We start from the raw sequence: 72,089 nt of genomic DNA, 5'->3' as shown, positions 1-72,089 counted from the left end.
AACAAGACAATGAGCCTTGTCGCAAGGGCAAGAGTGTGACGAGTTCCAATTATTGTGGCGTCCCCCCAACTCGTCAGATCTCAATCCGATCGAACACATCTGGAATGTGATTGATTGTAGCGTCAGAGCCCATCGCCCCGCTCCCCGGAATTTACGGTAATTAGGTGACTTGTGCGTGCATTTTTGGTACCATTTCCCTCCAGCGACCAACCAAGGACTCATTGCTTCCATGCGTCGACGAGTCGCCGCTGTTACCTGTGCCAGAGGAAAATATACCGGCTATTTGGTAGGTGGTCATAATGTTCTGGTTGAACGGTGTATTGAAACTGTGTTACATTATTAAGAATATATTTCAGCGTTTACCAAATGCGTTTGGAAAACATTCGTACTGTCATTAGGAGCCTAATCAATTGTCTGTGAGCGTATCGGCACCGAGGATAATTGTATTTGCTTTCTTTTCTATTGTAAATTCCTGTTGCTCAAATGAGACATTACACAAGAATTAATTTTGTCATTTTTCTTAAAATAATATACGTTTCATTGTTCAAATAAATCAGTTCATTAGAGAAATTTGTCACAAGACCAAAGATATATCAAAACAGAAATAAAAAGAGGTGGGCACGAAATCAAACTGACAATGGTCTGTCCGTATCATTCGTTCCTTGTGTTGTCATCTCGTGCACGCTAGACGTTTTTAACTGCCACTGGTTGTTATTGAAGAGACATCATCTAACTTCTATTGCTATGTGACAACAAAAACCGAGTTAATGCCACAGAATTTATGGTCCTCAGGTTTCTTTAATATGAGAGATGAACAGACGCTGGGAGTTTTGATTTAAATACAAACTGAATTTAAAGTAAAATTCATGCAGCTATCGCGAAGATGTATGGGAAACAGCATCATATTTCAGTGCGATGACAAGTGAAACCAGCGCCTCCGTCTAAAGAGAGTAAATTGCGGGTTATTGTCGGGTGGCTCGTGCCACCGAGTGAATTAAGAACGTATTGTTTGGTCGATAATTGCATTGTGGGACTGCTCTGTTGGCACTGGGACGGTATTATAATGCTAATAACTGGCTGAGTGTCAAAGGAAACAGAAGACATTCTGGCAAGAAAATAAGAACTATCTTAACGAAGATGAAGATGACCCAGTGGGAGAGAGCAAAGATAACTGTGGGGATAGAGGGATGGGGTTAGGGTAATAACACAGTAGAGACAGACAAATGTGAGTAACAAATAAAGCTCTCTCATTTTTAAACAAACTATATCTGCGAACTTTCCTGAGACCGCGTTTAGTATTCCTACCTGATATGGAATTGCGGACAGCTGTTTTTTCTCACTCATTTGCCTGCTACCCCAACAAGGATGTGCTTACATCATGTGACGCTAATCCAGACGCACATTTGTCACAGGCCCTAGCTCTTGGCCACCACGTACCACGAAACAATCCATGAATCAGATTAAACCTTAATGCAGCTCCTCACATGAGTCATCGCCCAGTAATTAGGGTCAGCAGAAGATAACACATTGATATCTTTCATGCTATTAATATATTTGTTACGGCTATAAAACCGCCTCTAAGTCTCGTTGAGTCATATGGTCATATATTAGACCAATGCAGGCGTTGCGATCTACAGAATCAATCTTTTTTTTCCTCACAATTAGAACTGCACATCATTCTTCAAAAAGTACTGTGCATTTTAAATTTTTAAGGAAGATAATTTACATTTTGTAAGTAATAACAATTAGTTGATCGCGTTAACTTCTGCGCTGTTTGGTAACCAAATCAGTTACTTTTGGTGCAAGTACAGTTCACATGCACAAACGTAAAAAACCTATATAATTATTGTTTTTATATGGTACTCCGTTGAACGTACTTCACCACTTTCCTCTTATTATTGACAAATGTGAAAGTTGTTTATAAGTAACAAAATATGTTTTACCTAAGGTCGACGAAGAATTGGAGCGATGTTTCATATATTTTTGTTGTGTGTTTTTTTATTTTACCTTTCTTTAGGGGAGTGCATTTTCTAGCGCTATGTGAAACTTCTGTTGTTTTCATTTTTACTGCAATATCCCTCTGTTTCACTTTACATATCCAGGATTTTCAAATGAAACCTGAATAAAGAGTTAACAATTTCAGTTTTGCTATAAATACTCTTTATTTTCAACTAACAGACAGGAGGAAAACTACGCAGAACAAAAATGTTCTGCTGGCCAGTGTGGCCGAGCGGCTCTAGGCGCTTCAGTCTGGAACCGCGCGACCGCTACGGTCGCACGTTCGAATCCTGCCTCGGGCATGAATGTGTGCGATGTCCTTAGGTTAGTTCGGTTTAAGTAGTTCTAAGTTCTAGGCGACTGATGATCTCAGAGCCATTTGAACCAAAAATGTTCTGTAAGTTATACAGCCCTTACAAGCATCATTTAATACCGTGTAATTCCGCCCCTGGACTTATTGACCGGACCGATTACCTCAGCAGTTTGGTCCCTTAAGGATTCACACACACACATGGACACACTTAATGACCGCCTGGATTCGGTTAGGAAGTGAGTCCTCAAAGTTTTTCAGGTACGTCGTATCCGGGTTAAACCAGTCGCTAAGAGTTTGGTAGCGTAGTTGCACCAAATTGCGGCGATACTGACATCGGCGTTGTACCCTCTGTTCCAATATATCCCACAGATTTTCTGTGGGGTCTAGTCGGGTGATTTTGCAGGCCGTTCGAGGTGTAATAGTGTAGAGGAGTGTTCAGAAAACCAGTCAAACGTTCTTGCAGCCTGGTGAACTTTGCTGTTGAAACTTACCTGGCAGATTAAAACTGTGTGCCGGACAGAGATTCGAAATTTGGACTTTTGCCTTAAGCGAGCAAGTATTCCACCGTCAACTCTACCTCACTTGCTTGCGAAAGGCAAGAGTCCCGAGTTCGAGTTTCGGTCCTGCACACAGTTTTAAACTGTCACGAAGTTTCATATCAGCGCACACTCCGCTGCTCAGTGAAAATTTCATTCTGGAACTTTGCTGTTGTCGTCTTTATGTGTGACCAACGGCCTTTTGCTACGTGACCGGCTCCAAATGTTCATTACATGCAGTTCCCGTCGCAATATTCTCTCGCTGACAGGTTGGGTTGGACCTTCGTTCACTGTCTACAGCAGTTCCTGTCCACTTTGGAAGCTATATTGATTCACAAGCCGTGAAGCGCGTCTCCGTTACCTCTGTCATAGATCTTTTTCCTGCCACAATTGCGATGTCGTGTTTCATGGCCACTCGTGTTTCACCACTGCTTGCAGACACGTTGAACAATCCGCCGCGAAACATCAACAAATCCAGCCACTTCACACTGTACGGTCCTGGACGTGGCCGAACACGATTGCCGTGTTTGCCACTCTGCGACGTTCCTCCTCCTACCCACGTTTACGTACAATGTCCGCTCGAGAATGTCTCACTGATTGCTCACGTAAAGATAGTGCACGCACGGTTGAGCCTGCGATTCGATCGGTGGACCATCTGTAAGGGCTTGTCAGTTCATCCATGCGTGCGCAATGGTGTGAATAATGTTTTCTCGGTGAGCTTAATAAGCTCGCGAGTTACAACAAAACCATGGCTTTGAAATTTTCTTTTATTTCAGTGTTCTAAGCAGGGTTGTCGTTTTCAAGAAAATAACCGTTGCAGTGACCGACACTGCATACACTGTGTACCAAACCCTTAAAGTAAAAATTTTTACAGATTGTAAAGGATGTTAAACTGAGTACCATGGAATGAAAGACATATCGTCGGGAAAGAATAATTAGTTTTTTGTTAACATAATACCTGACAGTAAAAGCTTAAGCTCACTGAGCTAGCCGGCCGCGGTGGCCGTGCGGTTCTAGGCGCTCCAGTCCGGAGCCGCGCTGTTGCTACGGTCGCAGGTTCGAATCCTGCCTCGGGCATGAGTGTATGTGATGTCCTTAGGTTTAAGTAGTTCTAAGTTCTAGGGGACTGATGACCACAGCAGTTGAGTCCCATAGTGCTCAGAGCCATTTGAACCATGACTGAACTACATGAAAGTGACGACCGCCATACTCAGCACAATTATAATCACGGCGCAGAAAACGCTGTCTCCAACAACTGGTCTTCAAAAATTTCAGACCACAAGTTGACAGAGAAACGTTACTGATAATGGCAGAAGAGTGTGGTACATGGATTTTCTTCATTCCATGCATGGCTAATTGCATTATCTGAAGAAAAATGCCCCATAGTTGAAACTGGCGTCGTTCGTGAACAATACAAGTCTCAGGCACGTCGTTAATTCAGTACTAGTGTAGATAATCCATTGACAGAAGTGAACTCTGGTATCAAAACAATTTATTCACCTCCACTGGATGCAGGCCTCTCTTATGACTGGGCAATAACCATTGCTGCTCCATGACTACACCGTATAGTGCAGATTTTGAAGAGCGCATTTCAGGGCGACTTGACGGATACTTACTCATTCATCTTGCCCTACACAATCCAACACCATCTTCCCCAATTCCTCTGAGCTAATAATTCTTTGTCGTAAGCGTTGGACAGACATCTGTGACCTAGATACTACCCACAGCCATGTATGCACTGAAGAGCCAAAGAAACTGGTACACCTGCCTAACGTCGGGTAGGGCCCCCGCCAACACGCAGGAGTGGCACAACAAGACGTTACATGGACTCAACTAATGTCTGCAGTAGTGCTGGAGGGAACTGACACCATAAATCCGCAGGGCTGTCATAAATCCATACGAGTGCGAATGGGTGGAGATCTCTTCTGAATAGCTCGTTGCAAGACATCCCAGATATGCTCAATGATGTTCATGTCTGGGGAGTTTGGTGGCCAGCGGATGCATTTAAACTCAGAAGAGTGTTCCTGTAGCAACTCTGGACGTGTGGGGTGTCCCATTTCCTGCTGTAATCACCCAAATCCATTGGAATGCACAATGGACATTACTGGACGCAGATGATCAGACAGGATGCCTACGTATGTGTCACCTGTCAGTGACGTATCTAGACGTGTCAGGGGTCCCACGTCACTCCAACGGCACACGCCCCACCCCATTACGGAGCCTCCACCAGCTTGAATAGTCCCCTGCTGACATGTATGGTCCATGGATACATGAGGTTGTTTCCATACCCGTATATGTCCATCCTCTCTATACAATTTGAAACGAGGCAACATGTTTCCCGTCATCAACAGTCCCATGTCGGTGTTGATGGGCCCAGGCGCGGCGTAAAGCTTTGTGACGTGCAGTCGTCAAGGGTATACGAGTGGGCCTTCGGCTCCGAAAGCCCATATCGATTATGTTTCGTTGAATGATTCGCACGGTGACACTTGTTGATGGCCCAGAATTGAAATCCGCAGCAATTTGCGTAAGGGTTGCTCCTCTTTCACGTTGAACGATTCTCTTCAGTCGTCGTTGCTCCCGTTCCTGCAGGATCTATTTCCGGCCGCAGCGATATCAGAGATTAGATGTTTTACCGTATTCTTGATATTCAGGTTACACTCGTCAGATGGTCGACCTGGCAGATGCTGTGTCCCATCGTTCCTGCGCTGACTGTAATACTACGTTCAAACTCACTTAGAGCTTGATCACTTAGCATTGTTGCAGCAGTAACCGATCTAACAACTGCGCCAGACACTTTGTGTCTTACATAGGCGTTGCCGACCGCAGCGCTGTATTCTGCCTGTTTACGCACCCAAGTTTTGTGTTTCTGCCTTTATTTTACTCTGATATACGGCGACCTTTTAATAAAATTGCGAATTTTTCAAACTTTTTCATACTTACAGGCTTGCGTTGTTTTACAGTCTTTGACATACACACTGGGAGCTCACAAACAATGTTGATACATATATTTCGCTTAAACATAAAAATTGTGTCTTGTATCTGTTGACTACACTCTGGAATTTGATTGTCTGTAGATATTTACCGAAAAGGTAAAGTTGAAAATATTGTGGATTCACTTTACACGAATGCTCTGTGCGATGTGTGTTGTCCACGGATATTGGGATGGTATTTAAACGTTCTTCAGACTTTCATCTGATTTCTTTAGAACGAGAGCAAGTGGGCGACGCTCGTCTACTTCTTTCCGAGTTATTGAAGATAGAAATGAAGTCGACAGAAACTGCAACCCAATTAAGTGTGATTTCCTTCACACATCTAGATCGATTTTAATGACATACTTATGCCAGAAGGAAGCAAATTTGGAAACTTTGGAAATTTGTGGTAAGGTCTTATGGGACCAAACTGTGGAGGTCATCGGTCCCTAAGCTTGCACACTTCTTAATATAACTTGAACTAACTTACGCTAAGGACGAGACACACACCCATGCATGAGGGAGGACTCAACCCTCCAACGGGGGACCGCACGGACCGTGACAAGACGCCTGAGATCGCGCGGCTATCCCGCCGGCAGGAAAGCAAAGAAAAGGTTCAAATGGCTCTAAACACTATGGGACTTAACATCTGAGGTCATCAGCCCCCTAGACTTAGAACTACTTAAACCTAGCTAACCTAAGGACATCACACACATCCATGCCCGAGGCAGGATTCGAACCTGCGACCGTAGCAGCAGCGCGGTTCCCAATTGAGGCACCTAGAACCGCTCGGCCACAGTGGCCGGCCGGCAGGGAAACAAATTACGCTGATACACACATGTGATTTCTTTGATATTTAAGCATGCCGGTCTCTATAGCTAGTATCCATTCTTCCACATTTTGATAGTTTTGGTACCAGGTTAATTCTCTTGTCTACGTCAATTCTTGCACAAACTACAACAAGAGAGTTATTATGAAAAATTTTTAGTAAATGATGTGTAAAATTTTCAGAGACTTCCATGGATGTACCAATTGGGGCTCGTTTCCATTGAGCATATAAATCGGAAGAAAACTGACAAAAATGATTTTAGGACTCAGTTTTAGACACAGCCCCAAGGTATCTCATCAGTGAGCAGGAAATTTAGTATCCCCAGACTTCGGATACAGGCAGGTGAGTCAAATTGTCAAATACACGGAACTTAAAATAAAAATACCTCGAAAATGTTTTCTTCTTTTGCAAACAAACAGCAAAGAGTTCGACAGTAAACTATCGAAAACGAGATCGTACATCTGAAAGCATTACTCAATAGGAAGAAAGCTTGCAGAAAAGTCCAACTACATCGTAAAGCTGATTAACTGTGAAAGCGAAAATTAAAAGATGATCGTGAAAGAACATTATCAAATAGACCCTGCACTTTTATCGTTACAAATGTTCTGTTGTCAGTGAGTTATATTTTCCATATTAAGGTGCTCATGTTCAAGTCTTCGTTGCTCTAGACGAGAGCTGGTTGGACTGGTCCACACATATGAACTCATAGAACACGCTTCATCGTGCGTAAAAAATGTTCATCAGTATGTCTTATAGTTATTACAGCACCGATAGTGCATGACGGACTGTCGTCCTAAGGGGCCCAGGTTCGACTCCCGGTTGGGTCGGGGATTTTCTCAACTCAGGGACTGGGTGTTGTGTTGTCTCCATCATCATTTCATCCCCATCCGGCGCGCAGGTCGTCGCCCAATGTAGCGTCGAGTGTAGTAAGACCTGCACTAAGGTGGCCGGACCTGCCCCGTAAGGGTCCTCCCGGCCAATGACGCCAAACGCTCATTTCCATTTCCATAGCTATTAGAAGATTCGTGTCTGGTGAGAAATTTCCGGGTCAGTTTTAGGTTGATTGAGACTGGATGCGGCATCCAGGTCGTTGGGACGGAAATTTTATGTTACGAGTTGAAACTCCTTGTTCGAGATCACGCAACCAAACATACACTCCTGGAAATGGAAAAAAGAACACATTGACACCGGTGTGTCAGACCCACCATACTTGCTCCGGACACTGCGAGAGGGCTGTACAAGCAATGATCACACGCACGGCACAGCGGACACACCAGGAACCGCGGTGTTGGCCGTCGAATGGCGCTAGCTGCGCAGCATTTGTGCACCGCCGCCGTCAGTGTCAGCCAGTATGCCGTGGCATACGGAGGTCCATCGCAGTCTTTAACACTGGTAGCATGCCGCGACAGCGTGGACGTGAACCGTATGTGCAGTTGACGGACTTTGAGCGAGGGCGTATAGTGGGCATGCGGGAGGCCGGGTGGACGTACCGCCGAATTGCTCAACACGTGGGGCGTGAGGTCTCCACAGTACATCGATGTTGTCGCCAGTGGTCGGCGGAAGGTGCATGTGCCCGTCGACCTGGGACCGGACCGCAGCGACGCACGGATGCACGCCAAGACCGTAGGATCCTACGCAGTGCCGTAGGGGACCGCACCGCCACTTCCCAGCAAATTAGGGACACTGTTGCTCCTGGGGTATCGGCGAGGACCATTCGCAACCGTCTCCATGAAGCTGGGCTACGGTCCCGCACACCGTTAGGCCGTCTTCCGCTCACGCCCCAACATCGTGCAGCCCGCCTCCAGTGGTGTCGCGACAGGCGTGAATGGAGGGACGAATGGAGACGTGTCGTCTTCAGCGATGAGAGTCGCTTCTGCCTTGATGCCAATGATGGTCATATGCGTGTTTGGCGCCGTGCAGGTGAGCGCCACAATCAGGACTGCATACGACCGAGGCACACAGGGCCAACACCCGGCATCATGGTGTGGGGAGCGATCTCCTACACTGGCCGTACACCACTGGTGATCGTCGAGGGGACACTGAATAGTGCACGGTACATCCAAACCGTGATCGAACCCATCGTTCTACCATTCCTAGACCGGCAAGGGAACTTGCTGTTCCAACGGGACAATGCACGTCCGCATGTATCCCGTGCCACCCAACGTGCTCTAGAAGGTGTAAGTCAACTACCCTGGCCAGCAAGATCTCCGGATCTGTCCCCCATTGAGCATGTTTGGGACTGGATGAAGCGTCGTCTCACGCGGTCTGCACGTCCAGCACGAACGCTGGTCCAACTGAGGCGCCAGGTGGAAATGGCATGGCAAGCCGTTCCACAGGACTACATCCAGTATCTCTACGATCGTCTCCATGGGAGAATAGCAGCCTGCATTGCTGCGAAAGGTGGATATACACTGTACTAGTGCCGACATTGTGCATGCTCTGTTGCCTGTGTCTATGTGCCTGTGGTTCTGTCATTGTGATCATGTGATGTATCTGACCCCAGGAATGTGTCAATAAAGTTTCCCCTTCCTGGGACAATGAATTCACAGTGTTCTTATTTCAATTTCCAGGAGTGTATATAGTCTGTTTGAACACTGAAACAGTAGACGATGAATATATTTGGAAAATAGACGTTCGTTACTGTTTGATAGACGACCAGGTTATTAGAGATGCACTAAAAGCTCGAAATGGAGGAAGTATCGAAAGAGAAATCGGTCAATTTTCTTTCTAAGGAACCACACTGCAGTGTACCTTAAGCAGTGTAAGCAAACCACTCCGCCACCTCGATTGCTTCACCTGGCCATTGATTTGCTGTGGCGTGGTCTCCACAAGAACCCACTACTGATCAAAACATGTATTCATCCATCCGCCCAAGTGACGGAAATAGGTCACAGAGGGTTCCAGTTTGCTCTTACTGTGGTGTCACCGCCAGATACCACACTTGCTAGGTGGTAGCTTTAAATCGGCTGCGGTCCATTAGTATATGTCGGACCCGCGTGTCGCCACTGTCAGTGATCGCAGACCGAGCGCCACCACACGGCAGGTCTCGAGATACGTACTAGCACTCGCCCCAGTTGTACGGACGACTTAGCTAGCGATGCAACACTGACGAAGCCTCGCTTATTTGCAGAGAAGATAGTTAGAATAGCCTTCAGCTAAGTCAATGGCTACAACCTAGCAAGGCGCCATTAACAGTTGCTATTATTTATGCCGTACCATCAAGAACGATGTATACAAATGATGGATTAAAGTTAAGTATCCCAGCAGCTACGTACTTTTCTTTATAGCATTCATTCCGTATCCTGTTTCAGACCTCACGTCAGCCTGCGTGAGTTTAACGCGTGCATTTCAGCCTCCTCTCTCAGTTAGTGTGCGTAGTGTTGGCTAACTGCCAAAACTACATATTTGGCGACGAGGCTAGAAACGGTCGTCTTTCTCTTTGCTTAATTTACTTGTGTCATGGCTTCGCCACAATCTCCAGATGTACTGTCCGAATTTTATCGCTTGCAGAATCAGCAGACGCAGGCGTTATTGGATGCCCTTGGACAGCTCGTCCAGGGTCAACGTGCAATGCAAAACGATGCGGCAGCTGCCGCTCCACTGCTACCGCAGCCACAACATGCTGTTGCACCCCCATTTCGGCAATTTGATGCGGCGATGGAAAGCTGGACGGAGTGGTCCCGCCAATTTGGATTCCATCTCGTCGCCTACAGAATTCAAGGTAACGAGCGGCAGCCTTTTTTGTTAGCCTGTGTAGGTGTGTCCACCTACCGTGTGATAGTGAAGTTATTTCCCCGACGCGATGTAGCAACTCTGTCCTACGAAGAAATTTTGTCGGCATTAGATGCATATTTCAAAGAAACAGCCAATGTCGTTGCAAAAAGGTATACGTTCTTTCGTACAAAACGTACGGCCGGTCAGACTAATAGGGAGTGGGTTGCAACATTGCAAGGCCTTACAAGGGATTGTGCTTTTGAGTGTGAATGTGGACTCCCTTATTCAGATACAATGGTGCGTGATGCAATTGCACAGAACGTTTCTGATGGTCGTATACGGGAACAGGTTTTGAACCTAGTTAATCCCTCCCTTCAACAAGTGATAGACATATTGGATAGGCAAGACACACTTGACTTTGCTCAGGAATCTTTTGCAACTTCGCCAGCCGTGTGTCACATTAACCGGCCCGCCGGGCGCGCTGCACGGAACGATAAACAGCCCTCGCGCCCGTCTGCGCAGCTGCTGCCACGCTCTAAACCTGGTGTGCCGCGCCAGCATGCAAATGCAGTTCTAAAATCATGTCCGCGTTGTGCCACTAGACATTCGCGTGACAATTGCCCGTCACGCCAAGCTATTTGCTTTTTCTGTAATAAGAAAGGACATGTTCAAAGTGTTTGCCAGAAAAAGCTCCGAAAGGACATTCACAACCATTCCAGGCCCTTTGCTTCGCGCCAGAATCGAACCAAGGACACTCAGGCTCGTGAACCTTCGTCCATGGACATTCATGTAGTTAATTCCACTCCACCTAGTGCCACTTTCTCTAACAGTGACTGTGTTCGTCCCACAAATAGTGTGCCAGTATCAGTTCGCGTTGCACGAGAAAGTCGCTCTTGTCGTCAGCAGGACAATAAACTTTTTGTAGACTTGGACTTTCATGACCACATGATACCATTCCAGCTCGATACCGGAGCTGCAGTTTCATTGCTCAATCACGACACGTACAAACAACTGGGCAAACCTCCGTTGCGTGCCGCGAATGTTACGTTAAATAGCTATTCCGGTCAGAATATCCCTGTGTTAGGACAGTGCAGCCTTCTTGTCACATACAGGGGACAAACAAAACTTGTCATTTTACGTCCTTCGTTCTTCTTCTGCAGTGAACTTGTTTGGTTTCGATGTATTTCAGTTGTTTAACTTGTCTATAGTCAATTAGGTCCTATCAGTGAACCAGACTGTGCCTTCCGACAGTGTTTCTCGTCTATGTGAAGAATTTGCAGACATTTTTGCACTGGACCTTGGTTGCGCTAAGAACTATGAAGCACATTTGGAACTGAAAGTAAACGCGCAACCGAAATTTTTCAGGGCGCGCAATGTTCCCCAGGCATTGCGTGATGAGGTCACAAGAACATTACACGATTTAGAATCACAAGGTGTAATTGCACGTGTGCAGGCTTCTCTCTGGGCATCACCCTTAGTAATTTTGCCAAAACCTTGCGGAAAATTGAGACTTTGTGTGGACTTCAAGGCCACTGTGAATCCACAACTAGTGATTGCAATTTTTCCTTTACCCCGCCTGGACGAGCTTTTTGATAAACTGTGCCCGGGTAAATACTTTTCGAAGTTGGACCTAGAAGATTCGTACTTGCAAATACCAATGGACGACGAATCTCGGCGCGTCTTGGTGGTTAACACGCATCTTGGTTTGTATCGCTTCAAAAGACTGCCATTCGGGTGTGCATCCGCCCCTGCATTGTTTCAGCAATATTTACAAACTGTTTGTGCGTCGGTTCCTCCTGCAGCGAACTATCTGGACGATATTATGATCTCCGGAAAGACGGAATGCGAACGCGCCTTTCGCCAGTTGAAATCGGCGTTGCTTTCAAATCCTTGCCTTACGCCATTCGATCCCCAGAAACCCCTTCTGTTGATAGTAGAAGCATCGGATTTCGGGATCGGTGCTGTCCTTGCACACAAAGATGGATCGCATGATCGCCCTATTGCCTTTGCGTCCAAATTGCTCTCATCTGCGCAAAGAAATTATTCACGGATCGAGAAAGAAGCTTTGGCTCTCGTATTTGGTGTTACTAAGTTCCATGATTTCTTGTATGGTCGTCATTTTACCATCATCACAGACCACAAACCTTTGACATCGCTTTTTCATCCGAACAAGCCTGTACCTCCACGTACAGCGCAGAAATTCATTCGCTGGTCTATTTTCCTCTCGCAGTACCGCTACGATATCTTGTATCGGTCCACTGCTAAGCACGGAAACGCTGATGCGTTGTCCCGTTTGCCTGTTGCTGAGGATAGAGCATTCGATTCTTCCGAACTTGCTTGCATGTTCATTGATGCGGAAACCGATGACGTGGTCGAATCGTTTCCGATTGATTTTCGTCGTGTAGCTACAGCCACAGCTGCTGACCCTGTCCTTGCTACCGTTTTGCGTTTTGTTGCTACGCAATGGCCTTTGTGAAAGTCACGGATCGTGGATCCGTTGGTTCGCCGATTATTTGCTCACAAGGAGAGACTTTTTGTACGACGTGGTGTTTTGTTGTTGCGTTCTGATAATGATCAGTCCAGAGTCGTGGTCCCACGTTCGTTACAGTCCTCTGTCTTATGGCTTCTTCACCAAGGACATTGGGGTATAGTGCGAACGAAACAACTTGCTCGTCAGCACTGTACTTGGTTCTGAATCGATGCTGCGATGACGAAAATGTGCTCTTCTTGCATGGCGTGTGCCGAACAACAATCCGCACCGCCGCGGAAATTCTTTGCATGGCCAAAAGCCACTTCCCCTTGGCGACGCTTGCACATCGATTTTGCTGGTCCATTCTGGAATGCTCGATGGTTGGTTGTTGTAGATTCATTCAGTAATTTTCCTTTTGTTGTCCGGATGTCTTCCACGACGTCATCTGCCACCATCCAAGCGTTATCTGCTATCTTTGTATTGAAGGTCTTCCACAGACTATTGTTTCCGACAATGGCCCACAATTCATGTCCGCAGAATTTCAGTCATTCTGCAAGGCCAATGATAGTCAACATCTGACATCCGCGCCGTTTTCGTCTCAGTCAAACGGTGCCGCTGAACGATTGGTCCGGACTTTCAAGTCACAGATGTTGAAGTTGAAAGAGTCGCATTCTCGGGAGGACGCGTTGTTGCTCTTTTTGTCATCGTATCGCTCTCAGCCCCGAGATGGTCGCTCGCCGGCTAAGTTGCTCCACGGTCGTCCTCATCGAACCTTGATGTCTTTGCTGCATCCGCCGCATCAGGTTCCTGTGCAGCGGCAGACTCCTGTTTTGCTCCAGGCGACGTTGTATTCTATCGCAACTATCGAGGTTCACGGCGTTGGCTCGCAGGGCGCATTCTTCGCTGCCTCGGCCGCGCGATGTATTTGGTTTTGGGGGCCTCTGGTGAGGTGCGTCGGCATCTCAATCAGCTGCGCCTCTGTCGTCGCACGGGTTCTGCCGCTCCCCCTCTGCTTTCAGCGACGGTGCCGTCCGGTCAGCGCCCTGGGGACCCATTTACTGGCTCGCCTCATCCACAGGTGTTACCGACGCTGCCTTCCATTTTGCCCCATGGCGACGCGCCGCCGCCGCCGCCGCCGCCACCGCCTGTTCTCCCGCCGCCGCCGCCCGTGGTGGACGCGTCGCTGCAACCGCCTGGCGCCTCCCTGGGTCACGCGCCGCCGATCGCTTCCCGTGACCAGCAGTCCTCCGCCATGGAACTCTTGCCCGCTCCGGACCACATGGCGTCTTAGCGCGTCGGGTACCCCGACGCGATGGAGGTCGACCCTTCGGCCCCTCCTGATCTTTACGGGCGCATACACCGCATGTTGGCGTGCACCCTGGACTAGGTTTTCAGGCGTTTCCTAGCTCCCCTCGGACCGAATGGCCGGGTGCGGGTGGCACAGCCTCGCCTGTTGTTAGGCTCCACACCTCATCGCATACATCAACATGGGGTCCTCCCCACGGCGGGCGGAAGCCTTATAACACGACCGTTCGGCGATTTGCGGGGGAGGAATGTGGTGTCACCGCCAGACACCACACTTGCTTGGTGGTAGCTTTAAATCGGCCGCGGTCCATTAGTACATGTCGGACCCGCGTGTCGCCACTGTCAGTGATCGCAGACCGAGCGCCACCACACGGCAGGTCTCGAGATACGTACTAGCACTCGCCCCAGTTGTACGGACGACTTAGCTAGCGATGCAACACTGACGAAGCCTCGCTTATTTGCAGAGAAGATAGTTAGAATAGCCTTCAGCTAAGTCAATGGCTAAGAGCTAGCAAGGCGCCATTAACATTTGCTATTATTTATACCGTACCATCAAGAACGATGTATACAAATGATGGATTAAAGTTAAGTATTCCAGCAGCTACGTACTTTTCTTTATAGCATTCATTCCGTATCCTGTTTCAGACCTCACGTCAGCCTGCGTGAGTTTAACGCGTGCATTTCGGCCTCCTCTCTCAATTAGTATGCGTAGTGTTGGCTAACTGCCAACACTACACTTACACCTGCTTTTTTGTCCTTCCATCGTCTCTCGCAGATGAATCATACAGGGCTGGTAGGTTAAATAGTTTCTTACATCACGCACAGCGGGGAAGTCAAGAGGACAAAAACAGCAGTCTTAAACGCTTCCCTCCTTGTTCTAGAGATACCTAGATGATGACGGTTAGAACGCTCACATTCATTCCTAGTGGGGTGTGGCGCTTAAAACAATATTTGCCGCACAATCAACACTCATTATTATTATTATGGTAATCAGCAAATCAGACTCAATAAACGGCGCTTCCACACGTTTAAGAAGCCTTAAAAAGGTCCCCAGCATCACTTTGACGCACGAGGCAATCTTAAAATAGTTATCACTCCAACACCAATTACTTAAACATTCCTATCTGGTATCACAGAGAAAGATTCCAAAATAGGACAACTACGACTGGAAAGTGGACACGATGCTTAACAGGCAACGCATCATCTGCAACTGATTCAAGCTAAGCGAAATTTCTACTTCCTCAGTTTAATTACCAGGCATTGAAAGATGAGAGGAACAGATGTTCGTGCCAGCGCCATTGATAATCAGATAGAATCGTTAACATTGGAGAAGGCCCAAGGACCCGATGAAATCCTGTTAAGAATCTGAGACTGAACTAGCCTCTCTCTTAATCATTACATACCGTAGGCACCTCGAACACAACGCTGCGTTCATTCGTTTGCAGAAAGCACAAGTCGTATCAGTCTACAAGAAAGACAGCATAAGTGGTCCAAGTAACCATCGTTCAATATTATTGAGGTCTCGCGGAGAGAATGATCTCCAACAACCAAGGATTCCGAAAACATCGGTCATGCAAAAACACCAACTCTTGCTTTTCTCAAATGACACTTCACGTGACCCACCTGTTCGATAAATATAATCTGGTAGATGATTCCTCGGTTTCCAACAAGCATTTGACTCTATAGCATACCAAAGTTTGTTAAGAAAAGGACGATGTTAGGGCGTATCGAATGACGTATGTGACAGGACTGAGGACGGAGCATATTATTTTCGATGGAGAGAAATCAGTGAATGTAGAAGTAACTTCAAGTGCCCCCAGAGAAGTGTGTTGTGACCCTTGCTTTAATGACGTTGCAGACAATATTGATAGCAACTTCATACTGTTTGCATACTGGTGCATTTTGGTGCAGTTATCTATAATGAAGTAATACACTCCTGGAAATTGAAATAAGAACACCGTGAATTCATTGTCCCAGGAAGGGAAAACTTTATTGACACATTCCTGGGGTCAGATACATCACATGATCACACTGACAGAACCACAGGCACATAGACACAGGCAACAGAGCATGCACAATGTCGGCACTAGTACAGTGTATATCCACCTTTCGCAGCAATGCAGGCTGCTATTCTCTCATGGAGACGATCGTAGAGATGCTGGATGTAGTCCTGTGGAACGGCTTGCCATGCCATTTCCACCTGGCGCCTCAGTTGGACCAGCGTTCGTGCTGGACGTGCAGACCGCGTGAGACGACGCTTCATCCAGTCCCAAACATGCTCAATGGGGGACAGATCCGGAGATCTTGTTGGCCAGGGTAGTTGACTTACACCTTCTAGAGCACGTTGGGTGGCACGGGATACATGCGGACGTGCATTGTCCTGTTGGAACAGCAAGTTCCCTTGCCGGTCTAGGAATGGTAGAACGATGGGTTCGATGACGGTTTGGATGTACCGTGCACTATTCAGTGTCCCCTCGACGATCACCAGTGGTGTACGGCCAGTGTAGGAGATCGCTCCCCACACCATGATGCCGGGTGTTGGCCCTGTGTGCCTCGGTCGTATGCAGTCCTGATTGTGGCGCTCACCTGCACGGCGCCAAACACGCATACGACCATCATTGGCATCAAGGCAGAAGCGACTCTCATCGCTGAAGACGACACGTCTCCATTCGTCCCTCCATTCACGCCTGTCGCGACACCACTGGAGGCGGGCTGCACGATGTTGAGGCGTGAGCGGAAGACGGCCTAACGGTGTGCGGGACCGTAGCCCAGCTTCATGGAGACGGTTGCGAATGGTCCTCGCCGATACCCCAGGAGCAACAGTGTCCCTAATTTGCTGGGAAGTGGCGGTGCGGTCCCCTACGGCACTGCGTAGGATCCTACGGTCTTGGCGTGCATCCGTGCGTCGCTGCGGTCCGGTCCCAGGTCGACGGGCACGTGCACCTTCCGCCGACCACTGGCGACAACATCGATGTACTGTGGAGACCTCACGCCCCACGTGTTGAGCAATTCGGCGGTACGTCCACCCGGCCTCCCGCATGCCCACTATACGCCCTCGCTCAAAGTCCGTCAACTGCACATACGGTTCACGTCCACGCTGTCGCGGCATGCTACCAGTGTTAAAGACTGCGATGGAGCTCCGTATGCCACGACAAACTGGCTGACACTGACGGCGGCGGTGCACAAACGCTGCGCAGCTAGCGCCATTCGACGGCCAACACCGCGGTTCCTGGTGTGTCCGCTGTGCCGTGCGTGTGATCATTGCTTGTACAGCCCTCTCGCAGTGTCCGGAGCAAGTATGGTGGGTCTGACACACCGGTGTCAATGTGTTCTTTTTTCCATTTCCAGGAGTGTATATGAAACAGTTTTCACCAGATTTGACAGTCAGATCATGATACCATATCAAGAAGGTGCTGATATTGCGATCTTGATATGATTGTACAAAAATTTGAGACTGAGCCCTCCACAAAACCCAAGAGCATAGTGTTGTATGACTGCAAATGCGGTCAGTCACAATCGGAATCATCCAGCCTATATGATAAGCTGATTGTAACGATATGTGTGGATATGACATGAAATGTTCACGTAGACTAAGTCGAACTAAGACTTCTGTCAGCTAGTAAGATACTGGCGAAGAGTAGTCAGTGTACAAAGAAAATTGCTTACAAAATACTCCTGCATCCCTCCCAGAATGTTGTGTCATGGACCGACGCCAGACAGGACTAACAGGGAACCTTGGACATGTACAAGGAAGGACAGCACGAACGCTCACATGTTTGGCGAAACCATTGTAGAGTGTCACGTAAATACTGAAAAACCCTAACTCAACGATACCTGAAGGTCAACATCAACTATCCTAAGAAAACCTACTTATCGTCTTTCAGAAACCAGTATCAAGTGTGTACTCTAGGGATATATTATTGTGTTTTACATATCGCACATATAGGGAAAGTGAACACAATATCAGACGAATTACAGCGCACACAGATGCATTTAATTAGTCATTAATCATACGCTCCATATGCGAATGGAAAGGCAAGCAATCTTAAAATATTGTACAATAAGAGTTATCCTCTAAAGGTACATCACAGTGGTTTGCAGAGTATGAGGGTAGATGTAGATGTAGCTACGTATGTCAAGAGAAACACCAAATTCAAAACACTGAACATTCCAGTGAAGTAAAAAGTAAGTAAATAAAAAAATAAAATAAAAAATGACTTAATCAAACGTCAAGTCCGTAACCGGACAATTTGGACAAAAGGATTAAGCTGCACACGATTATCACGAAACTCTCCCGAAAGCCATGGAAGACGGACAGGTACAATTTCTAAGTGTGCTTCGCTCTGGAAGTTGTGACCACTGAGGAACGCTGGCGAGTTCCGAGGACCTGCGACACTTGATGGAGGCGGAGAGGTTCCTCTTATGGAAAAAAGGTCCTTACCGTCTAAATAACACCGAGAAACGCCTGGAAGCATTCTCAGCGACTTTCGACTTTCTGAAGACAATCCGGTTTGCAAGGCACTAAGAAAGTAACCACATACAATGCCAGGTGCCGCAATGGGAGATGGCATGAAAGGATCGCCTGCATTCTAGTGTTACATAACAGCTACTATCCAGGGACATTTCCAAGCAAGATTGGAGAGTCTGGCATCCTGTAACGAAGACTGGCAGGGGTGATTACCCAGAGTCGATTGTTCGTTGGTTGGTGATACAAACAGAGTTAATCAGTGACAAGGTGATTCAACGGCAGATTCCGGTCACTGAAAGATAGAGTGGAGAGAATGAGAATAAAAACTGCGGAGCAGAAGGGTTGTAGGATGATGCAGTTAATCTTTGGAATTTATTGAAGTTTACTGTGATCATTTTGGTTCTTTCTGAGATCATTCGGAGACTATTGTGGGACTGATTTGGTGATGACAGGAAGAGTATTCTGAGACCTTTGGGAGTTCATTCTGAAGTGATTCGAGAGAAGCACTGGAGGTCATTTGAGGAGATTCTTGGAAGTCATGCTAAGTAATTCGCATGCTGTTTTGCATAGGGCACTCTAACTGTGCCTTCTGTAGCTTGTCAACTAATTTTGTACTCGGGTTTAAATGGCTGATTCATTGTAAGGTCTGTTGTCACGTTGTGACATCCTCGTTTCCATTATGAACACTGACGCAACTCTGTAGGGTGCTGGGAAATCTGGGGGATGAGTTTATGGTGATGGCAGGCCGTGAGTCAGAGGGAAAACTCTGTTACGTTAGAAAGAAGTTTCACTGATCACGGTACATTGTGTAGCGAGACAGGCACGAGTCGCTCACTCTGGTCGAGTTTGATAAACCGCTTGCAGCTTCCACTTGGAGACGCCGAGCTGGCGTCTCTTGCTGCTGAGGCCGGCAACCTCTGTAGACCATGGCCCTTGACGTCAGTGGCGCGTCTTGTTTCGCTGTGATGGCGTCCCGCTCGGTATGCAGCCGCGGTGGCGATGTGTGGCGTCTGCTGTGTGTGAGACATAACCCGCTACCCTCGGACAGATTTCGGCCCGCGACTGTTGCTGTTGCGTCAGGTCCCCATCGGTGGCGGCTGGCACGGACAGCAGTTTGTCAGGGCGATGACGTTAAGTCTCATGAAGGACTTTGTGTAGACATAGGTGCAGCCCAGTCACAAACCCATGGCTGAAACCTCGTCGTCTCGTTGTCTAGCTTCGTCCTGGCGTTGCTCTGGCGTCGTGGAGGTACTGCGGGCTTCAGGCGATGACCAGTGATCCCTGCTTTAAAATCCAGGCTTATTTATATGCATCCAGTGCCCATTGGTTCCACTGAAACCAGGCGCCTAGTCATATTGCCATAAAAATGACATGTTGGGAGGCATTTTTCTTGGTCTGAAGATTGAGTCTTCCAGCGTGCAACTGTGTCTCCCTCGTCTGACTCCAAGGTCCAATTATAACATGGTTGGTTGGCTGATTTTGGGCAGGGGACCAAACAGCGAGGTCATCGGTCCCAGCGGATTAGGGATGGATGGAGAAGGAAGTCGGTCGTGACCTTTCAAAGGAACCATCCCGGCAATTGCCTGAAGCGGTTTAGAAAAATCACGGAAAACCTAAATCAGGATGGCCGGACGCGGGTTTGAACCGTCGTCTTCCAGAATGCGAGTCCAGTGTGCTAACCACTGCGCCACCTCGCTCGGTGATCATAGCATGAACATTGCCTCTGCAGTCTACTTATTTCAGACAATGGGCACTGTATAAGTGTTGGGAGCCGGCGACTGGCTGCTCCGACGAGGACAATAGAGCTGCATCGATGCTGAGCGACCGTTTTATGCGCAGATCGATTAGGCAACGAACGCTGTACGAGAAACAGGTTAAGCTGCTGCGAGTGTCGCCTCAAAGCTGTAGTGCATGAAGACTAAAGCAGCCATTTGCCAATCAATGGCCTCACAATACCACGACAGACTCACCCCAAGATTGACACACTGCACAGGCACCACGCTGCCTGCACACACCTGCACGTAACACTCGTTCATATGGCGAGGTAAAGTAGTTAATTCGTCTCCAAATGCCGTGTTAGCACGTTGTGTCTATACCCAGTACTAGTAGTATTCACTACATTTCTGGCGCCCAAAGTGCGGCCGCGTCGTAATTTGCGGCGTTTTACATTTCGACTTGGAACCTCAGTTCCACCGTTTACTGTGTCGACTGTGTGGTCATACAAATTACATACAGCAAACAGACCGAACCCACAGATTTAAAATTATCACCTCTCTTCCACTGTTCGCTGTCTTTCGGTCTGGTTTGTTTACTGTGCGTAGTCTGTAACACTATACAGTCAACATAGTGAACAGTGGAAGTGAGACGCTAAGTCGAGTTAGCAGTTCACTTCTGCTGCTCGCTGTCTTTCGGTTTGGTTTGTTTAGTGTAAATACTCTGTAACGATACACAGTCAACACAGTGAATAGTGGATGCGAGGCGCAAAGGTACGCAGGATATGGAAACCATCAAGTTACATCTCCAGGACGGCGCACATGCGCTGATAAGACCACAAATCGCCACTGAAGATGCTTCGCAAATAAAAAGAAGTGAAACGCACATGGCAGAATAAAAACAACCTTTCATTTCGTTGCATGAGATGAACCATATCCAAAAAATACAAAAGCAACCAAGGACGACGGAAAACAAAAAAAATGACGATGCAGTCAGATCTCGATCACATTTCGATGTGGTGCAAAGACTGGCAACTTGTTTTAAATGTTTATAAAGGTAGAATTGTGCACTTCGTAAAATGCCGAGTAGTAGTATGCTATGACTGAAACATTTATAAATTGCTCTAGACTAAATAAACTCACAAAAATACCTGGATGTTAACTGTGTGGATGTGAAATGAAATGATCACACTGGCTTAGCCGCAGATAATGCAGATGTCAAACTTCCGTTGATTGGCAAGCTGATGGGAAATCAGTTCACGGAGATTACTCACAATAAACTCAAGGGCCACATTTAAGATATTGTTCAATTGCGTGAGACCCATACTCAGTCGGACTAACAGGTGACTTTGAAAGTGTACAAAGAAGAATGGCACGACTGACACAGTTTTCTTTGACTGATTGGAGAGCGTCGTGGTGATGGTGACCTATCTGAACATGCAGGTGCTTGAAGCTAGACAGGAATGCTGCTAACAAATTTTCAAGTAGCAGTATGCGTGTGAAATCTGGATTACACTAACTACACCAAAAGGGTTATTTACCCAGAGTGCGAAGTTGTTACGGGTACGAGCAGCCACTTTGCAGAGAGGCTACAATGTTTTGAGGTTAGGCCAGACAGCCTGTCTCCAGCTTCGACGGTTTCCGCAAAGCACCAGAAAGACGTCGCCGTAAAGACGTCACGCCCGCTGACGCGGCGCCCCCGGCTTTCGCCGCTAAAGTCTCGGGACGGCGGTGCGCGGTTGACGTTTACGCACGTGCCAGCCCGGACGCAAAGCAGTCCCCTGAGCTCGGCGGCTGGCAGCGGACTATCTGCATGCAAATTCCGGATTTTTCAAAGCAGGCCCGGATTAATGGCCACCGGCGCGGTATATGGCGGACCGCCTCATAAAGATACTCGTCCCAGAGCCGCCGCCGCCGCCGCCGCCGCCGCCGCCATAGCCGCGCCGTACACCTGCAAGGCCGTGCGTCTCCTCTTCTAGCTGCCGTCTGCCCACATGTTCACTCACTTAGGAACCTCCTTTACTGTACCTCAATTTACAGTGTAATAGACACACGCCTGTGACGTTCTCGTTGTAAATCTGATAAAAGACGTGCATTGATTCTCATTCATTATGCCTGCTATTCAAACCTTTCAATTTTTTTTATTAATGAAGGTATTACAGAGTCGACCATTTTAATCCATAACTGGGAATACATCGGTATGAAGATGAGATACAGCAAAATGATTTAGATAAAAGTTGTAGGTGACACAGAATCATGCATTGCTACTGTTGTTATTGTTGTTGTGGTCTTCAGTCCAGAGACTGGTTTGATGCAGCTCTCCATGCTACTCTATCCTGTGCAAGCTTCTTCATCTCCCAGTACCTACTGCAACCTACATCCTCCTCAATCTGTTTAGTGTATTCATCTCTTGGTCTTCCTCTACGATTTTTACCCTCCGCGCTGCCCTCCAATACTAAATTGGTGATCCCTTGATGCCTCAGAACATGTCCCACCAACCGATCCCTTCTTCTAGTCAAGTTGTACCACAAACTTCTCTTCTTCCCAATTATATTCAATACATCCTCAATAGTTATGTGATCTACCCATCTAATCTTCAGCATTCTTCTCTAGCAATATATTTCGAAAGCTTCTATTCTCTTTTTCTCTAAACTATTTATCGTCCACGTTTCACTTCCCATACATGGCTACACTCCATACGAATTCTTTCAGAAACGACTTCCTGACACTTAAATCTATACTCGATGTTAACATATTTCTCTACTTCAGAAACGCTTTCCTTGCCTTTGCCAGTCTACATTTTATATCCTCTCTACTTCGACCATCATCAGTTATTTTGCTCCCCAAATAGCAAAACTCATTTACTACTTTAAGCGTCTCATTTCCTAATCTAATTCCAACAGCATCACCCTATGTAATTCGACTACATTCCATTATTATCGTTTCGCTTTTGTTGATGTTCGTCTTATATCCTCCTTTCTAGATACGGTCCATTCCGTTCAGCTGCTCTTCCAGGTCCTTTGCTGCTCTGACCGAACTACAATGTCATCGGCGAACCTCAAATTTTTTATTTCTTCTCCATGGATTTTAATACCTACACCGAATTTTTCTTTTGTTTCCTTTACTGCATGCTCAATATACAGATTCAATAACATCGGGGAGAGGCTACAACCCTGTCTCACTCTCTTTCCAACCACTGCTTTCCTTTCGTGGCCCTCGACTCTTATAACTGCCATCTGGTTTCTGTACAAATTGTAAATAGCCCTTCGCTCCCTGTATTTTACCCCAGCCACCTTCAGAATTTGAAAGAGAGTGTTCCAGTCAACATTGTCAAAAGCTTTCTCTAAGTCTACAAATGCTAGAAACGTAGGTTTCCCTTTCCTCAATCTATTTTCTAAGATACGTTGTAGGGTCAGTATTGCCTCACGTGTTCCAACATTTCTACGGAATCCAAACTGATCTTCCCCGAGGTCGGCTTCTACCAGTTTTTCCATTCGTCTGTAAAGAATTCGTGTTAGTATTTTGCAGCCATGGCTTATTAAACTGATTGTTCGGCAATTTTCACATCTGTCAACACCTGTTTTCTTTGGGATTGTGATTTTCAAGGTGGTTTGGAGGCTAAAGCGATTTTTTAAATGGGAACCCAAATATTTGATTTAAGTTTTAAGAAGAGCGGAAATTTTTACGTGTGAAATGATACATTATTCAGGGTCATGGCAAGGTTCAGTCAAGGTCAAATAAGCAAATATATTTCTAGCTCCAATAGGTAAACTTGTGATAAGATCTTGTGGGACCAAACTGCTTAGGTCATCGGTCCCTAAGCCTACACACTAATTAATCTAACTTAAATTAACTTACGCTGTGGACAACGTACACACCAATGCCAGAGGGAGGACTCGAACCACCGACTGGGGTAGCCGCGCGAACCGTGACAAGACGCCCCTGACCGCGTGGCTACTCCGCCGGGTGCTGTAACAGAGATTAATCCAGAATAGACGGGGGATACAGCAAAAAACTATGTTATAATGCGGATTGGAAGGGTCGCAAGAGTCACGTATCATTACCAATAATCATTATTTTAAAGGCAATTATCGAAGGTTATTCGGAGGTTGAGTTTTGTTTCATGGAAACCGCTATTTGTGAAGTTGTATTTGAGAGATTTGAACTTAAAGTTTTAACTAACGTGTTTATTGGCAAAAATAAATACGTCATAGCATATAAATATAATTGTGGCATTTGCAACACGGAACAAACATAAATAAAACGAAGATCATTCATTTAGAAGTCGCTGAATGAGTCCACTCGCCTTTCATTTCTCGGCATGCCACTTCCAGTTTGTATCTACCATTGTTTTCTGTTGTATCCCTCCTCTATTCTAAATTAATCCCCACTGGTAACTCACTGAACTAGCCATGACCTTGAATAATGTATCATTTTACGAATAAAATTTGTCGCTCTTTTCAGATCTTGAATCAAATATTAGGGCTTCCATTTAAAAAATCATTTTAATCTCAAAATCACCTTCAGAATCACGTTCAAGGTCACGGCCATTAGTAGCAATACGTGATCCTCTTTGCCACATAGTACATTTCGCTAGATCTCATCTACATCCCGACTTATTCCCCACTGTGGGTTAAAATGGTCCACACTGTATATGCTCTTTAATAAGGCTATAATTTGCAGTAACATGCCGGTGTGGCTGGTTAATTTTCTGTGCTAATTTCACACTTCTTTGTGAGAGAGAATGGGAACAAGATTTTTTTCCATTCAATTCAGCTGTCTTCCTAGTGCAGCCATGATGGGTTTCTCTTCCCTTCACAATCGTTTTTCTCGATAGCATAGGCCAGAAATTGGAATGCTCTGTAAAGAGCTAATTAGTCTCTTTTCTTATTCTCATAAGCTGTAGTACTAATTTTGAAGCTTCACTTCCCACACGCATCTTTGCTACTGCAAAGAGGTGTCCCTGAGGAGACTCTGACCGGATTCTGGCGAATTAGAAGCCATCCCTTTAAGTTCGGGCAGCCAGCTAGAACGACAAATAGTTACGAGACAAAAACTGCACCCTCTGATTGGCCGATTCAGGGGTGTGCGAGTTCTCGCCTCCAACGGACCCGGCCGTGATCTGGACACAAGGGAAAGTGGGAAGTTGCAGCTAGCGGGTGGAAGCGAGCTGTTGCAGACTTGGAGTGCTAAGCATGCTTGTTCGGTGAACACAAACTTCGTTCAGTTGCGATGCATTTAGAGCGTTAGGGAATTCGTTAATTAGCTAGAATTAGTATTTTCTGCTTCCTTTGCAATTCTGCCCCGTAAACTCAGTGATTTCTAAGTGATTCTAGTCTTTCTGTCAGACCTTTGTCCGTTAAGTAATTCAAGTGAGCGAAGATTAGGATTAATTATTTATTCCATAGACCCATAAAAGAGGGAATCCTCCTGGGTGTGGAACATGTCAGAAAAACGCATTACGAAAACGTAATTAGAAAAACTTGAGTTTCATTAATTTTAATGATCCTCAGTCAATAAACAGTAAAATTATGTACATGAATTAAATTTAAACTTCTAATATTTACAGGTTTAATACTTACAACTGCTTTCATTAAATCCATCATTCAGACATTTGCTAGCTTCCTGGCTATTACAACCAAGTACAGTCAAAAATTAAAGTAAATTATTCATTTCAGTGATCCTCAGTTAAGAACAGTCAGATTATGTACAAGATTTAAAATTAAACTTCCACTTTTTACAGACTTAAGACATACATCTGCTTTCCATACATCCATCATTCACACAGTAGGTAGTTACTTGGCTGTTACAACCAAGTATTGTCAAAAATTAAAGTACAATAAATTGTCATTAAAATTTTCTACTGCCCTTGTTGAGAAACTCATGGATGGAATAGAAGGAGTTGTCCACCAAAAATTCTTCTAAATTATGTTTAAATTGTGCCTTGTCTGAAACTAAACTCTTAATGGTTGCTGGTAACTTATTGAAAATATGCGTTGCTGGACTCCTTTCTGGGCAAGAGTGAGTGATTTTAAATCTTTACGTATATTGTTCTTATTCCTAGTATCGATACTGTGTACTAAGCAGTTAGTTGGAAAAAGAAGACAGTAGTTCTTCACGTCACAGAAGAACTATCCGCTCTTAAATTATTGTAACGCCTCCAGCGTCATTTTCTATGCATTTTCATAAGACGCTAGTGAAACTAATATCTTACAAAAGACAGTTTTTGTCATGTAGGCCCGTGCTCCCTTGTGGCGAGTTGTTGGCCTGATATTAAATTAATCCCATAGCAACTGCTTGCACTCACAGAGGTGTAATCTGTATTCTCAAACGAAGAGCCGTGTGATGGAGTTTATGGAGGTGTACCTAATTTGCAGATGGGAGGTCACCTAGCCGCATTTCTACTAGTATTCTCGTACCGCTCTTTTCGTCTGTTTATTCTTTATTAATGACGGTTGCATGATGAAAACTTCTTTCTGTTGTTGAGAACTAACGTAATTATTTAGTCTCAACGGTCGGGTTCCCTGATTCCTTTCCTGTCGCGATTCCTTCACTGTTGTGGAGAGGCTAGGCTGCTGAAAAAATTGTTCCTCTCCTCAAACATCATGTCAAACTGTAGTAGAATAGATCTGAGTGCCAACATAATTCTGTGTTTGTGTAAGACCAAAGTTCCACTCCAATAAAAAGTTCTGTTGATTTGTATTCCTTCCTTTACTGAAATTTACTCCCACTTGAGAACAGATTTGCAAAACCGCTGTAGATGTTTCTCGCCCTAACAAAAAAAAAAGGCTCTGAGCACTATGGGACCTAACTTCTGAGGTCATCAGTCCCCTAGAACTTAGAACTACTTAAACCTAACTAACCTAAGGACATCACACACATCCACGCCCGAGGCAGGATTCAAACCTGCGACCGTAGCGGTCGCGCGTTTCCAGACTGTAGCGCCTAGAGCCGCTCGGCCACTCCGGCCGGCAAAAATCAATAAAATCAATAAATTGCGTAGTTGGTTTCAGTATGGTCGTGCTAAACTCGCGTTCTCAGTTGCCTGGGTCGAGCTAGTAGTCTCAGATTCGTTTCGACCATTGCAATTACGAAAGAGCTGTCAGTCATATCGCATACTTCTCTTTTGAATAAGGAAAAAGTGGCTTACTGTTAGTCATGAGTAAAAATTTCACTCGATGTTCCGAAAGTTGGTTGCCTTCTTTTTCGGTAGGTTGTAATGAATGTTAGAGCTATAGAGCTATGAGTTTTTATAGCGGCAGTTTTCTTAAGTCAGATGCGTAAAACCATTAGTTATGAAGCTGCATTGCAAAAAATAGACACAGCCTGTCCACTGACTCTGTCTGGTAGGAAAGCAATCCCAGATTTCCTTTTACCTCTGAGATTAAATTCCAGGCCGGTTTTTTGGAAAGTTTGCCATTACGAACGTCATTGGCTACCTGAACACATGCGTTATGTACTGCTACTTGGCCACCAGAGTTTGTATTAACAGCGGATGACGTCACTGTGATTCTGCTGCTAGAGTCTGTGTGGAGTGGCCGGTGAGTGAGGTGCCCCGATGGGGGACACGGCGAACATGGGGCGATTTTGCTTTGAAGTGCTCCCAGGTGTAACGGAGAACAGAGGACAGTTTTTGAGATGTTTTGACTCAGTGACTGTGCATTCGAAAGAGATACCACGGACATAGTTCTTATTGCTACAAGTGCTAAACGCGAATTACTTCTCATCCTCCTCTTTCAGTTTTACGTAATGCAAAATAAAAGCAAAAGGATAAATTTCATCTAACTTAAATACTGTTTCTCTGAATCAGTTTTCGTTGTTTGTGATAATGCCGAAGGAAGGAAATAGCTTCATGTTGATATTGTAAGTAGGCTGTTTAGGTTCTTATATTGGTAACGCCGCCGCCACGTAGCGCTCTGTACGAAAATCACTGGCTGTGCTGTGTGCAGTCTGTGGCTAGTTTGCATTGTTGTCTGCCATTGTAGTGTTGGGCAGCGGCAGCTGGATGTGAACAGCGCGTAGCGTTGCGCAGTTGGAGGTGAGCCGCCAGCAGTGGTGGATGTGGGGAGAGAGATGGCGGAGTTTGGAAATTTGTAAGACTGGATGTCATGATCTGTTATGTATATTATGATTTTTCAACACTATTAAGGTAAATACATTGTTTGTTCTCTACTAATATCTTCCATTTGCTAACTATGCCTATCAGTAGTTAGTGCCTTCAGTAGTTTGAATCTTTTATTTAGCTGGCAGTAGTGGCGCTCGCTGTATTGCAGTAGTTCGAGTAACCAAGATTTTTGTGAGGTAAGCGATTTGTGAAACGCATAGGTTAATGTTAGTTAGGGCCATTCTTTTGTAGGGATTTCTGAAAGTCAGATTGCGTTGCGCTAAAAATATTGTGCGTCAGTTTAAGCACAGTCACGTATAATTTTTCAAAGGGGACGTTTCAATATAATCGACTTCCACTTCATTAAAGAGGTGTTAATATGTCAGTTCAAAGTCACTTTTCATTCAACTGCCAGTAGTTTGTTAAATTTTCTCCTCACTATTTGAAAACAAATTGTAACAGAACTGTGCTGCCGTGCCTTGCAGTACTTCGTGCAGAGCTAGCTGCAGTTTTCGACAGCAAAGTAATTCCTTTTGTAAAGCAGCTATAAATAAGTAGTAACAATATCTGCCACCAAGGAATTTCTTACAGGAGTATGCAGCTGCGATTTATTATGGAGTAAAGCATAGCACAGCAGAGCAGAGGTGTTCTATGCAAATTTAAGCAACAACTGTAGGGCCGAAACGAACTTTCATCAGTCTCCCGACCGCTTTGAAGGGGTGCGCCACCAATTCCTCCCCTGTGCCAACGTTTTGTATCAGGGTAGGACTTGTAACTTACGTCTTAGTTACTCGTATACTGGATCTATTCCAGTAGTCTTCCTCTTCAGTTTTTATCCTCTACTGCTCTCTCTAGTACCATCTCCTCATGTGCTACGTTATTAGTCCAACTAATTTTCCAGCTTATTCTATCACAGTACATCTATGCTTCGATTCTCTTCTTTCCCGTTTTTCCCACAGTTCATGTTTCACTACCATATAGTACTATGGTCCAAACGCACATTCTCAGAAATTTATTCAAAATGGTTCAAATGGCTCTGAGCACTATGGGACTTAACATGTGAGGTCATCAGTCCCCTAGAACTTAGAAGTACTTAAACCTAACTAACCTAAGGACATCACACACATCCATGCCCGAGGCTGGATTCGAACCTGCGAACGTAGCGGGCCCGCGGTTCCAGACTGAAGCGCCTAGAACCGCTCGGCCATTCCGGATGGCTCAGAAATTTGTTCCTCAAATTAAAACCTATGTTTGGTACTAGTATACTTTTCTTCAGCAGGAATGCCCTTTCTTGCCAGTGATAATCTTTTCGTGTCCTCCTTGCCCCGTCCGTCACGGGTTATACTGCTGCCTAGATATCAGAATGCCTTAACTTCATCTACTTCGCGATCAGCAATTCTGATGTTGAGTTTCTCGATATTTTCTTTTCTGGTACGCTCATTACTTTCATCTTTCTTCGATTTACTGTGAGTCCATATTCTGTACTCATTACGTTGTTCATTTCATTAAACACATAGTGTAATTCTTCTTCAATTTCACTCACGACAGCAATGTCATCAGCGGATCTTAAGATTGATATACTTTCACCTTGAATTTTAATCCCACTATTGAACCTTTCTTCTTTTCCGTCACTGCTTCTTCGTTGTGTAGATTGAACAGTAGGGGGGGGGGGGGGCGAAATAGGGGGGAAACACTGCATCCCTGTTTGATATCGTTTTTATCCCCAGCCGATCGTTCTTCGTCTCTCGCTCTTATTATTCTCTCTTGGTTCTTGTACGTATTATTTATTCTCCGTTTCCCCGTCCTACCCTATAGTTTACCCTTACTTTATTCACAATTTCGTACGTATTTCACCACGCGTTTTGCAGGTTGACAAATCCTATGAACGTGTCTTGATTTTTCTTTAGTCTTGCTACCTTATCAAACACAACGTCAGAACTGCTTCTCTGGTACCTTTACCTTTTCTAAAGCTAAACTGATATTCATCTAACAGATTCTTAATTTTCTTTTCAGTTCTTTTGTATATTATTCGTGTCAGGCACTTGGATGCTTGAGCTGATAAGCTGATTGTGCGATAGTTCTCGCACTTGTCAGCTCTTACAAATTTCGCAAATGTGTGAATGATGTTTTTCCAGAAGTCTGGTGGTGTATCACCATTGTCATATATTCTACACACCAACGTGAATAGTTGTTTTGTTACCACTCCCTCAGTGATTTTGGAATTTCCGACGGAATGTTATATGTCTCCTCTGTCTTATTCGATGTTAAGTCATCCCAAGCTCTGGTAAATTCTCGCTGTAATACTGGATCCCCCATCTCTTCCCTATCGACTTCTGCTTTTTCTTCTTCTTTTTCTATCACATTACCTTCCCTCTCAAAGAGTCCTTCAGTGTTCACTTTCCACATATCCGCTTTCTCCTCTCCATTTAACACGGAAGCCCCATTGCTCTCTTAATGTTACCGTCCTCGCTTTTAATTTCACTGAAGGTTGCTAAAACTTTTTTGTATGCTGAGTGAGTCCTTCCGAGAATCATTCCTTTATCGATTTCTGTACATCTTTCAAGCAGCCATTTCGCCTTAGCTTCCTTGTACTTCCTATTTATGTCAGTCCTAAGTGGCCTGTCTATCTGTATTTTTGAATTTCCCTGAATGTTTTTGTACTTCCTTCTTTCATCGAGTAGCTGAAGTACTTCTGTTACTCATGGTTTCCTCACACTTAGCTTCTTTGTACCTATGTTTCTCTTTCCAACTTCTATGACTGCTCTTTTTCGAGCTACAGTATCAATTCCTCTTCAGTCGAACTGCCTAATGACCTATTCATTATCGCCGTATGTACAGCCTCAGAGAACTTCAACCGTGTCTCTTCATTCCTTAGTTTTTCCGTATCCCACTTCTTTGCACATTGATTGTTGCTGACTAGTCTCTTAAACTTCAGTCTCATTTATAGATTGTCACGTTCACGTTAGAGTAATCATATACATCGAATGAAACTTACACAGTTAATGTTCGTATTGTAGTATAGCTGCAGCTATTCTAGATCATGATACGATGGCGACGCTGTAATCAAAATTTGCAGCACCTGCTTATAACACATTGAGATGCGATATTCCTGTAGCATGAAATAGCATAGTTTATTTTGTGAAAGCTCAGTTTACAAGTGACGTTGAAATTACTGTTGGAACAGTTTAACTTTCGTTTTGGAATCATTACGAAATTTGTAAATATAATAAAAAATTATATGGAGAGAAACATAAAATAAAAGTTCAGAGTTCTGCTGAAATGTACAAGCGTAACAGCAAAAGTAATAAGAAACTTTCTTAAGTAAGAGGTTTTCTCACACTCAGTTTCCAATTAGAAGCATTAACATTTAAAAATCACACTGTTTCCAATTACGAGTTTTGAGTTGATTAGCCCCATATTACGAGTACGAGTATGTTACACAGATTAGTTGCACCAGAGACCGTACTAAGGCATCCACACTTCACAACCCACTGCGGAGTGAATGGCAGAGAGTACTCCCAATTGTACCACTTATTAGAGTTTATTCCATTTCCATGCGCGTGTGGAGAGCGGCAGGAATTATTGCGTAGTTGTCTCTGTGTTCGCTGCAATTAGTGTAATCTTACCTTTCTGGCCTTTACGGGAGTCATGCGTAGGGCCTGTTCTGTATTCCTAGATTTATCTTTTAATACTACTCCTTGATACTTTTAAGCAGGTTTCCTGGGATAGCTGGCGTCTATCTTCAGTCGTCTGCCACTTCAAGTTCTTCAGCATCTCCGGGTCGCTTTCCCATGAGTCAAACAACCCGGTAACAAGACATGCGGTCCTTCTTCGTATACGTTCAATATTTTACCTTCTCAACCACACTCGAACAGTATCCTTGGGTGGGGTTAGGGAGTAGTGGGTAGTCTCCTTCTGCACACAATCATCAATAAGTAAGTACTATTACATTATTTTGGCTGTATATAGTAGAATGTACTTTGACCACTGACTCCAGTGTAGCCCGCCTTGTGAACGATAGGAAAGGAATTCGTGGCCGACACCGCCACATTATCTCCCTGAAACTGTCGCAGGACCCTGGCAGCTGTACCCCGCCTATCCGCGCTGATAAGATGCCGGCAGACGTGTCCGCCTTATTATTACTTGAGCACGTGCCTGCTGGAAGTCACGTCTAACTGCTGTCCTGCGGTTACGTCATCAACGAACAAGCTATAAGGCTCTGGCTGCGAGAGACCCGACATGGAACGACAATTTGCCAAAGATTAGGGCGACGAAGGTCGATGAAGGTAACGTAGTTAGGAGTCATCTTACTGCCGATAAATATGTAGGTCAGAGGCAAATGGGCTATATCGCGGACTATGTCTGGCAAATTTAGAACAGATCAAACACTAAACAACAACCGGCCGTTGTGGCTGAGCGGTTCTAGGCGCTTCAGTCTGGAACCGCGTGACTGCTTCGGTCGCAGGTTCGAATCCTGCCTCGGGCATGGATCTGTGTGACGTCCTTAGGTTAGTTAGGTTTAAGTAGTTCTAAGTTCTAGGGGACTGACGACCTCAGATGTTAAGTCCCAAAGTGCTCAGAGGCATTTGAACCATTTTTGAACTAAACAACAGTTCCTGCATGTTGATTAGAAAATATCCATGTGAAAGGAATGGCACTTCCTACTAATTTAAATCTGGATCTATACCATATACAGTCTCAGTTGTCTATGATCATTAACCTAAGATTAATAGACCATCGTAAAATTTACGACAGCGATAAGTAAAAAAATTGGCTCTGAGCACTATGGGACGTAACTACTGTGGTCATCAGTCCCCTAGAACTTAGAACTACTTAAACCTAACTAACCTAAGGACATCACACACATCCATGCTCGAGGCAGGATTCGAACCCGCGACCGTAGCGGTCACGCGGTTCCAGACTGTAGCGCCTATAACCGCACGGACACTCCGGCCGGCGATAAGCAATAAAACAGGGCATTTTATACTTGATTTGGTATGTAACATACTATTGGAGATCTACTAACTGTAATTAACTGATAATAAACTACAAATTACGAATTCTTTTGAATAAAATGTGGAGTAGTAAACTTTATGATGGTTTAGTAGCAAAGTAACACTTTCCCCCATTAGTGTTCTAGGGTTAAAGGAGAAAAGAAATAAATCAACAAAAGTATATCTTTCTTTGATTTTACCTTCTTCGTAATACATTAAACTACCTAAAAATATCTACATCATAAGAGACGAAGATACTGTTAATGGGGAAACACCACTTCTTAGGAAAAACGAAGACCAAAATACTATTTTTTATTCATCCGTTTATATTGCACTGAAATTCTGCGCCAGTGACTCATGAGCATAGAGAAACTCATCGCAGGAAAAGAAATTAAAAAAAAAAGATATTCAAAGAAAATTTGGAAATAAGAAATGCCAAAACCAAAATACTATTTAACATTCGCCTCGGTTTACAAACCTTAATAAACCGTGTTCGCCACGATCATCTGTAGGGAGGATCAGGTTAGATGAGTTCGGAAAACGCTAGAAATGTACCCAAAAGCGGTATTGCATTAAACGTTTTCTTTTTTAAATTTGTGATCTGACTTTAGTAATGGATAAAGTCTGTAACCTCCCCACCGTAATTTTATAAGAAAAGACAAAGACAATACTTAATAGAAATGGGAGCCGAGTGTAACCTCCCCTCCGCAAATTTTATAAGAAAGAAAATGACGATACTAATTAGAAATGCTGATGGACATTACTCTATGCGTAACCTGCCCACAATGAAATGTACTGAAAATGGCAACAAAAAAGTGAAATTCGCAATCTGACTCAAATATAAATTCTTCACAAAATTTAAAGTCCGATCAGTGACAAGAAAATACAATTAAACCGAAATATCGGTCTTTAGCCCTGTGAAAAACAATCACAATTAAAGTCTTACCTCAGAATAAATCGATGTCACATATCTGCTCTTGTTGTTGCGCACCGCTTGGAGGAAATGCATTGCAAATAATAATATTCTCTTTTTTTTGAGATTTTACTAAAAATTTTCTTTTAAAGAAGTGGAGTGAAATGGGAAGTGCAACGAAATCTTGAGTTCAATAAAAAATTAAATTTTTGAGAAAATGCTTTTGAAATAAAAAAGTTATTATTGGGAGACTTGTTGGAGAATAGTTACAATAAATGAAATTTTTCATTATCTAATGATTATATTAATTAACAGTATACCTTATTGCTCATCTTGACCAGTGTTGCCGACCGCCTACATCACACAACCGGACTGGGCTGCTACTACTGACTGACCGCTCTGCATGACGACTACCGACTGAGTACTGCTCTCAACTAGACAGAGCTACAGACTCGCAACGACTACTGTACTGCACTGGGCTACAGCTACTAACAGACTGAGCAACGACTACTACTGACTGAGAACCGCTCGCAACACTCGCGCGGTCAAGCGCATACTCTGGTCACAGATGCTACAATGCCTCGCCATCGCTGCTGCGTTACATACGTGTTTCATAACCCTCCACTCGGGGGGCAAAAATTTGGCAGCGATGGTGAGTCATTTGGACTTGCCAAGCGCGGCAAAATTTTTCTTTAATTAACAAAATCCTACAACTTACAGAATATTTAAATGTTGTGCACACGCACTAAGTACAAAATATATCAGACAAGGACAAAATGTGAATACTAAACATAGTAGCAAATCAGAAAAGTATATACAAATTATTTGACAGATAACAAAGTGCACAGGCACTGAAAAAATTCTTTAGCATATTCAGAACAAATAAACAGACTGGCAAAAAATATTATGTTGACAAGTGTACATGCACTGAAAATGTCTTTAGTATTTTCACAACAAATAAACATAATGGCAAAAAAAAAAAATTCATGTCCAAAGTGCACATGCACTGAAAAATGTCTTTAGTATTTTCACAACAAATAAACATAATGGCAAACATCATGTCGACCAGTGACATAAGTGTACTCACACTGGAGTTTAGCGAATCGAAAAATGTATAACCTATGAACATAAATGATGTTACCAAAAAAAATTTTTTTTTTTTTTTTTTTTTTTTTTATGTGACAAGAATCAGGATAGGAAAGGGAAGGATTGCATCATGGTTGTAGCACTTTAGATTGCACACAGCTGCTCTGAAAGTCCATATCTTTCCACAGTAGTACAACACCAAGTGACACAACTTGAAGTTCTTTTCCCATCAGAATTTATCAGTGTAGCCAAGACACTGAACTGTCGTAGTAATGTTCCATGTTTTCACTTTGGCAGTACATTAGGTACACCAAACAGTGGGACCATAATAATGTCTTCATCGCTCATGGTGGTGGACAGCATGTCGTGTCAACACGACACTCTTACAAGGCACACCAACGTAGAATTAGTGCAAAACCAAATATAGTGCTCCATGATCACTGGGATAAACAGGACAAATGGACATTGCAGTAATTCAGGGTAGTCAGCTTATGAGGTGAAGGACATCAAGTCACATAATATTGACAATTACAGTCTTCATTGATAGTTCGTGGCATTCATAGCCCAGTTATTGAACATTTCTGTACCAAGTATGTAGTATTACAGAAAAATGTTCATTAATTGTTTTACATAGAATCAGTAGCCTTCTTTTCCTGGTTACAAAGCATTATGAAATAATCGCATTCCTTTCAGTTACAGAGTATAATCAAGAATCATTAACCTTCTCCTAATTACAGTTAATTAATCATTTGTTTTTAATTAATCATTTGTCTAATTACAGTTAATTAACCATTTGTATAATTACAGTTAATTAATCATTTGTCGTTAATTAATCATTTGTCTAATTACAGTTAATTAATTAATCATTTGTCATTTCAATATACTAAGAATTATTAGCCTTCTTCTAATTACAAAGCATTATTAAACAGTCACATTCTTTTCTGGTTACAAAGTATCAACATTGGAAACAAGAGCTAATCAATGGCATAATTAATCACAATTCGTGGAGTGACATTAATGATTGGCACTCAGTGGCCATCAAGTATTGAATAGAATAAAACATAGTTCATCATTCAGTATTATTCACATCATTAAAAAGTCATTATTAAAAATCAGTTAATTACAGTCAAATCATTAGTAATCACAGGCATTACAATAAACAGTGGCAGTTATTAGCTAGTGACATAGCATTATTTTGAATATAGTCTCATTAAGAGGTCATTACTCGAGTGACATGCTATTCAGAGTTGATCAGTATTATTCAGAATTATCATAAACTAGTGACATTATGTGGGACTGGTAATACTTTTTTTTGGTAGCAATGCATTGCGTTGGGATCGATAATTAATTGCTGAGGCATAATACTTTTTGCTTTTGACCTATTGCTGCAAATGAGGATAGGTAACGTCATTCGTCATGAGTCAGCTGTAGCAAGATTATGTAACAAGGCAGTACATGTGATCACATTTATAAATGATAAACACAAATGGGTAAAAAATATAAAAATGCAAGTACTAGAACAGGTATAATAGGTAACAGGTTTAGTAAGTGTCATGAAAAACTTCTCCTGGAAAAAATACAAAATGGATTATTAACCTGAAAGAAGAAACGCACACTATGCTGAAAAGTAGTGAACTTCGAATTAACAAGTAGTGAAATGTGTATAAAATGTGTTCCATAGCTGTCCTTTCCAAAACTTTCCGTCATCCTACTATGCAATATAACACCTGCTGTCAAAGCAAACTGCAACAAATACTTAAATAACTACGTAGCATAAATACATAACTTCAACATTATCCTCATCTGTAAAGAAAAAAAAACTTCATTATCCATCACTTCATTATCCATATTATCATAACTTCATTATTATCACCACCTGTAAAGAAAAACTTCATTATTCATAATACCATTTCCTTCATCATTATTCATCAGTATTCACTATCATCTGCAAAAAAATCACTTCATTACTCATTATACAACTATTCCTTATCTCTAGCATATTTCATCACTAAAACTAAGACGTGTAGTTCTCTCTGACAGCCTGCATCAATCACCTTGTATTCTGAAAGAAAAAAATTAGTTAAGACTGCTATTCTGTGATGAGTATAGTATAGTCTTGTTAATGCTTGTTAATCCTGATCCATTTACTCTTCCTCATAAAGTCATTGCATCTCCTTTCGTTTATTCCGTAGGTGAAATTCCCATTTATGTTAAATTTATTTCTTAGAATCATCATTCCTTTCTGAAATTGATGAACAAAGATTAATGTCTTGCATTTAAATCCTATACCCACTAAATAATGACTGGTTTATGGTGACACAATTAACCATACAGCATAACATGACAGAAAACGTAATATGTCAAAAACATTGACAGTGTTCAGATGCAAAATGTACACAGAATAATACAATGCAGTAGCAAAAAAAATGTGAAACAGTCACGATGTTGAGATGTCATAAGGCAAAAAAAAAAATGTCAAAGTCGACTGGTGTGTGTTATATCTTAACTATTTCATAGTGCATACAAACAAAACTGGAGTACAGTCATATACACCAAAAAAAATGGAAAATGTGCACGGTCTGATGTGTAACGACAAGAAAAGCGACCTGCTAACCTTACCTTGCCGGGCACTTGCCAAGAAAAAAATACGATAATCATCAATAATTAGTCACATAAATATAATTGCAGAAATAGTCGTAAATGTGTAAATTCATCTGGAAAAATATGCACGGTCTGATGTGTGACGACAAGAAAAGCGGCCTGCTAACCTTACCTTGCCGGGCACTTGCCAAGAAAAAATACGATAATCATCAGTAATTAGTCAGGTGAATTAATTGCACTAGTAAATGACATCATAGTGTGTTGAATCATACAGTGGTTTCACTCAATAAACGGTTTAATGTTTGAGATATGGTGATTGCCTTTCGATTTTCTGGTTCTCAAAGTTTCGACGTGTACAACATTGGGGTGAGGGATGCTGCGAATCCGATACGGACCTGCGTATAGAAGTTCAAATTTACTGCACTTACCTTTTAACTTGCTGGATAAATAGTGTGTACGTACTAATATCTTCTGTCCAACGTGAAAGTCGCGGCGTGTACAAACCTGTTTTTGCTGTCTTCTCCGGCGCTCTGCGGCACGTTTGATGTTGTTCAGCGCAATGTCAATTATTTCGTGGTGTCGTAAGCGACGATTTTTGGGGAAGTCTATTAATTCTTTAATTTTGTTCGGTGGTTCAACGTTTTTCAGTATAACAGTCGGAGATAGCATAGTGGATTCATTTGGAATGGAATTAATTACATCTTGGAATGAGAGTATGTGTGTATCCCAATCAATATGTCTTTTGTGGCAGTATATTCTGCACAGCTTACCAATTTCCTTCATTAATCTTTCACAGGGGTTCGAAGAAGCGTGGTACTTGGATATATAAATCGGAGAAATGTTTCTAGCTGGTAACATGCGTGTCCATATACTACTACGAAATTGAGATCCATTATCAGAAATTACTTTCATTACATGCCCTACATGAAATAGAAAATGTTTTACAAATGCTTTCGAAACAGTTTTAGCAGTAGCTTTGCGTAACGGAGTGAAAGTAACAAATTTTGAAGTGAGCTCAACAGCGACAAAAATGTAGCAAAAACCTCTGTTAGTTCTCGGAATCGGACCAAAAATATCTACTGCGGCCATGTGTCTTAATTTCACAGGTATAATGGGATATAAAGGAGGAATATGTGAAGTGGTGTCTGATTTAGCTTTCTGGCAAATTTTACAAGACGCTAAAACTCGTCGTATACGTTTTTCCATGTTGGTAAAATAACAGTTCTGTCTCAGTATAAGAAAACATTTTCGTGCTCCGTAATGTGCGTAACTTAAATGAGTGTACCAAATTAGTTTGTTAACCAGTTCGTCAGGAATGCATAATAACCAATTGTTGCTGTCAGGATGAGAGCGGCGAAACAGAATGTCATTGCGTACAGTGTAGTGGTTCCTAATCGTAACATTTTTCCTATCTTGCCAAAGGTGTTTAATTTCTTTCCACACATTGTCCTTATTTTGTTCTTGTGCTATGTCCTGTAATGACGATGAAATAAAATTTTCAAATGCAACCTGTTGAATGTACATGACACTGAAATTTGCTTTGCAGAAGTTGGTTGCTACGTCTTGCTGATTGTTGCTGAGAGAACGCGATAGTGCGTCTGCTATAACATTTTGTGTGCCGGGAATGTGAACAATCGTAAAATTAAATTCTTGCAAATAAAGTTTCCATCTGCTTAATCTGTCGTGAGTGAATTTAGCTGAAAGTAAAAATTGTATCGCTCTATGGTCTGTGTAGACGGTGGTATGTCTGCCGTAAAGAAAGTGCCTAAATCTCGTGAAAGCCCATACAACACATAATGTTTCAAGTTCTGTGACGGAATAATTTCGTTCAGCAGGTGACAAAATGCGACTTGCAAATGCGATGTTTTTAATTACTGTAGAACCATCTTCTTCCATTTCCTGGAAAATGTGTACGCCTAAAGCGGTGTTGGAACTGTCGGTAGCAATGGAAAAATTTCTAGTAAGATCTGGATGCGATAAAAGTGGTGCATTCAACAGAGCATGTTTCAAATAACATTCTCGTGAGCAAAATTCTGCGTGTCAAAAGTAATGTTTGCGTTACTGTAATATGCAATCTGTGCTGTATCTGGTTAAATTCTGTCGTACGTGTTATTATTTACGGGAGGATGCTGTGACATATCCACTATTTGAACTGCTCTGTTAACTCTTACTGACGTATTACGCTACGGATGACACCTATTGTCTGTTTCATTCATGATAATATGTTGTTGCTGATGTTCTTGCTGCTGAAAAGATCGACTGCTATTAAACGTACGCTGAAAATTGTGCTCGTTATTTTTACGTCTGTCATGATAGTAATTTCTATACGGCGCATTGCGATAGGAATTGAAATGGTGTGTTGTCTGTACGTAGTTATTTCTTTGCTGCCATGCGTTACTATTTGTTGGAGCTAGGACTATACGTGCACGCGGCGAAACATTAAAGTTTGGTTGACCTTGTAGACTGCATTGTTGGTTAGGTATGCTAAGCGGTTGACTTTCATGCTATTGTGGTGGAAAACGTCTATTGTTACCAAAAAATGTGGTTGCGACTGCCGAAAATTTTGTACATACTGATGATTACGATTTTATCTGTAATTAAAATTACGGCGGTAGTTGTCATTACGGGAGTGCCTACTGAAAATTGTCACATTCGGTAAAAGTTTGTCACATCGGATATTCATTACATGTTTCTTAATACTACGTAGAGCAATAGTTAAAGAGCAGTTTTGATAGATATAAAGGATAGTAGAAGAAAAGTCAGCAGTGCAGAAAACTAAAGATGAAACAGCACTACTACAGCTCGGGGCCCTATGCTCGCTACGGCACATATTCATTAAAGCGTAATGAATCCCCTGAGGTCTTTTACGCACTGCAAATAAATTTTGGCTTTTGCGTTACAGGCAATTGCGGTATAAATCCAAAAGCAAATAGTTGTATCCATGTTAATACAAGTTTCCTCATTACAGGCAATGCTGTTGTAAATACAAAAATAAATTGTCGCATCTGGTTCAAAGCTAGCTTTTGCATTACAGGTAATAGCGGTGAATGTACAAAGATAAATTGTCGTATACAGTGCAAACCATGTACCTGTACGCTGTCATTATTAAGTTCCTTAGATTTTCTTACAAATGCAAATTGCTCGAAATCTACGTTCTCGTCACTCGCTTTAATAACACGTTCGGGTTTGTGAGTGAATCTGTTCGTATGTGTCATTTCTGATTTCAAGTTGCATAGCTTTTCAGATTTTAAGTCGCGTGGCTTTTCGGATTTTACGTCTCGTAGTCTCTGTAAATTGCTCACATTATACACGCTGCGTGACTCTGACAAATGCTCGCAACGTGGCGGGTTCTGTGACGTATTGGTGACTGGAATAATTGTTAATTCTGTTACTTTAATACTTTCGTCAATCTGGTTATTGTGTCGTTCACTTTTCTCGTCAACTTCCGTATTCGGAGTGTATGAAACTTCCATTGACTCTAAATTAATTTCGTCGCGAATCTGTACTGCGTTTTTAGGGCATTGTTCGGTGACTGCATTAATCTCGTGTATCTGTGTTGCATTTGAATTATCTAAGCCTTGCGCAACAGTGCCAACTTCTTCATTACTGTTATTAGCACAAGCCTTAGTATCCGCATGTAATTGTTCTTTACTGTCCTGACATTGAACGGTAACAGCTGTAATCTCTTCCCTAACTTGTTTGTTCTGTTCATTAACATTATCGTGTTTTTCTCTCGGCTGTTTAATACTTTCAGAAAATTGTTTGTTCCGTTCAATAAGTTTGTCTAGTTTCTTGTTCTGTTCACTAAATAGTTGTTTGATATCTTCACTCTGTTGTTGTAGCAATCTTACCATAATTCGTACCAAGTCAGAATTAACGTATATACTATCTGTACTGTTTAGTGGTGGATCTGGAACTTTCACACTTACTGTAACCATTTGGTTATTCTGAGCAGTCGGATGTATACTGTCAGACATTATTTCGGAATTAAATAAATCTGTCGTACTTTCAGTATCCTGTTCATTTTCATTAGACAAATTTGTCTGTACACTACTTGGATTTTCTAAATCGGGTGTGTTAAGCTCGGCAGCGCTCATTACAATAGAGCGTTCTGCGTCATCAATTGTCGTCAAGTTAACAGACGAGACAATTGAGTTCGTTTGTTCATCATTAAGGTGAAAGTCATCATTAGTGGTTGTAATGCATTGATTGTTAGTGAACGCAGGAATGTCATGATTACACTGCGTGTCACATGTCCTATCGGTAAAATTGTTTAAATCGGTAGTTTCGTTCGTAATACCTCGCGATACACTATTCACAGTCTTTCGCGGCATTTTTACAATAGTCAAAATTTTTCACAAAACAAATAAGCACAATGCAAAAACAACACACAAATACAACAAAGCAGCAAATTGCCGTTGACCTGTAGAAAGAAAGTCACAATATTATTAAAAGCGTTGCGCCAAATCCTAATTATCTAAGCAAATAAGAGCAGATATCTGACTGTCGCTCAAAAGACTCTCAACGAAATACGATCCTGGACTGGGTGTCGCCAAGTGTAACCTCCCCACCGTAATTTTATAAGAAAAGACAAAGACAATACTTAATAGAAATGGGAGCCGAGTGTAACCTCCCCTCCGCAAATTTTATAAGAAAGAAAATGACGATACTAATTAGAAATGCTGATGGACATTACTCTATGCGTAACCTGCCCACAATGAAATGTACTGAAAATGGCAACAAAAAAGTGAAATTCGCAATCTGACTCAAATATAAATTCTTCACAAAATTTAAAGTCCGATCAGTGACAAGAAAATACAATTAAACCGAAATATCGGTCTTTAGCCCTGTGAAAAACAATCACAATTAAAGTCTTACCTCAGAATAAATCGATGTCACATATCTGCTCTTGTTGTTGCGCACCGCTTGGAGGAAATGCATTGCAAATAATAATATTCTCTTTTTTTTTTGAGATTTTACTAAAAATTTTCTTTTAAAGAAGTGGAGTGAAATGGGAAGTGCAACGAAATCTTGAGTTCAATAAAAAATTAAATTTTTGAGAAAATGCTTTTGAAATAAAAAAGTTATTATTGGGAGACTTGTTGGAGAATAGTTACAATAAATGAAATTTTTCATTATCTAATGATTATATTAATTAACAGTATACCTTATTGCTCATCTTGACCAGTGTTGCCGACCGCCTACATCACACAACCGGACTGGGCTGCTACTACTGACTGACCGCTCTGCATGACGACTACCGACTGAGTACTGCTCTCAACTAGACAGAGCTACAGACTCGCAACGACTACTGTACTGCACTGGGCTACAGCTACTAACAGACTGAGCAACGACTACTACTGACTGAGAACCGCTCGCAACACTCGCGCGGTCAAGCGCATACTCTGGTCACAGATGCTACAATGCCTCGCCATCGCTGCTGCGTTACATACGTGTTTCAAGTCTTATTATCAGAAAAATCAGTGAGTGATACATGATGAACGGTACTCAGTGGACTTAAATTGCCACTACTTATACAGGGTGTTACAAAAAGGTACGGCCAAACTTTCAGGAAAGATTCCTCACACACAAATAAAGAAAAGATGTTATGTGGACATGTGTCCCGAAACGCTTAATTTCCATGTTAGAGCTCATTTTAGTTTCGTCCATCTACGCTCAATGGAGCACTTTATCATGATTTCATACGGGATACTCTACCTGTGCTGTTAGAACATGTGCCTTTACAAGTACGACACAACATGTGGTTCATGCACGATGGAGCTCCTGCACATTTCAGTCGAAGTGTTTGTACGCTTCTCAACAACAGATTCGGTGACCGATGGATTGGTAGAGGCGGACCAATCCCATAGCCTCCACGCTCTCCTGACCTCAACCCTTTTGACTTTCATTTATGGGGGATTTGAAAGCTCTTGTCTACGCAACCCCGGTACCAAATGTAGAGACTCTTTGTGCACGTATTGTGGACGGCTGTTATACAATACGCCATTCTCCAGGGCTGCATCAGCGCATCAGTGATTCCATGCGACGGAGGATGGATGCATGTATCCTCGCTAACGGAGGACATTTTGAACATTTCCAGTAACAACGTGTTTGAAGTCAAGCTGGTACGTTCTGTTGCTGTGTGCTTCATTTCCATGATTAATGTGATTTGAAGAGAAGTAATAAAATGAGCTCGAACATGGAAAGTAAGCGTTTCTGGACACATGTCCACATAACATATTTTCTTTCTTTGTGTGTGAGGAATGTTTCCTGAAAGTTTGGCCGTACCTGTATATGCTATCTTCCTAGCTCTTACCTTATTTCACACATATAAATTAGCATAATACGCAAGTCATTCCTAAACCAAAGCAAAGAACATCGCAAGAAGAAAGGTCTTGAACGTCAGTTTGGACTGGTGCTGTTCCGTCACTAACACTCAGAAACGCTTATGGGACACGCTTGTGAATGTATGCAGCAGAACAGAAGAGCGCAGGCTTTTGCCTAGCCATCGATACGATGTACTCGCCCCACAACCGGTGGTGCCGCATACTCACAGCAGGTAGCAACGGGCTGGAGACACGCGCTCCTTCACCATGTCACGTCACGTGATGTGTCCCTTGCTCTCTGGAACCGGGTAAGGCTGCCTACGCAGCGAAAACAGCTCAGTCTCGTATTCTTCAAAACTGGTTCAGATGGCTGTGAGCACTATGGGACTTATCTTCTAAGGTCATCAGTCCCCTAGAACTTAGAACTACTTAAACCTAACTAACCTAAGGACATCACACACATCCATGCCCGAGGCAGGATTGGAACCTGCGACCATAGCGTCGCGCGGTTCCAAACTGTAGCGCCTAGAACCGCTTGGCCACTCCGGCCGGCTCGTATTCTTCGCAGTGTGCTTACCAGATACGTGCCAGTTGCCTTTCTGTCGACAATCTATGCTGAAAATTCTGACGATGTTTGGTGTTTGTCTCGGGCTTGATTCCTCGTAACATTCCGGAGGACTTGGGCCTACAGGAAGACTTGTAGTATATAACAGTATGTAAGAGCGTTCATCCTTTGAGTAACTGTAGCCAGTGGGACGTTTTCGTTGTGCAACGAATTCTTAACTGTACAGAACTTAACAAACGATGTTTGTGTTCATAAAACACTGTTAGAAGATCGGTCACGAGCATTGTCGATGATGTTAGAGTTCTTGAACATTGGTACTGCGTCGTTCTTGAGTATACTCTGATCCTACGTTTCAGCTGGCTGCAACGAAAATGCAGATAAAATACCTTCTGCATCCAAAATTTTTCGCAGTTTAATATCCGATTCTTATTCTGAATATGTAAGCCTTATTACAGACACTACTGTTACTATGTAGTAGTGTATTTGTTTCTGATGTGTATAACTAATTCTAACTATTATGTAAATATTGTAAATTGCTGGGTAGTACCAAAGGAAACTTTAATTTTAATTTATCGATAGCAACGACGAAATGGCAGCAGCTGTGCCGTTGTTTCTCTTTGCGAATGGATAGTCTGTCGCGTTGCAAGCAGAGAAGCAGAGCAGCTTGGGTCTTGAAAGAGCGCCGAAGTGTTTACTGGGCGATCTCACAGACGCGGCGGGCAGTTGTGATCGCGACAATGTGGGGGCGCCTAATTCGTTAACCCGCTAGTATCGAGAGCGCGGTAGGAGTGGACAGTCGGAGGGAGCAGCAGTTCCAACTATTGCCTGTCCCACAGTTATCCGTCGCTCTGGAGACGATTCGGGGTTCTCAACCAGCAGCAGCAGCAGAAACAACAACAGCGGCAGCTCAGCTTTGTCATCGGCTACGTTCTTCATCATCCGCACATCTGCAGCATCATAAGGCAGTCGAGGAAAAATTATAAACTTACACTACTGCTCATTAAAATTGGTACAGCAAGAAGAAATGCAGATGATAAATGCGTATTCATTGCACAAATATATTATACTAGAACTGACATGTGATTACACTTTCACGCAATTTGGTGCATAGATCCTGAGAAATCAGTACCCAGAACAACCACCTCTAGCCGTAATAACGGCCTTAATACGCCTGGGCATTGAGTCAAACAGAACTTGTATGGCGTGTGCAGCTACAGTTGCCCATGCAGCTTCAACACGATACCGCAGTTCATCAAGAGAGGTGACTGGCGTATTGTGACGAGCCAGTTGCTCGGCCACCATTGACCTGACGTTTTCAATTGGTTAGAGATCTGGAGAATGTGCTGCCCAGGGCAGCAGTCGCACATTTTCTGTATCCAGAAAGGCCCGTACAGGACCTGCAATATGCGGTCGTGCATTATCCTGATGAAATGTAGTGTTTCGCAGGAATCGAATAAAGGGTAGAGCCACTGGTCGTAACAATCTGAAATGTAACGTCCACTGTTCAAAGTTCCGTCAATGCGAACAAGAGGTGACCGAGACGTGTAACCAATGGCACCCCATACCATCACGCCGGGTGATACGCCAGTATGGCGATGACGAATACACGATTCCGAAGTGCGTATACCGCGATGTCGCCAAACACGGATCCGACCATCATGATGCTGTAAACAGAACCTGGATTCATCCGAAAAAATGACGTCTTGCCATTCGTGCACCCAGGTTCGTCGTTGAGTACACCATCGCAGGCGCTCCTGTCTATGATGCAGCGTCAGGGGTAACCGCAGCCATGGTCTCCGAGCTGATAGTCCATGCCGCTGCAAACGTCGTCGAACTGTTCTTGCAGATGGATGTTGTCTTGCAAACGTCCCCATTTGTTGACTCGGAGATCGAGACATGGCTGCACGATCCGTTACAGCCATGCGGATAAGATGCCTGTCATCTCGACTGCTAGTGATACGAGGCCGCTGGGATCCAGCACGGCGTTCCGTATTACAGTCCTGAACCCACCGATTCCATATTCTGCTAACAGTCATTGGATCTCGACGAACGCGAGCAGCAATGTCACGATACGATAAACCGCAATCGCGATAGGCTACAATCCGACCTTTATCAAAGTCGGAAACGTGATGGTATGCATTTCTCCTCCTTATTCGAGGCATCACAACAATGTTTCACTAGGCAACGCCGGTCAACTGCTGTTTGTGTATGAGAAATCGGATGAAAACTTTCCTCATGTCAGCAGGTTGTAGGTGTCGCCACCGGCGCCAGCCTTGTTTGAATGCTCTGCAAAGCTAATCATTTGCTATCACAGCATCTTCTTCCTGTCGGTTAAATTTCACGTCTGTAGCACGTTATCTTCGTGGTGTAGCAATTTTAATGACCAGTAATGTATATAGGCGTTACCCAGAGGCATTTCTTTCACAAAGTATGACTAACTTGAATAACAACGTGCAGTAGTTGAAACTTGTAGGGCACCTGTGTTGTTATAGTCCTCAGACATTGTTACCAAGCATCATCTCTTTTCTTTCCCACCGAGTGTCGTAAAAATATGGTCAACTAATTATTGGCAGTTTTGTTTGTTCGCTAATGACTAGTTTCAGTCTGAATTTTCTGCCCAGTAACTGTTCACTCTTGTGTTGCATAAGAGGCTAAAATAATTTGCAGTTTTGAGTACTAACTTCATTCACTTGAACTAACGTAAAATTTTACTGCCAAAAGTAATAACTAAAGTTACAGCACAATTTAAGAATGCACAGTTTCATTCCTTTTGCAATTAGCTTACCGAATGACTTCTGCTGGCTCGGTAGAAATTTTATTGTTGTTCTATTAGAAGTAAAGTCAGTTGCTTATTTGCTTAAATTAAATTCAATTCAGCCTTTCAATAATCAGAAATACATTGCTTACCTTTCTCTAAATTTTGCGTTACGTTACATTCGGGTTATTGAAAGTAATTTTTTACATAACAAAGTCTAAGTTACAAAAAAAAAAAAAAAAAAAAAATGGTTCAAATGGCTCTGAGCACTATGGGACTTAACTTCCGAGGTAATCAGTCCCCTAGAACTTAGAACTACTTAAGCCTGACTAACCTAAGGACATCACACACATCCATGCCCGAGGCAGGATTGGAACCTGCGACCGTAGCGGTCGCGCGATTCCAGACTGTAGCGCCTAGAGCCGCTCGGCCACCCCGGCCGGCTCTAAGTTACACCCAGTCATTTATTTAAGGAGTAACTCCATTTAACTTTACTTTCAAAATTTTATATTTTATAATAAGTAACTGCAAACTCAGTGCTTTCTGATTCATTTATTTTCTCGTGAGCTGTTGTGCTATGGAAAAAACGCGACAACCTTCTGTTGCCACGTCAGTGATTATTTGCTTCAATTTCTCTGCCATTACCTTTCATAAGATTGGGGAGATTCATTGCCCTAGCGGGCTGGCGATGGTTTAATTATCCCCTTTTTTAATCAGTAGTTTTTTGTGTTATCAGTAACTTTTGTATTAAATATTACGTGCTACCCCTTTTTCCGCTATATGCTTCTTGAGCGATTGCACTATATTCCACCCATTTCAAAACTATCCTCAGTATTCAGATTTGGTCTAGAATATATTCTTCCTTCAGAAGAATCTGTTGTACATTTTTCTTCGACAACGATAGCCTTACTCACTGTAAAATTTCATTAGGCATACGCGATCACTGTCAATTATATCGCAATTCAATACTCCGGCTAGGAAAGGGGAGGTTACAGACTGAATGTGTAGTTCTCAGCCAGTCCTTGTCAGCCACTACGCTAAATGTAAATGTCGCGTGACTAGGGCCTCCCGTCGGGTAGACAGTTCGCCGGGAACAAGTCTTTCGATTTGACGCCACTTCGGCGACTTGCGCGTCGCTGGGGATGAAATGATGATGATTAGGACAACACAACACCCAATCTCTGAGCGGAGAAAATCTCCGACCCAGCCAGGAATCGAACCCGGGCCCTTAGGATTGACATTCTGTAGCGCTGACCACTCAGCTACCGGGGGCGGACAGCCGCTGAGGTAGGACTCTGCAGAAAGACCTATATGTTGGATCAAAATATTCTGCAAGAATGACGCTTAACCAGTACCCATGTATGATCAGGATAAATGAAAATGTGTAAACTTTCGGTGAACCATTGGTGCTTCCTGTTGCAAAATTCTAATCACAAAAGTATCTAAATAGGTCTTCTACAGGGGGTTATGAATGTATGTTCTCCATGCGAACTTCCAATCTATTGCCAAATCAGAAACCTGATGCCTTGTGCTTCAATAATCGTTGTATTGTATTAACGTCAGCAGCCAGAATCTACGTACACTTCGCGATATGCCGCGCGCGAGACAAATTACGACAGGTACAGTTTTGTAGATGTGATCAGAGACATTTATCTGCGGACCAGGATTAAGTCTCTGCTATGCTATGCTACGAGATCAATCTAAATAACAATCACCAGCCTCGCTTTGATCCACGAGACATGGTTAAACTTGTCACTACTCCAATGTCAGTATCAAACCCAGTAGCAGTCCTACTACTTTCAGAAGGAATTCAAGATCCGACCACTCGATTGAAGTATGTACACGACTAACTGTTCATACACCGCCTCCAACTGGTCGTTAACAACTCTCGCCGACAATCACCACAATGCACGAGGCGGCAGCACAACCCAAGACGGCGTCTCCCGACCAAGAATGCCACTTCATTTCACCACAACAAAAGCGGTATATATTTCAAAGTAAGGAGGGAAAGAGCCACGCACAAAAAAACCACTCTCAAATTTCCGTACTTCAAAAATTAAATTTGCTGACATGAACTTCCCCTACCCGTTTATGAGAATTAGGAGGAGACCGTCCTGTCAACTCCAGGCTGAATGAACCGTCTTTCGTCCATAAAACGATCATATGGTAACTGTGGCCACAGCAAGAGCGCATAGATGCCGCTAGGATGTTAACTCATTTCCTCTTATCGGAGAACGTACCATATGGACACTCTCCGTTACTCGCGTTATGCCATTGGGAAATGTAACAATAGTATAGGAATTCTCAAAGAGATCAAGTCCAAGTGGACAAGAAACACTTATATTATACTACTACAAATTCTAAAAAGTCTCTTACACACTTCGATCATGAAGATACGTCAGTGACGATTTTATTAAAATACCGACTCACTCGACTTCAATGGCGTCACCATTTAAATTTTGTCATACCACAATTTAATTCCAAAAGTTATAGCAAAAAATTCGGTATTTGATCCTCGAGAGGTATATCTGACCAACGGCAAAGTTTGTACAGTGACACTTGTGAAAACTGCAGTAGCCGAACAGAATTGCCCAAATTAATGGCAACTCGGAGAATGTGTAGGGCAGTACCAGCAGTAAGTGATCAAGATTGCAGAGATGGGACGCAGAAATTGGCCCAACAGATCACGCTCCCGTGTGACGTACTTCGTCAAGTTCGATCTGTGCAGAACCTTGAAATGAAGTGCGAACGCGAACGTTGCAGAATGTCTCGTCAACGTACAAGGGTACTAGATCAGTTTCAAAGAGGCACACTCTGGAAACTGTTCGTGCAGGAAATTACTGTGTGATTAGAGCACGAGGAGAGAGCCATTTTGTCCACATCACCGTGAAGGACAGCACAGTTTCATCCACAGTGTGACTCAAATGCAGACCAGTCTGTGTCAATGGTACGGCACAGGATTAACTGGCCGGATACCTGCTGTTATGTCTACCTCCTCTTTTCAGACACCACAAGTGCCTAACACCATCAATAGGCATGTGAACGCCGTTTCTGCGTGCTGAGAGGCAATGTGTGAAGTTCCATTTCGGCAATCAAGGGACCGAGAGCTACCGTTATGATTACAGACTGGCAGACTGCATTAATATGTAGCGTGGAGGATCAGTCCAAAGTGCACATGTGGCAGTCGACGTCCAACGACAATGACAATCATCCGTATTCATCACGGAAACTTTCCCAGTCATTACTCTCAACAAAGTTTGTCTGGGTATATGGCCGCATCATATCAGTCAAAACTACCAACATTTCGGGCACTATTGCAAGCAGCCTTCGGCAGGGTGCCTGCCTGTCGTTTGTGGCTACTGCTTTAAACATATAATTTTAAAGTCGATGTGCGTTTTGGGATACTATGTTTGGATTGAGTGAGATTATCAACTGGAAGGAACATAAGGTGACTATTATTCGGAATATATGAAGTAAATGTTTATTGGTTGTCATTGGCGATTCAGTGGGAGCTGACGTGGTGCTCCTGAGGTAGTGGTGGTGGCTTTTTTTGCCAGAGATGGGGCCCCTCCACGCCAGCACCAACGTGGTGACCAGACCAAAAGTTCTACTGTCACCTCCGTCAACATGTTAGTTATCTAGTAAGTGGATCACAGGATGCTGGGCTGTGATGTTATCCGTGCGTCTGGGTAAGACTACGCATTAACACGGTCCATCAGGTGATAGATAGTGGACGAAACGCGAGTGAGGGTAGCGATTTGAAGAGCAGAGGGAAAAAAGTGCCAAGGCTCGTGCCGTGGGAAAAAATACCTCTGCGACAGTGGGATGGGTAGTAAGAGCAGTAGTGGCTTACTAGCTGCGATAGTTCATGCAAGGTTAGATTTTTTAGTATGGGTATCATGCATCATTACCGTGGCAAGCGATGGCGATGTATCCCAGTTGCTGCAGCTGCTACATTCCTGGAACAATTAAGATCGTTACATAGTAGTGGGAGATCGGCCATATCATCTCACTGTGTGGGGGATGTGTGGAGCTTGGCTGCATGCAGTGTACGGTACGGCTTCCCTGCGTGGTGCCAGTTATTCGGCGGTGTATTCCAGGTGGGTATCCAGTAATGGCCTCTGATTGACAGGGGCTCACCTGTACCGTTGTGTTTACGTGTGCTTGGCCATAGATGTTAGGTCCTTAAAAGTATGTCTTTCGGTCTTTTATGTTTCCATCTACGGTTGTGGTCGTAGTTCCCCAGATTCAGAATAAACGGGTTCTGCGAATGTCTGGAGTCCCAACACCTTCCAGTGTGGTGTTGATACTGTAGCTACACCAGTAGTGTCACCCTACCGGCTGCAATTACTGGCAGCCAAGACGGCGAGAGTCTGTGCCCCTCCTCGCTATTCGATAGTCGACTGCTTTTCTATGTATTTCAGTGGTCAGACCATTTTCAAGTTATGTAAATACAGTGTTAGTGACTAATGAAAACCACCTCAGCTATGTTATTTATTGTGTTCTGATCGGTTTTGTTCAATGAACATCTTCAGTTGTGCTGAGGTCACAGCATAAGTGGTCTGGCTCGCCATACTTCCGCCAGGCGGAGAGCATAATGATTATGATAATTGTTCTTGGAGTAGGTCTTTGACAGTAGGGCCTACATACGACAACAAGACCATTTATGTCATGACTTCAGCTCAACTGGGCGATCTGATGATGTTCAACGAACTAAACCAATCACAGAACAATAAATGTGTGATAATTAAATGAAACAACAAGTTTCCTGTTACCAGTCATTGTTTATTTATCTCCACGACACGTTTCAAAGGTTTAAACCTCCATCATCAGGTGGATTTACGTTTGTTAATATAACATTTGTGTGTGTGTGTGTGTGTGTGTGTGTGTGTGTGTGTGTGTGTGTGTGTGTGTGTGTGCTGTGTTAGGATTTTTTGGAGGAACTTGTGGCACTGCCTCCAGTGGTCACAGGTTCCTTTCACAGTCGTAACTTATCACATGTATACTACTGTGAAAGGAACCTGTGACCACTGGAGGCAGTGCCTTAAGTTCCTCCAAAAAATCCTAACACAGCACACACACACACACACACACAAATGTTATATTAACAAACGTAAATCTACCTAATTATGGAGCTTTAAACCTTTGAAATGTACCATGGAGATAAATAAACAGTGACTTGCAACAGTAAACTTGTTGTTTCATTTAATGTCAATAACAGTCACGGTAAAGCCTAACCTAAAATGTTCGCATTTAAAGTTAATGTGTGATAATATAACTGAGATGGTTTTCGTTAATCATTAGTGTCAGCTACGGCGTTCAACATGATCAAGATTAATACGTACAGAGTGTCTCAAATCTTTAAGACTAAACTGAAACAGGTGACGGCGGGTCCACAACCTATTATACTGAGAAACGGAACCAATGATCGTAAATGTATATTCATTGTGTCATGGACATACACAGCGTACATCACATAACGACGACGTAGCTCGTAGTAACTGTTGAAAGTGACTACCGCCAGTCTCAATGGATGCCTGCAAACGACGTGTGAAGTTCTGCTGCACTCTCTTCAAAGATGCGCGGTGTCTGTTGTACCAGGGGATAGGTAGCTTGGGTCGCAGCAAGCAGGTCTTCATCCACTTCTAGGGGGTTTCACGCACTGCGTTGACATGATCCCAGAGGAAAAAGTCCAGAGGTTTGAGATCCGACGATCGCGCTGGCCATGGATCAAGAGCTCCACTTCCAGTCCAACGATGAGAGTACGTCTTTTTCAGTTCTTCGCGGACATTAATATCGGATTGGGCTGGTGTACCATCGTGTTAAACCCACATTCTTCTACACATAGTACGGGGTATAGTCTCCAGGAACTATGGCAGCACAGCCGGCCGGGGTGGCCGAGCGGTTCTAGGCGCTACAGTTTGGAATCACGCGACCGCTACGGTCGCAGGTTCGAATCCTGCCTTGGGCATGGATGTATGTGATGTCCCTAGGTTAGTTAGGTTTAAGTAGTTCTAAGTTCTAGGGGACTGATGACATTAGAAGTTAAGTCCCATTGTGCACAGAGCCATTTTTTTGTGGCAGCACATCTCGGAGGAACACCAGGTAAAGTCCACCAGTCAAACGGGGAGGCAGCAAATAAGGTCCTGTCAGGTGATCTTGGACAATTCCCGCCCTTGGGTTTGCAGAGAATCGTTGCTGATGACCACCGATGTCCTCACTCCAGACGTAGCTGTTCAAATTACCATCATGAGTGAATGAGGCCTCATCTGTGAACGATACAAACTGTACGAAGTTCGGCACTACAGCACTGCCGTGGATAATCCAATGACAGAAGTAAAGGCGGAGCTCAAAATTCCTTGGTCCCAGCGCTTACACATATTCTTGATGATGGTGGTATAATACCTGTTCCACTAGCGCTCTCCACACTGTATCCTTCGAACCGTGCGTTTCATGGGCAGTTTGATGGGTGCTTATTGATAGGTGGTTGGCCAAGGCATCCAACACCATCTCCTCAAAGTCTAATGTTCGGACGTGTCTTCGACGGGAATCTTGGCCGTCTCTCTGTAGCGTCAAAGTTGGCATCCACAGAGATAAACTTCTTCCAGTTAAGATGACACCTGTCTGGAAAGCCTTCTCTGTACATTCGTCCTGCTTTAAGGGGCAGGATACTACATTCTGCCGCACCGTATATTTGATGCATGTCTGCTAACTCTCGTGACGAGCAATGTTCCATCTTTGACTACGCCTCATGCAGTATACACGGTAAAACATCTGCCTATGGACACATCACAAGCTGTCTGATGCAATGGACACCTGGGATAGGGATGTGCGTAAGGCATAGATTAATGCGTAGGTGCAGTGCGTGCGTTCGTTACATAACACTCGTGCGGTAAGTCAAGTTGTGTACACCATGTCTGTTCGGTGGTCATGCACGTACACTGTTTATCACCCACTACTTGTTCCAGTGCACAACAAACATCGGGGATCTCTGCGAGACTGCGACAGAACTGCATGCGCCGTTGCAGTATTTGCATTGAGATTGGCGATTGTCTCTTTGAACAACTTACTAGCAGCTACGATGTGGGGTGTAAGCTGTGTATGTCCATAACACAAGAAATATTCATTTCCGACCATTGCCTCCCTATGTCAATATAATCCGTTGTGGACTCACTATCACCTGTTCCCATTTGACCCGAAAGTTTTGAGACAGTCCTTATATACAGCATACGAAGGCAGCCTGAAACAGTAGCCGGGATTCTAGAAAATTTTCTCATACTCAGAAGAATGCACTCCAGCGGCGAAGCCTGCGCTCTTATGACCCCAGTCGAAACTCCACATCAGAAGGTTATTTACATAGCATGTTCGTTTCATGTGAGTTGTATGGCGGACAGTAAAAAGCTTTGTGAAAGAGACTAATAAAGTGAAACATCATTTTGCTACCAATCTCATCACTATCCTGCATCGGAAAATGCTGTAACTTATAAAATAACCATGGACTTACTGTGAGATTGTAACCCAGAAACACACGAGCTGTTATACTGAGCCAAAAGGTTACACAGAGATGACACACGTCATGGGATAGCGATATCCACATATACAGATGGCGGTAGTATCGCGTACGCAAGGTATAAATGGGCAGTGAATTGGCAGAGCTTTCATTTGTATTCGGGTGATTCATGTGAAGAGGTTCCCGACCTGATTTTGGCCGCACGACGGGCTGGAGATAGATGCATGGGACATTCCATTACGGAAATCGCTATGGAATGTAATATTCCTAGATATACAGTATCAGGAGTGGGCCGAAAATACTAAATTTCAGGCATTACCTCTCACCACAGGCAATGCAGTGCTCGACGGCCTTCACTTAACGACCGAGAGCAGCAGCGTTTGCCTAGAGTTGTCAGGGCTAACAGACAAGTAACACTGCGTGAAATAACTGCAGAAATCAACGTGGGGCGACCAACGAACGTATGGGTTAGGACACTGCGGCGAAATTTGGCGTTAATGGACTACGACAGCAGACGACCGACGCGAGTGCCCATGTTAACAGCATGACATCGCCTGAAGTGGCGCTCCTGGGATCGTTACCATATCGGTTAGACCCTAAGCGAATGTAAAACCTGGTCCAATGAGTCCTGATTTCAGTTGGTAAGAGCTGATGGTAGGATTCGAGAGTGGCACAGAATCCACGAAGCCATGATCCGAAGTTGTCAACAAGGCACTGTGCAAGCTGGTGGTGACTCAATAATGGTGAGTGCTGTGTTTGCATGGGGTAAACTGGGTCCTCTGGTCCAAGTGAACCAATCATTGACTGGAAACGGTTATATTTGGGTACTAGGAGACCATTTCTAGGCATTCGTTCCCAAGCAAAGATGGGATTTTTATGTATGACAATGCGCTATGTCACTGGTCCCCAAGTGTTCACGACTGGTTTGAAGAACATTCTGGACAGTTCGAGCAAATGATTTGGCCACCGACATCGCCCGACATGAATTCCATCGAACATCTATGGGACATAATCGAGAGGTCTGTTCGTGCAGAAAATCCGGCTGCGGCAACACTTTCGCTGTCATGGACGGCTAGGGACAGCATTGCTCAGTATTCTGCAAGCACTTCCAGCGACGTATTGAGTCCAAGCCACGTCGAGTCCCTGCACTACGTCGGAGGTCCGACATGATATTAGGAGGTATCACATGACTTTTGCCGCCTCACTGTATGGACGACGTGTTCCGTGAATTTTTGAACGCAGTAAAGCAGCGATTCTGCTTGACACAGATTAGAAAAGTCCTTGGCGTGTTTCTTCAAGTATGTGGCGCTGAGCGCCTAAGCACAGACATTGGGGACAATGATTTGTGTGGACCCATCGGGTACAGATCAGCTGAATCTGGTGCCCAATTCATAAACGTGATTTCATTGTCATACTACCCAAACCTTCGTAGCACAGTTTTGGCATTGTGACACCAACAGATATCCTGCTAGAAGGTGTCGTCACTGTAGGGAAAGATATCAAACATGAAAGCATGCAAGAACCCCGCAATAATTTTCACGCAGTCCACTGCTGTCCTGGTGCCCTCTATCACTGCCACAGGCCCCTTGGAAGCTCAGGTGAATGTCGCTATTCTTATAATACTATATAATGCTACCCCCACCCCTCCACCTATATTCGTATCGCGATGTACGTTTCCAGTAGCTATTCACGTGGCTGACTACCTATCTGGACACGAATGTCTAACAGCTGTAACAGGAGATGTGATTCATCCGTCCAGGCGACACGACTCCACCAATCCACGGTCCAATTTCGATGATCTCGCGCCCGCGGCAGTTATAACTGACGATATCATTTTGTCAACTTGGGAGCACATAGGGGTAATCTGCCGGGGAGCCCTGTGCTCAACAATGTGCGCCGAGTGGTTTGCTCTGAAACGGTGTTGCCCGCACCTGTATGTTCTCTGTATATACATCGTGATATGAAAAGTGCTCTAGTGGTTAAGTTCTTACGATCACTGCACGCCTACGTAACTTCCTGACGGCCGAGCTAACAGAGGGCGGTGATCATTGATCTGTTTCTTCTTCAGTTATTTTGCCATATAGACATCTTGTCTTTCATAGGTTGCTACAGGCAGTGTATTACGTATATTTTATTTTTGACCGTAAATTCACCATAAAAGTGTCAGACATATTTCCTTTAAATAACTTTATATAGTTAACTTTATTCATCTTTTATCACAATTGGTTTCTATAATAGTTACCATAATTTAAAAGTCTGCTGCATATATTTTACCTAATGTATTTTCATCATATTATGGTTCTTATGTAAATGAAGAATACATCTAAGCCCACAGTAGCGACATCTATGAAGCGTGTAGGCAAATATATTTCTGGTAGCTACTGCACTTCAGTATGTTTTGTACAGTAACGCCAGTTGCAAAATGGCTGTGAGGACAACGTGTGGCCTATTTTACACCATTTTTTACTTCTAAGTGACGATGTTTTGCTCATTGTACTTATATGTTTTAACGACTCCATTACTGCTTTATCACATTAGGACATGGTGTAGAACAGGTACGCTTTAACCTATTTTATCTGTATATTTTTCAGTTTGTATGAGAGTGTATCGTGATATGAGATGCTCCATTGTTTTGAAAGACAGACTGCCCAGTAGGTGTATATTTTTTATATTGTGATCTGAAGATGGTAATTACTGACTGAAATAGGTCATCGTCGAAGGTCTTTATATTGAGATCAAAGACTGGAATAAAAAAAAAATAATAATTGTTGTTCTCCCTCTTGCATGACCGCATACGCAACATACGCAAAACGGCGATTCTTATGAGTAAAGCGTATTGCACTCTGCAGTTTTCTAGGAATGGATCTGTAATTTCATTTCAAGGTATGGTTCGTTTAAAGTTTAATTGTGATCGCCCATGTGGAAAAAATCTCCGATGATGGTGCAGTCAATTCGAAACGAATGGATGTTGTGTAAAGGCAAGAGCACAGGACGACATTAAGTTTCTGTATAGGATGTTGACAGTGTCACAATAACTTAAATTCGTAGACCTAAGAAGTCTGTTGGGAAAGCAAGTCTTGAGCTGCAGTTGACAAAGATGGCAGTGTGGAAGGTTTTAAGAAAATATTTACAGACGCGTCCACACTAGTTACAGTCGGTGCGTGCTTTAACCCCAGATGTCTATTATGTACGTTATAACTTTGCATATGAAACGCTGCAGGCGAGAAGATGACGTTCTTGATCGTGTTTTGTTCAGTGAGGGAAGTCTTCATATAAATGGGAAGGTAAAATATCCATAATGTTCGTATCTCGGGGTCAAATGGTTCAAATGGCTCTGAGCACTATGGGACTTAACATCTGAGGTCATCAGTCCCCTAGAACTTAGAACTACTTAAACCTAACTAACCGAAGGACATCACACAACACCCAGTCATCACGAGGCAGAGAAAATCCCTGACCCCGCCGGGAATCGAACCCGGGAACCCGAGCGCGGGAAGCGAGAACGCTACCGCACGACCACGACCTGCGGACATCTCGGGGTCGAAACATCCTTATGAACCTGTACAATATCAAAGAGATCTCCTAAATTAAACCTTTTCCGTACTGTCCTGACGTCAAATGTACAGATCACATTTTTTTAACACTACTGATGCCGTAAGGTGGTTTAGCTAGATATTTTGCATGAATGACTCATTGCCCAATTCGGAGGTGAACCTGAAAACTCTATTTGGCATTAAAGTAGAGCCCCTCCACATTGGCATCTCTCTGTACATAAGTGGTTAAACGTCGAATTCATTGACCGTTGGACTAATCTTAATGGTTAACACGACAAATTTTTCTTCCACTTTCTCCACTTTCAACTGACCATACGATTTTCTTCCTTTGGGGCTTTATAAAAGATCGTGTCTACACTCCGCCACTACATAATGATTTGCCAGAGTTGAGACACAGAACCGAAGAGGCTACAGTTTCCATTACTCCGGACTAATTAACTAATGTGCGGGAAGAAGTTTACGTTGGATGTATAACTAAAGGTGGGCATACTGAATATTTGTAAGAAAAACTAGGTTATTTTACCCTCTAGCTGATGTATGATTTGTTGTAAACAGTCTAATTTAAACTATCATAATTTGCTATTGAAACAGACATCCTTTTATCGACGTGCCGCACTTGTTCCTGCAGTTTCATAAATAGACTTGCGCGAGACAATTTGCGTCTATTTTCAAGAGTCTCTCAACTCAGATTTTTCAGTATTTCCATGACGCTCTCTTGTGAATGAAACAAACATGTGACAATTCGTGCAGCCCTTCTCTGCTTATGTTCAGTTTCCCTTGCTAGCCTCTCTGGTGTGAGTTCCACGCATTTGATCAATATCGTAAGATGGATCGACCAAGTTATTTGTAAGCAGCTTCCTTTCTAGACTCATTGCATTTTCCCTGTATCCTCCCAATGAAATGAAGTCTGTACCTGTCTCACCTTCCACTGAAGCTGTGTGACTGGTCCTTTCCGTACATCTACCAAATGTTTCACCTGGTATTTGTAGGAGTTGACTGATTATAATTGTGAATCACTGGTATAGTAATCTTAAAAAAGTACATTTTCTGGTATTGTAAAGGGCTTAATTTTTTATTTGTGTACGTTTATAGCAAGTTGCTAATTTTTGTACCTGTATGAAATCTTGTCAAGATCTGACTGATTCTTTCTGCAGATTTTTTCAGGCAGTACGTCACTATTAATAAAATTTCCGTAGCGGAGATTCGACAGCGAATGATGTCATCGTATTACGGTAAAAGAAAAACCGCCAGAGAATATTTAGAGTCTGTTCCTCAGAATTCTGATGGGAACGCTATAATAGACTTCTCGGAACTCTCAAAGCCAGATTACTGGAGGACGCGCATAAGAAAGAATAAAAGTGTAAGACGGTAGTGAATTTGAATGAGGCGCAGCAGAATACCGGTAGCCCGTAACGGCAGGCGCTGGAGCCGTGCGTTCCTGGAACCGGGCTCTCGCCGTCTGGAGCCCACCTGGCTGAGCAAACACAGCCTCCGGTACCCGGCAGCCACAAGCGTGGCGCGCAGGATTTGGAGAGTGAGGTCACCGCAAAATTCCGTAGCACTTCCACAAACTGCCGGGTGCGGCCCTCCTCTTAAACGTTTCCCCGAAACACCAGAAAGGTAGCAGCAGGTGCTCAGGAGCAAGTGGAAAAGGTCGTCGACTGCCGCTGTCCGTATTTGTGTGTGTGTGTAAATGTTTTGCCGGGTTTTACTCTTTTTTAGGGGTAGCTGAAATTTTATAATTCTCGGAACTGTATTTTATCGATACCTGTCTAGTACCATATTCGTACGGGCGCTTAAGACCTTGCTGTCGTGCTCCCACACCGCCACATCACCATCAGACTTGTGCTGCGCTGTTAATCCGCTGGCAAAGGTCTACCTATATTCTATATCATGCACGTAATCTTCAAGTGCCCGTTTCACTATTACGATCTGTGGTCCCCACGCATAATAATTCCTTCCTCCCTCCTGTCTACCCCCTACCTTTCCACTCCACCCCTGCATCCTACTTCCATACATATCCAAACACACCAGTTGTTTCCCATGATATTTTTATGCAGTTAAAACGTCACCTGTGATTCTTGCTTTAATTTAACACACGGAGTTTTCGATTCAAGAAAGCCGTCCGAAGTGGCCGAGCGGTTCTAGGAGCTTCAGTCTGGAACTGCGCGACAGCTACGGTCGCAGGTTCGAATCCTGCCTCGGCATGGATGTGTGTGATGTCCTTAGGTTAGTTCTAAGTCTAGGGGACTGATGACCTCAGATGTTAAGTCCCATAGTGCTCAGAGCCATTTGAACCATTTTGATTGAAGAAAAACACACACACACACACACACACATGCGCGTGCAAATGGAATACGAGGGGCGTTCGAGAAATCCGTGTAAAGTCCGAGAGATGGCACCACCGGCGCGTATCGAGTTCATGTTTAGTTACTAGCATCCAAGTTTCAGCCGTATTGGTCTGTTTCTTTGAGTTTGGCATTCGGTGAATCAATGAAGTCGAGTGATTGGCAAAAAATGGACAAGAAAGAATTTCTTATGGTGATTAAACACTCAAAACACACACATAAGCGAACCGAAATTTAAGGGTTGCATTTTAACGCTAAGTTTTAAGATGGCTCTAAGCACTATGGGACTCAACTGCTGAGGTCATTAGTCCCCTAGAACTTAGAACTAGTTAAACCTAACTAACCTAAGGACATCACAAACATCCATGCCTCAGGAGACTAAAGAGAAGCTTGATAAATATTACGGTGACTCTGCACCTTCGACTAGAACAGTTTATAAGCGGTTTAAAAATGTTCGGAGTGTCCATATTGGCACAAGTGATGCTGAACGTTCTGGACGCCCTGTGGAGGTTACGACTCCAGAAATCATTGATAAAATCCATGATATGGTGACGGACGACAGAAGAGTTGGGGTGCGTGAGATTGCTAGTGCTGTGGGCATCTCGAATGAACGGGTACATAATATTTTGCATAAACATTTGGACATGAGAAAGCTACCTGCAAGATGGGTTCCGCGATTGCTCACGCTTGACCAAAAACGGAATCGTGTGAAGTGTTGCAAGGATGGTTTCCAGCTGTTCAGGAAGAATCCGCACTGTGGATGAAACATGCATGCATTACTATACTCCTGAGACCAAAGAACAAGCTAAACAGTGGGTTACCAAGGGAGAATCTGCTCCAAAAAAGGTGAAGACCATTCCTACGGCCGGAAAGGTTATGGCGACTGTCTTTCGGGATTCGCAAGAGATAATCCTCATCGTCTATCTGGAAAAGGGTAAAACTATTACAGGTGCATATTATTCATCGTTATTGGACTGTTTGAAAACCGAGCTGCAAGAAAAACGCCGGCGATTGGACCACAAAAAAGTCCTTTTCCATCACGACAATGCACCAGCACACAGCTCAGCAGTTGTAGTCGCAAAATTGATTGAAATAGGATTCCAACTCGTTTCACATCTCCTCTGTTCTCCACTATTGGCTCCCTCGGACTACCATTTGTTCCCCAATTTGAAGTAATAGCTGGCGGGACAAAGATTATGTTCAAACGAGGAGGTGCTTGCAGCAACTAATAGCTATTCTGCAGACTTGGACAATTCCTACTACTCGGAAGGGATCAACAAATTAGAACAGCGTTGGACGAAGCGTATAAGTCTAAAAGGAGCCTGTGTCGAAAAGTTAAAAAAGTTTACCCCAAACGCGTAAGTAGTTTTAATTTTTGCACGGACTTTTCAAACGTCCCTCGTCGTATGGTATAGTTTAAGGACACGTACCGGCGTCAAGGATACAGTGAAGGCCAAAAGAAGAGGACCGCGTTTCGCCACTTGTTCGTGCAGTAAGCGCAAAGTGTCATGGAGATGCTGTCCTACGCCAGTGGCAGACTCTACACCAGAGGCGATGTGCATCAGGCTGTTCTTCACTGTTAAATATTACAGTGGCGTATGCGCCCAGAAAACTCAGTGCATATACATTGACGAGCGAAGCATTAACACCATTGCCCACATCAAGACTGAATGCTTCCTATTTACGTTGTTGGCAGCTGACGCGGTAAAGAAAGTAGAGACGCGTAGAAGAGAAGAATGGGGAATGGTGGTAGCGAGAATACGGGACGCAAATTGGAAGACAGTGATGTTAGTAACTTTCACAAGGGGTGGATTTCCACGGGACGAGGATGTCAGAGACAGTGAATTTGATCGGCTGTTCACCTGCTACTGGTGTGAGTATCTGTAGAAAGTGGTTGAACGACGATGAAGCCGCGAGCAGGCGACATGGTGTTGGGACTTCCATGCCTCATCACATTACGTGGAGGTTTGAGGCATGCTTATTCTGTAAAGCAAAATTGACGATCTGTGTCAGATGTGACGACACAGTACAATGCCGGTACGAATATGTGACGAAAAGCGGTCTTCTTCTTTGCGTCTTCACTGTATCCTTTATGTAGGTATGTTTCCTTAACAACTGTTCCGGAGCACTCCGTTGGGCTCACATTGTCGAACGTGGGGCTCTCTAACAGACGACCACTACGTATTCCCATGTTGAACCAATGAGATCGCCACTTACGATTCCAGCAAGCAAGCGATCACGGAATGTGGACTCTGGGTCAGCTGAAACGTGTCACCCAGTCGGACGAATCATGTTTATCGCTACATTGTGTCGATGCTCGAGTCCGGATATGCCGTCACACCGGTCAACGACTCCTCGAAACCTATGCAGCGCAGCAGACGCAAGCTGATGGCGTCAGTATTCTGCCATTGGGGGCATTTATCCGGGTTCGCATGGGACGTACTGTAGTAATCGAAGGCACTATTACCGTTGTGCTCTACGTAAATATTGTTGTGGACCATATCCTCGCCTCGTTTTTGATGATAACAATGGCATCTTCCAGCTGGATAACTTTCCGTGCTTGCAGGCCAGAATCGTGTTACAGTTGTTTGAAGAGCATGACAGCATGGTTGTTGTCTTGACCATTGAATTCGTTCGCTCTTAACCCGACAGAAGAAATTTAGGGCGCTGTCGGTCGCCAGCTCCAAGCCCACAAATCATCGGCCCATAATTTACGGGAATTGCGTGATCTGCGAGTAGACACCTGGTACCACATACCTCCGGAAACCTGCCAGAGGCTTACCGAATCCATGCCACGCACAATCACTGCTGTTTTGCGTTCCAGAGGCTAGTGACCAGGTAGTCATAATGTTTTGGCTTATCTTTGTATCCCTTCCTCCTAAGTGCATTTCGCGAAAAACCTTCAACGGAAAGTTACTGAGATTCGATTTCACGCGGAATCTTACTAACAATAATTTTTCTTGCCATGCGTGACTGGAACAAGAATGTGTGTGTGTGTGTGTGTGTGTGTGTGTGTGTGTGTGTGTGTGTGAGAGAGAGAGAGAGAGAGAGAGAGAGAGAGAGAGAGAGAGAGAGAGAGAGAGGAAAGGGTGCGGGGGGGGGGGGGGGAGGGAGGTTTACGCAGTACCTCTCTCCTCTGCGCAGTATAACGTGGCTTGCAGAGAATATGCTAGGTGTACGGGTAGATGTTTATATTTGGAAGAGGGCAGTAGGACAGGTATTTAAACTCCATTTCCCATGGTAGGAGACTTGCATCTTAAGCACTTATTCAACTCGTTAGGTAGCGTTCAGTCCTTAAAGAATAATCCTCAAAGGGACGTTCATCTATAAATGTGTGTTTACCTGAAAATGGACGTTGCAGTAATAGCACGCTGGTTAAGTAAGTGACAGGCGCCAAGTTCGAATACCAGCCATCCTCACTACTAGCAGTTTTTGTCGTTTTTCTATTACTCAACTATCCTTTCGCTCCTGTAATCTCGCTGTCGACGTGCCCGGAAGCGGGAAGGATAATTTTACTATAAGCAAGAAATACCTCCACATTGTATACAATTTTATGAGAAACTGGACAAGCAACAAAGAGAAAACGTCTGATTGCTGCTTAGAATCGGGAGTCGGACACCGGGAGCCATTGGTTTATAAACGCCGCGAAGTAAACCTGTTAACTTTCAGGTACTTCTTATCAAATTTTCTTCTGAAGATGATTTTTTTGTGTGAAGCGAAGTCCGCAAGTTAACTGTTTTCATTCTTGTTATTATTGACTTCGGGGTACATCAACACAACCAATCCACATTTACAGTGATGTCCATCCTTTGAAGGCATCAATTTATTTTTTGTACAGTTTCTGAGGAATTTAAAACATAAATTCAATTGTCATTTCTGATAAAATGTAATTCACTACAACGGCCTCTTTTGTTTACCTACAGGTATCTAATTAAGTGAAATAAACGCCTTCTCTCTCTTTCTCTCTCTTACACACACATACACACACACACACACACACACACACACACACACACACACACACACTCACACACACAAACACTCAAAACACACACATAAGCGAACCGAAATTTAAGGGTTGCATTTTAACGCTAAGTTTTAACACGAACTGCAGCAAAAAATTGTAAGTGTTTGTGTCAACTGTTGTGATTATAAGGAAGTTATTGACTCATACGATCCAGCTTCCCAAACAGTCAATCTGATTCTTTTCTTTATGTAACCAGAAAACCAAAGCACATGTGTTTGACATCCTGGATCTCCCCACTGCGGCAGATCCTATAAAGCTGTCAATAGCAGCGGTAGTTTAATTTCAACTAGGCAATGGTCCTTACCAACTGTCTCTTGTTGCTTACACCAGCCGAATTACATTTCATATCTCAGTTTTCACCATGCCATTGGGCTTTCGGCGAATGCATGTCGATTAGTTTGTACCAGCTGTCCTAGTGAAAGTCTCGGTCTCCAGGCCTTGTTCCAGTTGCTTTTGGTCATCTCCCCCTCTACATCAACCGCTGGAATGGCTCGCTCTTGTGTTCCATTCTTCGTTCCGTTACTTACCAGTTGGTCGACCTTCTCACTTGCCACAGTCTCATATAAATGATACATCCATATCGTTTCTTTGTAACTATGACACAACACCAGCTATTTGCTAGGGATACATCAGCTCCATTTGCCTTTAGCGATTTATGTCAGTGTTTGCATCGTGGAGAGAAAGTGAGTTATTGTTGCGACACGGTTATCTGCGATGACCATGATGCATCTTACTGCCCGTTCAATGGCTAGGAGTTCAGCCGTGTAAACTGACGCCTCTCTTCGTAGGTGTAATGGTCCACTCTTCTTATTTCTAATATCTACACAGGCACAGCCGACAGAGTCATCGTATTTGGACCCCTAAGCATACACATAAGCAGCAGTTGTTTCATTGCTGGCGAAGGCTTCCTAAATTCCTGTTATTAATAACTGGGTTCTCGGAGCAGTCCGTGTTAATACTTACGTCCAGCACCTCGTTGATATTTTTGTAATGTTTCTCAAAGCAAGGTAGGAGTCGCCGTTCTTCGAATGTGATTCTGGTGCTTGTTGAACGTTTAAAGTTGCACCACAGTTGGTGATGTTGGCCTGTGAATCCAACATCAGTTGTTGTAACATCTCACTGTAAAATAGAAAATGTTATGTTATCAGATTTTCGTTAACAGAAATGACGGGAATCATGCTACAGTTTAGCTTGCCAGCCGGTGACGACCACATACTATACAGGCCGGTGAACCCACCGTGCGTCAGAGCGCTGCGGCCAGCCAGCGTCTTTGTGGTGGACTCGGTGGCTGGGCTGGTGGGAGGCCAGGCGGCCGCGGGTTTCGGTGCGTACGCTGCAAGACGAACTGCGTGGTGCGTGGCCTTCGTGGACCAAGGTCTGTTTGTGTGCGGCATTATGTAACCATCTGTTTGGGTCCCGTCTGCGGTGGGACACGCTAGGCGTGTGTGGCGTGACTGCTATTGAGAGCGGGGGTGGGGGCTGTGGTACGAGTGTAGCTGTATCTGTGACGCGGACGCCGTATGATCGGTCCACTGCACTGGAGTATTTTTGTGTAAAACACTACTTTACATTAGTATTGAAACTTATTGGCGAGGTACTCCACTTAAATCTGCATATATACTCTACTAAGCACAATCTGGTGCGTGACCAAGCGTACTTCGCATACTACTGTCAACTTCCATTGTTTTCTGTGCAAGTCTTGAATTGTGTGCGGGAAAAACGCTTGCTGATAAGCCACCGTGTGAACCGAAATGTCTTTGTGATTTTACCTCCATTGTCTTTTCGCAGTATATGCTCTGTGAATCCTGTCTGGTACGGATCCCATAATGACGACCAACATTCAAGTACCCGTCACACGCGGTTTTTGTAAGAGACCTTTGCGGGTGGATCATATTTCCTGATTATTCTTTCAATGACTCTCAATCTGGCAGTATCGTTATTATTTTTATGTGGTCATGCCTCTTGTAATCGCTCCGTACGAGTGCTATCAGATATATAATCGCTATTACTGCTTCCAGTGCTTGCTCGACAAATATGTAACCACAGAATAACCAGTGCAACAGCTGGCATATTTGTACAGTCTGCCGCGCGGGATGAGCCGAGCGGTCTGAGGGAGCTGCAGTCATAGACTATGCGGCTGGTCCCGGCGGAGGTTCGAGTCCTTCCTCGGGCATGGGTGTGGGTGTTTGTCCTTAGGATACTTTAGGTTAAGTAGTGTGTAAGCTTAGGGACTGATGACCTTAACAGTTAAGTCCCATAAGATTTCACACACATTTGAACATTTTTTTGTACAGTCTCCATGCTTTTTCGTGTCTGTCATCTTCGCCCCCGTGCGAAACTGTCTGGAGTAATAAGCACTTTGGAACGGGCGCTTTGTGAAAATACTTATTCATAGAGACTATACTGTTGTCTGCAGATGAGAAGTTTTTCTATAGATCAGTGCTGTCTTAAAAGTGCCACATTCGTGTCGTAAGTGAGAAATTTACAGATGGATGTGATTCAGCTTTTGTCACGCTGACTGACATTTCGTAGTAATGTCCTAAGGTATCAGATTGTGATACTTCTTACAACTTTCCCTTTCAATAGGATGTTCGAGTATGAATTATACTCAGTACATACAGATGTCTACGTACAAGTACAGCACTCCTGTCATTATTCACAGGCATAGTTTGTAATCGATTGTGGTTCAGTCAAGTAAAATTTAATCCACACGTGAAGCTAGTGTCCAAAATTTCTAGAAAGAGAGACAATTTCAAGGCAGCCATAGTGTTACCACTGCAGTAGTTGTTCTTGAACAGTGCAACATTTACAAAATGTTTCTGCCGAACTGATTGTTCTTTTAATGGAGTTTACTGGATTGAACCAATAGATCACTTTCGAAATATCCCACTAGTCTATTATTGAAACAGGTACATACTATTCAGAAATATTTCACGAGCAATGATAAATATTCAGTGAGGCGGCAGCAGTACGAATTTCAGGCAAAAAGTTTTTAGGAAAGTGCGATCAGTTTTAAGCTATTGGAGTGCTATGCTTAAAGAAAGAGCGCACAAATCGTTTATTGAGACAATTTTTGGATGTATATGAATATTAATAATTTACAACAGTTAAAGTAAATTTTCATAGTTTCCATAACTACCGTACTTATACTCTCCAACAAAGAGGTAATATTGATATTCGTTTATAAGGATGTCCCTGTTCGTAACAGGAGCTACTTATGCGTCTCTCGTATTAATTGTTTGTATATAGTCTTCACTTGTCATCCGTTGGCCACAGACAAAAATACAAATTCAGTTTGTTCTTAGATAATACAAATCTCCTTCATCATAACCAACATGGATTCCGCAAACAGAGATCATGTGAAACTCAGCTCGCCCTATTTGCCCAAGAAATTCACAGTGCCGTAGACACTGGCGAGCAGATTGATGCCGTATTCCTGGACTTCAGGAAGGCATTTGATACGGTTCCGCACTTACTTTTAGTGAAAAAAATACGAGCTTACGGAATATCGGACCAGGTTTGTGATTGGATTCAGGATTTCCTAGAAGAAAGAACACAACATGTCATTCTTAACGGTTCAAAATCTGCAGATGTAGAGGTAATTTCGGGAGTCCGCAGGGAAGCGTGATAGGACCTTTATTGTTTACAATATACATAAATGACTTAGTTGACAACATCGGTAGCTCCGTGAGGCTATTTGCAGATGACACGGTTGTCTACAAGAAAGTAGCAACATCAGAAGACTCGGACGTACTCCAGGAGGACCTGCAGAGGATTAATGCATGGTGCGACAGCTGGCAGCTTTCCCTAAACGTAGATAAATGTAATATAATGCGCATACATAGGGGCAGAAATCCATTCCAGTACGATTATGCCATAGGTGGTAAATCATTGGAAGCGGGAACGACCGTAAAATACTTAGGAGTTACTATCCGGAGCGATCTGAAGTGGAATGATCACATAAAACAAATAGTGGGAAAAGCAGGCGCCAGGTTGAGATTCATAGGAAGAATTCTAAGAAAATGTGACTCATCGACGAAAGAAGTAGCTTACAAAACGCTTGTTCGTCCGATTCTTGAGTATTGCTCATCAGTATGGGACCCTTACCAGGTTGGATTAATAGAAGAGATAGACATGATCCAGCGAAAAGCAGCGCGATTCGTCATGGGGACATTTAGTCAGCGCGAGAGCGTTACGGAGATGCTGAACAAGCTCCAGTGGCGGACACTTCAAGAAAGGCGTTACGCAATACGGAGAGGTTTATTATCGAAATTACGAGAGAGCACATTCCGGGAAGAGATGGGCAACATATTACTACCGCCCACATATATCTCGCGTAATGATCACAACGAAAAGATCCGAGAAATTAGAGCAAATACGGAGACTTACAAGCAGTCGTTCTTCCCACGCACAATTCGTGAATGGAACAGGGAAGGGGGGATCAGATAGTGGTACAATAAGTACCCTCCGCCACACACCGTAAGGTGGCTCGCGGAGTATAGATGTAGATGTAGATGTACTGGTAAACCTTGCTTGCTCACTAGTTCTTGTAGTTCAACATATGGAAAGAGTTTCTGTTCTACGTAACTTCGAGAATACTGTACTCGACGCCACTTAAGGTGTGAATAAGCCAGTGAGGTCTGCCATCGATTAATGAAGGATAGTTCTGGAGATGTGGGTGAAGAGGAAAGGTAACCTCAGAATGTCTACACCGGTAAAAATCGAAACATTACTCAACACGTGAGTGACATTGTCTGTAAGGACTTCATATTTGCCGGCCGCGGTGGTCTAGCGGTTCTGGCGCTGCAGTCCGGAACCGCGGGACTGCTACGGTCGCAGGTTCGAATCCTGCCTCGGGCATGGGTGTGTGTGATGTCCTTAGGTTAGTTAGGTTTAAGTAGTTCTAAGTTCTAGGGGACTTATGACCTAAGATGTTGAGTCCCATAGTGCTCAGAGCCATTTGAACTTCACATTTACTTGAAAATATTTTGCAACTTAAATAATAGTAAAAGAGTATGCTAATATTAACATCAGGTTTCACAAGGGATCAAAAGTAGCAGCAGTATAGACTTAGAAAGGAACTACAGGAACTATCTGGCTGCGAAGAGCGAGGGAGAGAGAGCTGAGGGCAGGGAAAATCTACAGTGGGGCTTGGCGGCGTGTTGTGTTGGCTAGCCAGTAATGTAGACGACGGTATACAGAACGGCGGAAATTGGCTGCCCGACACGGACGCTATTTGTTGGCTACTCAAAAAAAGAAAAAAAACTGTGTCGCCGAATGATTCCGCAGGGTCTCTTTCAAAATCTCTGTTCCAGCAAGAAAATAAATTTTTTCTATCCGGCCTGGAAGGCGGCGCGTGGGTCTGCTCCTGTAAAAACTGAAGGGTAGACCGAATGTAGGAAGTGAGTAGGAGCAGGAAATGGTGAAATGCTTCGGTACTGCGTATGGGTTATAAATCCTTTACTTAACTTTGGATGAGATGAGCACGTAGGTGCGAAGTTGTACATCAGTTACATAGGCCAAATCTGTAGTGGTTCGACCACTATGAAATAGAAACAATGTTGCTTGGTCGTCTGCTCTGCATCAAAATGGACTGAATCTTCAGTGGCGCTCGTAGAGCTGCACAACGTCGGCTAGAGGGCGCTGTCGTAGGTGTCGGTGTAGTGACAACCTACGAACTTGCACCTACGCCGTGGCATCGTAAGCTATCGATACCACAAAATTGGTTGTAAAAAGAGCAACATCAAGAAGGAGACACGTGATTGCAATGAAATTTAATCTGCAGATTAGAGATATGACAATACACAAAGAATAGAATAATAGAATCGTACCCGCACTTCGACGGCGAGAATTCGGTACACAGTGTTAAGCTGTCACGTACTGCAGTCAGAGCCTCTAGACGTCGTGTCATGGAATCGAAGAGGGCCTGGATGTGCTGCCGGGGAACACACTGCCACACAGTTTGTGGGCGCATTCACAAAGCACCCACAGAGGTTGCAGAGGACCAAAAAGAACAAGTTGCCGATCCATAACATAATAGACGTGTTCGTGAGTGGCATGTCAGGCTTACGTGCCGGTCAGAGAAGCAGTGGTACCCGTCATTCTGCGCAGAAGGCTTGCGAATTCCTTGCCACACGTGACAAAGCGTTGTCCTGCTGAAATGTGGCATATGGAGTTTCCCGCACGGGGGGCATTGCCTCAAGCTCTAAGACGTTCCTGATTCAGTAGTTGCTGTTCAGATTGCCCGCAGTACGTAGAGGCAGAGATCGCAGCCTTCTGCCAGGCAGTTCAATGCGATTTGCAGAGTATGAATGTAGACGTAGATGTGCAGCCAATGGTGCCTCCAGCCGCCGCACTTCGCTTTTATCAGCTATGCCACTCAACAATACAGTCGACCCGACAGCTGTCAACTGGGTAGTTGACATCACTGTAGGAGAACTCGGCGCGGGACTGGCCCAAGAACACTACATTTTGCTACTCAGCACACCAGTGGCGGTGCTCATTATCAAAAAATGGTTCAAATGGTTCTGAGCACTATGGGACTTAACATCTGTGGTCATCAGTCCCCTAGACGTAGAACTACTTAAACCTAACTAACCCAAGGACATCACACGCATCCATGCCCGAGGCAGGAGTCGAACCTGCGACCGTAGTGGTCACGCGGTTCCAGACTGATGCGCCTAGAACCGCACGGCCACACCGGCCGGCTGCTCATTATCCATAGCAGTCAGAGGCGTTGGTGGTTTCTGGGCAACGGAAGCCAGCGCAATGTGATACGTGCCACCAGTCCAAGCCTCAGCGGGCAACGAGCCGTTTACGCAAAATGTATCCGTAAACGTTGCACTGCTCCTACGTCAGTCAACGCTGTGGACCATGCTGTTCTGTTTGTTACGCCAACACGGACAAGATGGCGGTTTCCTTATGCTGTGGTCACATTGTGTGGTCCGATACCTCCTCATCGCTGTGTGCGGCCCTCTTCTGTCCCATGGTTC

The sequence above is a fragment of the Schistocerca serialis genome, chromosome 6, assembly GCF_023864345.2.
Source record: "Schistocerca serialis cubense isolate TAMUIC-IGC-003099 chromosome 6, iqSchSeri2.2, whole genome shotgun sequence".
Lineage (NCBI taxonomy): Eukaryota > Metazoa > Arthropoda > Insecta > Orthoptera > Acrididae > Schistocerca > Schistocerca serialis.
This window is presented reverse-complemented; position numbering follows the sequence as displayed.